A 72,089-nucleotide genomic window follows, 5' to 3' on the forward strand; every position below is an offset into this window, starting at 1 on the left:
GAACAGGGTGGAAAACGGACGGTACCTTTTGGTCGATGGACGGTGTTGAGGTCGCGTCGGGGACGGAATGCACCGTTATCTCAGGTACGAGGCTAACGCCCAGCAAGTCCTTCGCGAGGGTGCTGGCGTCATCAGTCCGCTTGGGGTTGGCGTGTTGCGGGGAAGCGACACTCGTCGTTGTCTCAGGTGCGAGGACAACACCCAAGGCCGAGGCTAGGCGAGGCGAGGTTGCGTCCCTTGGTAGACGAGGCCCTGACTTGAACCGTGCTTATTAGTGGTTTATGGTTTGTTCTGAAGATGTTTTCCAGCCGTGTTTAGGAGCATTGGGGGTACCCTAATTACGGTACCCGACACCCGCCGTAAGCTCTGTTGGTTCATCACGAACCCAGCCACCAAGAATCGTCCTCAGTTGATCGCCAGCGAGCTCGAATTTCACACTTCCCCCAAATCGGTTCGAATACACCGCGAAGAACACCTCGCCGCGGTCAGCCACTCCCAGGTTTGTTCACGCGCTCTGTTACCTTGTTTCAGTATTAGTGTACTCCCCTGATGCTCCTCAACCAACCCAATTGAACTAAGTCCCCCTTAATCGCCGGGAACGCGTTCAACCCTCTGCTCCGCTCGCGGCCGTCGTGGTCAGAGTCAACCAGTTAGCCATTTCTGAAATTAAGTTAGGGGAAATGCTCGGGAAGGGTTCAATTCGGTGTCTGCCACTCGGGAGCGCCAGTCCTTGCCCCATTCGGCCGGTCTACGAGCTCGCTAGAGCTCTGCCGCGCTCGTCGTCGTCGGGGACCTCGATTTGGAAGGGAATAGAACGTGGGGGGCTTTCTTGCAAACTGTCACTGACTCGGTGCAACAGTAAAAGAACCCACTTCGGGTTAGCCAGAATGCCGAGGGCTTTTTCGCAAAGCTGCTAGCGCGGGCGCGGGCGCGCTTTCCACCTGAGTTGGGCCGCCTGGGCTAGATTCGGCCCAACACTGTTTCAGCTTTTCCCTTTTCTTTTTTAGTAAAACTTTGGAAATCGGTAGAAAATTGTAGAAAAATGGTAAAAATGTCAAACCAATTTTCCTAGATTCCTAATTTTCCATAGTATTTATTTAAAATAGTTTCATGATTTTTAGGTCAAATAAGGAATTTTGGAGCATTTAAAATAGCCTAAAACATTGGTTCTGGATTTTTAGAAAATAGATAATAATTCCAAAAATCTCCAAACTTTTTATATGAGCTCAAAACATTATTTAGAAGCCTTGGGTAGAGTTTGATTTGATTTGGACCTTGTTTGATAACTAGAACCCAAAACCCTACCCCTGCCCTTTGAATTCCTTTAGTGACTCCGGAAACCCTAGTTTCCCGGAAAACCGTGAAGGAAAGTTGTATTCAAGACTTTAGAAATAAACTTTTACTATCTTTGCACACTCATAAGCATTTCATGGGCATTCATTCTTATATATATATATATATATATATATATATATATATATATATGGTTATATCTAGAAGACGATGAAGAAGTTGAAGTAGAAGAAGAGAAGACTTTGCCACCACCACCTGCGGAACATCAGGCAGGAAATTGTTTTTACTTTGACATCTGCGGATCCGAGCCTGACTCACCTATAAACGAAGGCAAGCCCCGGTGCATTTGCCACCTCCTTGTGTTTTAAAAATCTTTTTCACTTGCTTGATGCATTAGGTGATAGGAGTTGATTGCTAAAACAATTCCTGCATTACCTTCCTTGGATTTGATTACCTTCCTTGAAATCCCTGTTTTACAAAAAGATTTTGATGCTTAGCTTTGCTTTAGAAAAACAAAATTTTTGTTTTTACAAAAGATGATGTGGCAAAGTGGGTGGGATGTTTTCGAAAATAAAACTTGATGATGGATCCATCAAGGCCTTGATGGGTTCAACATCGGAAAAGATGTACCTCTGCCAGGTACCAAACTTTGGGTTGAAATGATTAAGCTGAGACCGGGCGGGTGACTTGCACGAGAAGAGAGTCTTGGTGTAGTGTCTCCGTCTGAGTCGATTAAGGACCGTCTCGATGTAGGCTTGATGACCGAGGACCCTTTAACTGGTCACATGCCTCGTCATGGGTAAGCTTTGCCTCGGGCAGACTAAGGCCAGAATAAGATAACACGCAATGGGAGTGGAGCGATGGCGAGAGTAGCGTGTACCCTCCGTGGCAAGAGGCTGGACGGTGGTGTATCTGTGCTCTCGGTTGACGTGAACCTGATCTGGTCTTAAGAACCCCGGTGGCGAGTTGACATATGCAAGGGTTAAGTGCTACATATGTCGTGTGATTGGAGATCCTCAGCTGAGTATAATCGATTCGGATCACCGTACCTTCGCGGTTATGAAGACTTGGTCACTGACCTATATGTAGAACTCTAGTAAAGATGAAGGGATTATTAAGAAATTGGCTAGTGCAGGTCAAGTGATTGAACTAGGGTAGAAAGAACTCTAGTTATAAGTAATGTTACTTAACTGGACAAATAAAACTGGATTTTTAAGGATCTACTTTTAGTAAGCATTTCTGCAAAACAGAGTCTTTGATTATTGAGAAACCTTAACTTGACTCCCTTATAACCAGCATACCCTTGAGAGTCTTTTCTTTAGTCGGGTAAGACTTGCTGAGTAATTCCATACTCAGGGTTTTATTCCCCGTTGTTTTTAGGTGAGGAAGCAACCAACTTTTGTTGCTTCTGTTCTAAGGTGGTACCGAAGGAAGAACACCAGGAGTAAAGCTGCGGGAGGAAAGGATCCTCCATAAGAACTTTTGTTTAAAACTTAATGGGAGAGGGTTTTGCCTCCCTTGGTGTGTAATAATATTACTCTGCACTCATAGGTTATATCTTGGTCTGTAATATATAACTTTGTCTTACTTTTAAAATAAAGGTAAGTTCATATAATTGCTTCCGCATTCTCGTAACGCTGATGCTTGTTATGTCTGCGTGACGGGTGAAACGCTCTTGGGAAAGGTAAGAAAAGCAGATACCGAACTTGTCAAGTGATTCAGGGGCACCTACAGGGTTGTCTGAGGTCCGATGGACAAGGACAACTGTAGGTGGGCCTAATGACTTGGGAGGTTCCGTCACAGATGGTATCGGAGCAAAGCCCTTCTCTCCAGATATTATGAGGCATCTTCAAAAGGATTTTCTAAAGACTTATCTAGAAAATCTCTTCCCTTCTTACCTAAGTATTTCTGAAAAGTTTATCTTAAAGAACAGATAGTAAGAGTGCAACATATAGAAGGTATGAATCAACTAAGGTTGATTCTGAAATTACACATGCATCATGCTAAGAACTATGCTAATAAAATTTTCCCCCTTAGAAAAATGCCGCCACGCACGAGGAAGACTGCGCGTAAGCATACTGGCCCAATTGGTGTGCCACGTCATCAACTTGCCCCAAGACACGAGGATAGCAGTAGTGGGAGTAATGATCCGATTGGGGATCTTGAAGCGCAAGTTAATCAGCTTCAAACAGAACTCCAACGCAGGATTGACATATGGGTCACGGATGGCGACAGAATCAATGAATTGAGAAGCGACGTCCGCCGCCTGCGAGATCAGCTCGCGGATCGAGATTTAGCGCTCGACTGGGCGGTTCATTCTTGTTCGCTTGCCTGGGCTAAGGAGGCAAAAGCTCGAGCCCGAGTAGAAGAGCTTAGCTCAGCTATTGATAACCTGCAGACTTATTGTAATACTCTACATGAAGAAGTTCATGTATTATACTCACAACTACACCCTAGTGTACCTGCGGATCCTGTCAGGACAGAAGCCGGACCTTCTCATGTAGCGGGAGAAGCTTTTGGTGGCGAATTGGACCTTTTCAGGCCCCCTCCCTCTATGAAGTTGGTCGATGAGTGGTCTCCTACGCCCGACAGTGAGGCTACCAAGAATGACAAGAAGCAAGAGTAGTATAGTATAGAAGTGGCTTACCAAGTGCCCGTAACCTTGGCTGAATGGGACTTTCCTACTAATATGATTGTTCTGAAAGGCCAAGACATAGATGTGATTTTGGGCATGAATTGGTTGGCCCAACATAAAGCAATCCTCAACACTGCTCTGAGAACCATCAGGTTGAGTCATAATCAAGAGGAAATTCTTTTGTCTATCCCCATAGTTATTCCAGCTAGACCAATTGACAGAATAAATGAAGCCATCATACCGGAGATCAAAGATATTCCGGTAGTATGTGAGTTCCCAGATGTCTTTCCAGAAGATTTGCCTGGATTGCCACCTAAAAGGGATGTAGAATTTGTAATTGAGTTGAAGCCCGGTACGGCTCCTATTTCTAGAAGGTCATACCGAATGCCTCCAAATGAGCTGGCAGAACTTAAGACCCAATTGCAAAATTTACTTGAAAAGGGATTCACCCGGCCAAGCTTGTCACCATGGGGTTGTCCAGCCATCTTCGTCAAGAAGAAGGATCAAACACTGCGGATGTGCATGGATTATCGACCCCAGGATGAGGTCACTATCAAGAATACGTATCCTCTTCCTCGCATTGATATTTTGTTTGATCAACTGACTGGAGCGAGGGTATTCTCCAAAATTGATCTCAGGTCGGGCTATCATCAGATCCGTATCAGGCCCGAAGATATACCCAAAACCGCATTCACTACGCGGTATGGTTTATTTGAATACTTGGTAATGTCTGTCGACTGACGAATGCTCCTGCCCACTTCACTTATCTGATGAACTCGGTATTCATGCCCGAGTTGGACAAATTTGTGGTGGTCTTCATAGATGATATCTTAATTTATTCCAAGAATGAAGAGGAGCATGCTCAACACTTACGGATCGTATTGACGCGCTTAAGAGAACATCAATTATATGCCAAGTTCAGTAAGTGCGCATTTTGGCTGGAAGAAATTCAATTTTTGGGACATGTGTTATCTGCCAAGGGGATTGCGGTAGATCCCAGCAAAGTCAAGGATATTTTGGAGTGGAAACCCCCAACCACTATTCATCAAGTCCGAAGCTTCCTTGGACTAGCTGGCTATTACCGCCGATTTATACCGGATTTTTCTAGGCTTGTGAAACCAATCACGAGTTTATTGAAGAATGATATTAAATTCAATTGGTCTTCGAAATGTAATGAAGACTTTTAAAAATTGAAGGTATTATTAACCACTGCTCTGGTATTGGCTCAACCGGACATTAATAAGCCCTTTGATGTGTATTGTGACGCATCAGGCAGTGGTCTCGGCTGCGTATTAATGCAAGAAGGCCGAGTAATAGCGTATGCTTCAAGGCAGTTACGCCGGCATGAGGAGCATTATCCCACTCATGACCTGGAGTTAGCCGCAGTGGTTCATGCCCTGAAGATCCGACGTCATTATCTGCTGGGTAATATCTGTCACATTTATACAGATCATAAAAGCTTAAAGTATATCTTCACCCAGTCAGAGTTGAATATGAGACAAAGGTGATGGCTTGAGCTTATTAAGGACTATGAATTGGAAATTCATTATCACCCAGGCAAGGCAAATGTAGTGGCAGATGCGCTTAGCCGTAAGGTTTCCTGTCACTGTCTTACGGTGAAGACCTCTGACAATACACTATGCCAGGAGATGGAGAAGTTAAACCTGGGAATGATCCAACAAGGAGCCTTAAGTCAACTAAAGCTTGAGTCAGTCCTTTTACAAAGGATAATGGATGCTCAAAGGGATAATGAGGGTATGAAACATATCCGTGAGAAGATAAGGGCTGGAAAAGCCAATTGCTTCCGAGAAGACGATCAAGGCATTGTATGGTTCAATAACCGCATAGTGGTGCCAAAAGATGAAGAAATCCGCCAACAAATTTTGGACGAAGCACATCTTAGTCGCTATTCTATTCATCCCGGAAGCACTAAGATGTATCAAGATCTGAAACAACATTATTGGTGGACGAAGATGAAGATTGAAATAGCACGCTATGTGGCTAAATGTGACACTTGTAGACGTGTCAAAGCCATACATATGAAGACTGTCGGTCCATTACAATCCTTACCAATACCAACATGGAAGTGGGAAGATATAAGCATCGACTTTATTGTGGGATTACCCAGGACCGCAAAGGGGTATGATTCTATTTGGGTTATAATTGATCGGCTTACGAAAATTGCTCATTTTCTGCCAGTCAAGACATATTACCCGGTCCTCACATATGCGGAATTATACATTGCTCGCATTCTCAGTTTGCACAGTGTTCCAAAGACTATAGTGTCGGATCGTGGACCGCGATTCGTGTCCAAATTTTGGGAAGAACTTCACAAGGCTTTGGATACTAAGTTGCTCCATAGTTCGGCTTATCATCCTCAAACCAGTGGACAGACTGAGAGGGTAAATCAAATACTTGAAGATATGTTACGGGCTGGTCCTTTAGAATTTCCACAGAAATGGGATGATTGTTTACCATTAGCGGAGTTCTCATATAATAATAGCTATCAAGAAAGTATTAAGGTGGCACCCTTCGAAGCTTTATATGGACGACGATGTCGTACTCCGTTAAATTGGTCTGAACCAGGTGAAAGAAGCTTCTTCAGACCTGATATGGTAAAAGAGACCGAACAAAAAGTTCAGCAAATAATTCATAATTTGAAGAAAGCTCAAGCTCATCAAAAGAGTTATGCAGACACACACCGGATACCCTTGTACTTTCCGGTGGGAGATTATGTCTACCTGAAAGTTTCACCAATGAAGGGTATATCACGTTTCGGGGTAAAAAGGGAAGCTTGCACCCCGGTATATTGGTCCTTTTCCTATCCTTGAAAGATACGGACCAGTGGCATACCGACTTCAGTTACCCGAAACCTTGTCTGCAGTACATAATGTGTTCCACGTGTCTCAATTGAAGAAGTGTCTTCGGGTTCCAGATCGAACCATTGAAGTAACGGATGTTGCCCTAGAACCAGACTTGACATATTCTGAGCACCCTATTCGAGTCTTGAATCAAAAGGACAAAATTACCTGAAGAAAAACTCTCAAGTTTTACAAGATACAATGGAACCAACATTCCGAAGATGAGGCTACATGGGAAACTCAGGACTTTTTAGAAAAGAATTTCCCAGGCTTTTTAGCCTCATGTAATTTGTAAAGTGTATATAGTTGCTGTAATAAAGGAGTAAATTCCCAAATCACCCCTGCTTTGTACCAGAAATAAGGAAATAAAAGTATGACATGTTTCCTTTTCCATTACTTACCCTAGGACTTTTAATCTTGGGACGAGATTCTTTTATGGGGGGAAGTAGGGATGAAAACGGTCGGAAACGGTCGGTAAACACTAAAACCATTACCGTTTTCATATTTTTTATCGGAAACAAAATCGAAAACGGTAACTCCGGAAACGGAAACGATATCGGTATTTCGGAAACATCGGAAACGAAAGTTCGGTGCGGAAAATATACCGGTAACGGTCGAAATCTAAAATACGATCGGTAAACATATCAAACTTCACAATAAAACAAAATTGACAAAAGATCACAAATACCACAAGTTCACAATTCATGATATAACAAGTTCACAAGGATCACAAATTTATAATATAAAAAGTTTACAAAGATCACAAGTTCACAATATAACAAGTTCACAGTATAACAAGTTCATAAAGATCACAAGTTCACAGACTCAAAGTTCACAATTCACAATATCCACTCGATTTAGTTGACATGGCATGCTTACTCATGAAATATTTTTTCCTCACATAAAGGGTTTTTTCACAGCCTCACAAGAAAACCCTAAAATCTAGTGTGTGAAAAAGACAGGCTGTCGGCTTTCTATCATTATATATTACTAATACATAACATGTGCATAGAAAATGGTGGATTCGTTCGAGAGACCAAATCGTTAATCTCAACTGCCTTCCAACACCATCTAACCCTAAAAAAATCTTAAAGCGTCCAAAAAATACAAAAATAAGTAATCCTTATCCAAAAATGTATAGGCGATGCGAAAAAATCATATGCTGGAAAATTCCGAAAAAAATTCCGAAAAAATTCCGAGACACAATTCCGGAAATTTCCGAGAGACAAATCCGGTAATTTCCGACAAAAACCGGTAACCGATGGAAACGGTCGGTAAAACACCATGCCGATTCCGATACCGATTCCGATAGAAAATTCCGAAAACCGATTCTGTTTTCGAAAAATACCGTTACCGGTGAATCCGATCGAAAAATTTCGAAATCGGTTTCCGGAATTCCGAAAAATTCCGAAACCGTTTTCATCCCTAGGGGGAAGGATGTAACACCCCTGGTGTTACTATTACTAAAACTTGAGCATAACATCATCAGCATTAGCATTTCATATGTTTGATACACCTAGAATGCATTCACTAGGCAAAAATTTCAAACAAGTTGTATTGTTATGGCATTTTGCAAATAAGACCCTAGTATAAGATACTTAACCCTAAACAGGGATCTGAAGGGTAAAGCAAGACCCAAATAGAGTAAACCCTGAAGTTTAAGTAAAATAGTCATAAAATGTTACTAAGAAGGGACTTACAATACATTCACACCCTTGAAATACCAAAAACCCTAAAAAGAACCCTGGAAAATCCTAAATCCAAACCCAAGGGGCCTAAGTGTAAAATTAGTGCACTTTTGGACTAAAGTGCAAAAACCATGATAATAAAGTGTCCTAATTTATATGGATCACAAATATGTGGATTTGCATGTTAAACCCTAAGTTTTGGTCTATTTGCAAAAAGCACCACTTAAACCCTATACACCTGAGTCTGAAAGTCAGTGATATGGGCTCAACTTTGGAGCTTTGTAACTTTCAAATTATAAGGTTTTTGCCATAGGTCACCACATCAATATTGTAGAACTATCAAAGGAGAATAACTTTGCTTAAGGGAGTAAGCATTGTTGTTATGAAGAATTTAAAGATAAGTGAGCCTGAAGTTGGGGTGTCAGGCTATTTGAATTCTGAACTTCAGACTGACAGTGTAACAAAGCCATCTTTGGACTAGGATTCAACCTTGATCTAGTGCTCAACTGAGTTCAGTCCCTATAGTCGAAATGTAACTAGTTTGTAGCTCTACAACTTTGCTGCAGAACTTTGTACGAGTTGCCATAGAAATTTGAGAGAAATTTGGCCCTAAACTTTGACTCTCAGGTGCACTGAATGGGATTCGCCATGGTACAGTGCTCTGAAATGGATCAGGCCGCCAGCTCGGTTTTTCTCGCCGCCGACGATCCCTCCGCCGCGATTCGTGCCATCATCGTCTCGATTCGTGCTCTGGGTAAGTGGATAACGCTCGGAGTACGTCGCCGTGGATAAGCTACGGCCAGTAAAATATTCCGGCCACCGTACAGAGCTCGCCGCGGTGGATTCTGATATGCACGCCGGTGACCGCCGCCTTCCGGCCTTGTGCCACGTGCCCTGGCACCTCCATCGCGTTGTCGTGACCCGCTGTAACCTTCTATCCATCGCCGGGGAGATGGCCACGGTAACCGGACACTAATCGCGCGCTAGTAACTCCTGGTCCCTCCGGTCGCCGCGCGTCATCGCTCGAATTCCCGGCCACCGCTCTCACTTAGTATAAATTGACCCCGCCGTAAGCTCCGTTGTATCATCACGAATCCAGCCACCAAGAATCATCCTCAGTTGATCGCCAGCGAGCTCGAATTTCACACTTCCCCCAAATCGGTTCGAATACATCGCGAAGAACACCTCGCCGCGGTCAGCCACTCCCAGGTTTGTTCACGCCCTCTGTTACCTTGTTTTAGTATTAGTGTACTCCTCTGATGCTCCTCAACCAACCCAATTGAACTGAGTCCCCCTTACTTGCCGGGAACGCGTTCATCCCTCTGCTCCGCTCGCGGCCGTCGTGGTCAGAGTCAACCAGTTAGCCATTTCTGAAATTAAGTTAGGGGAAATGCTCGGGAAGGGTTCAATTCGGTGTCTGCCACTCGGGAGCGCCAGTCCTTGCCCCATTCGGCCGGTCTACGAGCTCACCGGAGCTCTGCCGCGCTCGTCGTCATCGGGGACCTCGATTTGGAAGGGAATAGAACGTGGGGGGCTTTCTTGCAAACTGCCAGTGACTCAGTGCAACAGTAAAAGAACCCACTTCGGGTTAGCCAGAACGCCGAGGGCTTTTTCGCAAAGCTGCCAGCGCGGGCGCGGGCGCGCTTTCCACCTGAGTTGGGCCGCCTGGGCTAGATTCGCCCAACACTGTTTCAGCTTTTTCTTTTTCTTTTTCAGTAAAACTTTGGAAATCGGTAGAAAATTGTAGAAAAATGATAAAAATGTCAAACCAATTTTCCTAGATTCCTAATTTTTCATAGTATTTATTAAAAATAGTTTCATGATTTTTAGGTCAAATAAGGAATTTTGGAGCATTTAAAATAGCCTAAAACATTGGTTCTGGATTTTTAGAAAATAGATAATAATTCCAAAAATCTCCAAACTTTTTATATGAGCTCAAAACATAATTTAGAAGCCTTGGGTAGAGTTTGATTTGATTTGGACCTTGTTTGATAACTAGAACCCAAAACCCTACCCCTACCCTTTGAATTCCTTTACTGACTCCGGAAACCCTAGTTTCCCGGAAAACCGTGAAGGAAAGTTGTATTCAAGACTTTAGAAATAAACTTTTACTATCTTTGCACACTCATAAGCATTTCATGGGCATTCATTCTTATATACGTAATTTTCAGAGGATGTTAAAGATGTTGGAGAATGGAAAATGAATTTTTCTCGATATATGCTTTTTGGGAGGTTTTCAGCTCCTCTTGGATAACAAAAGCCTATTCCCAATCCTATTTTAGAGGAAAAAAAGAGTATCCAACAGCGGCGGAAATTTACGCCACGCTTTCTCCTCCTAATAGTTGGCTGCTTCGTCGTCTCCGACGTGCAGGAGAAAGAGGTCGACTGAGGAGGGGAGTAGAAGCCTCGTCGTCTCTGGCACACACGAGTAGGGGTCAGGGCTGTTGTCAGCGGCCACCTCTGATAACGACACGTCGGAGGAAGACAAAGTGAAAACTGTTGTCGGCTTGTTGCAGTGGAGGAGGCAGCGATGTGTGGAGCTCCGCTCGCGCTGGAGCTAGACAGCACGCACTGCGATGCGTGACGATGCGACTCGTGGTGCGGCATGAGGCTAGAGCTGGAGCTGGATGGCACACACTCGTGGTGCGGCATGAGGCTAGAGCTGGAGCTGGATGGCACACACTGCGACACGCGCTGGAGCTGGATGAGGTCCTCGAAGAAGCCGTCGAAGACGCCCAAGTGCGTGAGCGGAGACTGTGATAAAAAAGAAGGGTTCACCTCGACTCAAAAAGAAACAATTCCCACCACTAGGTGTGACATTCTCAACCTTTGGTGTTCTCGTTGGCATTCTCTCAACGTTTAACAGATTTCTTTGAGAAATTAAAAGGAGCTATTGAAGTATAAACTTGTTTTAAGGATCAAAGTTTTCTAAGAAATAACCCATTACATATATATTAGGAGATACTCTCTCCATTTTTTTTTATTTATCGTGTTTTAGTAAAAAATTAACTAGCGGAGGTAGTATATTTTTAGAAGCTATTAGAGATGCTCTTATATAAGATAATAGTGCTGCCAAAATGGGGCATAAAGCCATAACATTTATTTACGGGCTTCTCTCTGGGTCACTATTCGCGAGTCCATTATTGGGCCTACGCTGACGTACTTCTATAAACTCCTGAACCCTAGCGGCCAGCGCCTTCCTTTCTGACTCACCGCCGTCGTCTGCTCCGGACTGTGCCTCCACTTTGGCCTTTATCTTTTGCAAGGTATCGTTTCTTCTCGGCTCATCGTCTCTCGATCAACCTCCGTTCTTGAGATGGTTGATGCGATAGCGACTGCATCAAAGTTGTAGTCTGTTGCCTCGCCATGACCATATTAATTTGATCCTCTGCTTTTGATTTATTGTAGCTACTGCGCTTGCAATCCCTTATGGTTTTCGGGTTTTGTTTGCCTTTTGTGTTTCTATGACCTGATTCTCGCATATAATTTATTATGGATCTAATAATCAATTACGTGTCGATTCCTACGAATAGTTTCTTCTGGACGATGAATGATTTACGTACAGACGATTAATGCATTATGCTTCTCGTTATCGTTGTGTTACCTGGTCATAATGAACTATCAGATCGATTTTTTTGAGGTATAGAGTTGTTGTAGTTTCTGTTTGCAGATACTTTGCTCTGGATGTGCCTTTGTAGTTAAGTTGCAGCAATAGTTGCAACATCATCGTATGCCTAAAATTTCTGATCTGGTTTATAAAGTTTGTGTCCAATTTTGAATTCGTCTTACTGGCTCAAAATTCCGTGCGGTCACCAAAAGTCCTATATTTTGAGTCCTAAAATTAAAAATAAAATAGGACCTAATTTGAAGTGTTTAGGTCACAAAAAACATTTGCAACTCCATTTTTTGAGTTCTATGTTATGTTATTAGGAAATAGATCATGTTATTTATTAAATAAAAGGTTAGAAATAGTGTAGAATTAGCATTGGGTTCGAGCATCTCCAACAAGAACTTCTATATTTCATTCCTAAATTTAAAATAGTATCTGATTTGAAGTGTTTAAGGCCAAAAACATTTGTAGCTCCAACGGTTGAGTTATATACCATGTTTTTAAGAAATAGTCATGTTATATATAAAATAAAAGGTCAGGAATACTGTATATAACGAGGATAGGGATTCAACATATGGAGTCCTATATTTAGGACCTGAGAGGCCGAGTTCTATAATTATTTGATGGATTTTTGTGAAATAGGACTCTCTGTTGGAGCAGGTTTTCAGTGTTGAGTCCTATATTTCAAAATACAACTCCATTTGGGACTCCTCTTGGAGGTTTTCAGTGTTCAGTCCTAAAAGGTGAAAGGCTTCCGCTGGTGGGAATGTTTTTTACAAAATATAAATGGAGATACAAAATGGAGTGGCTGGGTTCAGGACGGGGGTGGAGTTGGGTGCAGATCAGATCTGAATACAATAAGTTAAGTTAGGGTTGGGTGCTCTTTTGCGCAGCAGAAAGGGAAGGGTGTACCTGGTGGTGCTTGTCGCCGGCGAAGGGCCCGAAAAGGACCTGCCCACCTGGCGTAGGGCGGCAGCGACGGTCTAACAGAGGGGCTACGCATCGGAGGGAGCTAACTGGTAGGTGGTGGCACCCCCGTTCGCAGGGACAAAGAGGGAAAAGGGATGTAGGAGAACGACAGGAAAGAGTATGTCGCTCCCGCCTAAAAGAGGTCCCCTCTCTTTTGGGCTTTGCTCGCTCACGTTTGGAGCTGCTGAGCCTTGTTTTGAAACGTGGAATTACGGTCCATTTGTTGCAACACAGCCAGGAGCAGCTCAACAGCATATTAAATAGCACAAATCTAAGAAATTGACAAGGTGATTTTACTTGTTGCTTTGGCCACAAGAATGAAACAATTAACCATCTATTCTTTGGATGTCACCTTGCTCGCTCTATATGGACCATATTATACATAACCATGGGAAAGAGCAAACTGATATTGTGGAATATATGTTTAGTGATTTGTTACATGGGCTTCATGTCGAACTGAAACCCTTATTTCAGCTATTTGTTGGACACTTTGTGTAGACAGAAATGACTTGGTTTTTAAGAAAAAGAATGTGCTTTCTTCTATCTTTATCCATATGACGGTCCACTGGATCTCAAAGCAAGCAGATTGAAGGTCGCTAGTGTGTTTGATGTTTTTTTCTTTTTCTTGATGTGGCTTTGTATGTTCAATAGAAACCAGAAGTTGGCCAAGACTTTGTATCTCCTTGATGTACTTAGCTTATCTCCTTGATGTACTTACCTTGGTCATTAATAACAATGCTTCCTTCATGATAAAAATCTATTTCCGCATCCGTATTCGGGACCTGCTAGAAAAGGCAGCCACATTTAAATGCTTTTATACGCTTGCATCGTCGACTTTCTGCTAAACACTGCTTAATAAATTGGTAAACAGGCACAAGCTAGAAAAGCTCAAAAGCCCACATGATAACATCATAAGTTCACATACAAAACTTGTGATGATGAAACAAATTGCTTGGGAATAAAAGGCTTCGTCGTTGTATGCAACAATATCATATAGGTATTACAAGAGCACATGCAAGATTAATGACAGATTGCATCATTTCTTCTTGGCGACAGCCTTGGTCACCTTGGTGCCGGTTGGATCCTTCATCTCTACACTACTGATGACTCCTACAGCAACCGTCTGCCTCATGTCATGGACAACAAACCAACCTAGGGGAGGATACTCAGAGAATGTCTCCACCACCATGAGCTTGGTAGGAATCATCTTCACCATACCAGCATCACCATTCTTCAGGAACTTGGGCTCTTTCTCAAGCTCCTTGCCAGATCGCCTGTCGATCTTGGTAACGAGCTTAGCAAACTTTACAGCAATATGGGAGGTGTGGTAGTCCAGCACTGAGGCATAGCCATTGCCTATCTGCCCAAGGTGGTTCATGATGATGACCTGCGAGGTGAAGCTGGCAGCCTCCTTGGCAGAATCATCCTTGGAGTTGGAGGCCACATACCCACACTTGAGATCCTTCACAACAACATTTTTCATATTGAAGCCAACATTATCACCAGGAAGGGCCTCCTGAAGAGCTTCGTGGTGCATCTCAACAGAATTCACCTCATTAGTCAGGCTAGTTGGACCGAACGTGACAACCATACTAGGCTTGATGACACCAGTCTCCACACGACCAACTGGTACAGTTACAATACCACCAATCTTGTACACATCCTAGAGGGGGAGACGCGGGGGCTTGTCCGAAGGTCTCTTGGGCTCAGTGATCTGGTCAAGAGCCTCGAGCAGCGTTGGGCCTTTGTACCAGTCAAGGTTGGTGGACCTCTCAATCATGTTGTCACCCTCAAAACCAGAGATGGGGACAAAGGCGATCTTATCAGGGTTTGAAAGCATCTAGGCCCCTGGTTGGTTTTAGTGATTAATGACAACGTAATGTTATATATAACTAACGTGTGTTTTGCAGAGACAAATGGTAAGTTAGGTCACATTACAGGTAGAAGTACTACAACGGTGAAAACAATCCCGGAGATAAGAACTCGAAGCGACGGCTAAACGACGAAACAAAAAGTGAAGGACTACGGAGTCCGAGTGTCAAGGAGTTGTGGACACTCGTGATTTAGTTAGGTCTTTTATTATCTTTTAGCCGTACTATAAAGAGGGGTTGTCGATGAGTAGTTTGACCAAGAGAGTTCTAGTGTAGTGTTGGTGCACATTTACACTCACATATAGTGCTAGGTGTCACTCTAGAACTCACTCACAAGTTAGAACGAAAATCGATTTGAAATACAGCTGAAAACAAGAAATAGGGTTTCTGGCCTTGGGGCACCGGACTGTCCGGTGCACCCTCTGCCAGGTGGGCCAAGGTGGCCCTGGGGAAGAGTTTTCTCCCGAAGAAACTCGAGAGCGCCTAGTTCCCGAGTGGAATTTTAGTGGCGCACCGGACAGTGACTGTTCACTGTCCGGTGTGCCATCTGCCCAACGGCTAGCTGTCGGAACTAGCCGTTGGAGTCGACCGTTGGCGCACCGGTGGCGCACCGGACTGTCCATTGCGCCCATGCGCAGAAAAGTGCTCGTAACAGCTAGTTGGTGGCCTGGTGGGTGAGGGCAATTTATACCCCCTCCACCCACCATATTCAATGTCTTGTTGCCCACATTAATTCCAGCACATTGCTAGAGCATTGCAAGCACCAAAAGCCTAGTGAGGAGATTAGAGAATCTTAATCCCGCATTTGTTCCTCATTAGCGCTAGCGAGAGCCACCTAGAGCACACACCACTTGCATTAGGCTTCTCTTGGTCAAGCGAAAGTCTACGGCTTGTTACTCTTGGTGATCGGCATCACCTAGACGGCTTGGTGGCGTTGGGAGCTCGGTGATCACCGTGAAGATCTTGTTGGTGACCCGACTCAAGTTTGTAAGCGGTCTCGAGGGATCCACCGCGCCGGAGTGGCAAAGGATCATCTCATAGTGAGCAATTGGTTCTTGCGAGGACCAAGGGGGAGCGATACCCTCGCGCGGGTGCTCCAACGAGGACTAGTGGAGAGTGACGACTCTTCTGTTGGGGGCCTTCGGCTTTCGAAGGTCCTCAAAAACGTGATTTAACAATGTTTCTGGAGTATAATACATGAGCAGGTACCTTCGGACTTGGACCCTTCGGACTTGAGTCAAAATCACAGTATGAATAAGCACAAGGGAAACGAAGGATGGAACAGAGCCGAAGCTGTGCGCAAGGGAGCTTCGGCATGATGACAGGAAAAAGGAAACCGACTTAGAGAGGAAAAGGCTATCTAGACCCCGATGAATTACTATAGAGTTATTAGCAAATGCAAAGGGCCTGGATGTAATTTTACATGGGCTGCGACCCGTGCCTATAAATAGATGAATAGTACTCCCGTACTGTTCACGCTGACTGGACATCTTTGCCTTTGCGTCACGCTTGTACTTTCACTTTCTTTTAAGTCGAAGGTACTTTTGTAACTTGATAACATTCCTATTTTTCCTTAATAATAAAATAGAAATGATTTGATGGTAATAAATGACTGTTGATATTATCCTTTACACCTCATATGTTTTCTTTTCCTTGTTCATATGTTGCTTTGATGAAGGTACGTCCTTCTCAACCTTCGTCCGAGAAACATTATTTCCCAAAAGGGATATAATGCTTCGAAGGACGAAGGACTTTAACGTTTAACATTCTCTGTGTTGTCTTGTTCTTAACTCATAGCATTTGAGAACAAGTCTCCATCATCTTTGATACCTCGGGAAAAATTGGAGGAGTCTTCTAAACCTTGCTTTACATTCCGCACTTAATTCAAGCACTTTACATTGTGTATTTGTTTAGCAAGTATTTGAAGTATTGTCTTAGCATTGTTGTATTTCTAGTATTATTATCTTAGTGCTAGTTGTTGGGGTGAAGTTGGGCTCTTGCTTAGCTCTTGCTTAAGTTTTAATTAGTGTTGATTTTCAGAAAAACCCAATTCACCCCCCCCCTCTTGGGCATCGTGATCCTTTCAATTGGTATCAGAGCCTTGTTGCTCTTAGATTAGCTTAACCGCTAGAGTTACGATGTCCGGTGGGGATGGACCTCCTCCCGTTTTTGATGGTAACAATTTTCCATATTGGAAAATTCGTATGGAAGCATATTTAGAGGCTATAGACATTGGTGTCTACAAAGCCGTCACACAAGGATTCTCCGCACCTACAGATCCCACAAATCTTGTAGGTGATGAGTTTAATTATGAGAAATGGAATACTAAGACCAAAAACACCCTTTTTAGAGGCCTTTGCAAAGATGTGTTCAATAGAGTTAGAAATCATAAAAATGCTCATAATTTGTGGATGGACATTTGTGCTCTACATGAAGGAACTAGAAGTGAGCGTGAGGAGAGCTATTACATTGCTATGAGAAAGTTAAATTCTTTTGAAATGCTTGCTAATGAAAATGCCAATTCTATGTACTCACGTCTCAATATTCTTGTAGAGCAAGTTAATGGATTGGGGCTTACTCAAATCTCACAACCGGATGTTGTGAGGAAGATTCTCAATGTCCTCCCAATTGACAAATATGGACACATTGTCACTGTGCTGCATCAAATGGTTCTTTCAATTACCACACCTACATAGATACTGGGAAACATCAATGCTCATGAGATGTACATGCACATCAATGACAAGGATGAGTCATCTTCCAAAAGGAAGGATTTGGCTCTTAAAGCAAATCAAGAAAGAAAAGGAAAAGCTAAAGTACAAATTGAGGAAGAATCCTCAAGTGATGATGACCTTGATGCTAACATTGCCTTGATGGTGAGGAAGACCACCAAGATGTTAAAGAAGCTCAACAGAGAAGGCATCAAGTTTGATTCAAGAAAGAAGAAATTCTTTTCCAGCAAAAGAAAGCCCATTTCTGAGATGGACTGCTACAACTGTGGAGAGCTTGGTCATCTTGCTCATCAATGTAAGTCAAAAGCTAAATGTGATAAGTTGAAAAATGAATCTTTAAATGCCAAATATGATATAGTTATGAAAGCTAGTGATGAAATGAAAGAAGAGAACAAAACTATGTCATCTACAGTAAATGAGCTCACAACCTCCCTAAAAGATGCTAAGGATAAATGTGACAAGTTAAATGAAGCTAATAGGGAGTTGGAAGATATACTAGTGAAAATCAAGGAAGACTATACTAAGATTAAATTTGATCATGATAATTTTCTTGTTGAAAATGAACTTTTATCTTGCAATACACATGAGGCTATTAACCCTGTTGTTAAGATTGATGTAGCAACCTCATGTGATGATTTGAGTCAAGGAGAGCAAACTAGTCTACATGATGAATTGACCGAAAAAGTTGAAGTCTTGACTTTAGACAACCAAAAATTGAAGAGATACTTGACTGATTCAACTACTAGAGGAAAGGTTGTCTATTGAGAACAATGATTTCAACAATGAGTTGGCAGTGGATAATGAAAGGCTTAAAGATGAGGTCAAGAAACTTAAGAGTGAAAATGAACATCTTGCAACAAGTGTGCAAAAGTTAAACAAGGGCCAATACCTCCAAAATGAGTTGCTTATGAATACTGTCATGAAAAACAACAAGAGTGGTATTGGATACAATGCTTTTGTGCAAAAGAAAGCTACTACTCAATACAAGCCAAAGCAGACTCACAAGCCTATCAAATGTTTTGAGTGTGGAAATGAAGGTCATTTTGCCCACAACTGCAAAGCTAAACCACCAACTCCCTTGCCTAAGCACTCAAGACCATTTGCTTTCAATGCTCATTATGTTCCAAGAAAAGTAGCAAATGGAAAGGTCAAAGTTACATTCCTAGGTCCACCAAGCAAGAGTAGACCTAGACAAATTTGGGTTGCAAGGTCCTTGATTGAGAGAATCACTAGTCCTATGCAATATAGGGCTCTCAAAACTCAAGCTTGAATTGTCTGTGGATGTAGGTGAACTACAAGACCGGTGGGAGCCATTGGGTTATTGACAGTGGATGCACACAACATATGACAGGCAACCCACGGATGTTCACCTCACTTGATGAGAATGTTGATGGACAAGATAAAATCACATTTGAGGACAATTCAAAAGGGAAAGTTCAAGGACTTGGCAAGGTGGTAATTTCAAATGATTTATCAATTTCAAATGTTCTCTTGGTTGCACCTTTGAGCTTCAATCTTTTATCAGTGGGTCAACTCTGTGATCTTGGACTTCAATGCTTATTCACTCCAACAGAGGTTATTGTATCAAAAATGGATGATGAATCAATGGTGTTCAAAGGATTTAGATACAACAATCTCTACTTAGTGGATTTCACCTCAGAAGATGCAGACTTAAGAACTTGCCTCTTCACCAAAGCATCACTTGGATGGCTTTGGCATAGGAGGCTTGCACATGTTGGGATGAGCACACTCAAGAAGGTATTAAAGAAGGACATGGTTAGAGGATTAAAGGATGTGGTATTTGAAAAGGACAAGCCTTGTAGTGCATGTCAAGCTGGGAAGCAAGTTGCTAATACACATCTTACTAAAGCTTTCATGTCAACATCAAGGCCACTGGAACTACTTCATATGGATTTATTTGGACCTACAAATTATGTAAGTGCTGGTGGCAACCTCTACTGTCTAGTGATTGTTGATGATTTCTCAAGATACACTTGGGTGTTCTTTCTCCATGACAAATCTGAAGTTGCATCTATATTCAAGAAGTTTGCCAAGAAAGCACAAAATGAATTTGATTGTAAGATCAAGAAGATTAGAAGTGATAATGGCAAAGAATTTGACAACACCAACATTCATGAGTACTGTGATGAAATTGGGATCAAGCATGAAGTATCTGCAACATACACACCTCAACAAAATGTAGTTGTTGAAAGGAAAAATAGGACCTTGATCACACTTGCAAGAACAATGATTGATGAGTATAACACACCGAAGAGGTTTTGGGCCGAAGCTGTCAACACTTCATGTTATGCATCAAACAGACTATTTCCTCACCAGCTGCTTGCGAAGACTCCCTATGAAATGCTAAATGGGAAAAAGCCAGACGTCTCCTTCTTCCGGGTGTTTGGATGCAAATGCTACATCTACAAGAAATGCCATCACCTAGGGAAGTTTTAAAGACGTTGTGATATTGGTTTTCTATTGGGTTATTCATTAAAGTCTAAAGCATATCGAGTATTCAATCATGCCACTGGCGTGGTAGAAGAAATATATGATGTGGAATTTGATGATACTAATGGCTCCCAAGGAGCACTTGAAAATCTTGATGATGTAGGTGATGAGCCACTTAGGGAAGCAATGAAGGACATGCCAATTGGAGCTATCAAACCAAAAGAAGATGAAGAAGAGGTGCAAAACATTGACAGGCCTTCTTCATCAAATTTACCACAAGATGATGAAAAAGATGAGAGGCATGCAAATGAAGATACATTTGTCTCTCATGAACAAGCAAGGGTATAAGCCGAAGATGTTGATGCTCCAGGATCTTCTTCCTAAGTGGTTGACAGGAGAAACTCATCACTACTTCAAGCTCATCATCAAAACCAAATCATTGGGAGTCCTTCACAAGGGGTTATTACTCAATCACATAGACATGCTTCTTTTATTGAACATCACTCCTTTGTTTCTTGTGTTGAGCCTACTTGTATAGATGAGGCGCTACAGGATCCAGACTAGGTGAACGCCATGCATGAAGAACTTAACAACTTCACCCGTAACCAAGTTTGGACCCTGGAGAAGCCCCAACAAGATGCAAGAATCATTGGAACAAAGTGGGTGTTCAGAAACAAACAAGATGATTAAGATGTGATTGTAAGGAACAAGGCAAGACTTGTTGCAAAAGGATTCTCTCAAGTTGAAGGCTTAGATTTTGGAGAGACCTTTGCACCGGTTGCTCGACTGGAAGCCATCCGTATCCTACTCGCATATGCATCATGCTATGATATAAAGCTTTATCAAATGGATGTAAAAAGTGCATTTTTAAATGGCTTCATAAATGAACTTGTATATGTTGAGCAACCACCTGGATTTGAAGACCCTAGATATCATAACCATGCTTACATGTTGTCCAAGGCGCTATATGGGCTAAAGCAAGCTCCAAGGGCTTGGTATGAGCGTCTTCGCGACTTCCTCATCGAAAAGGGCTTCAAGATCGGGACCGTCGGCACAACTCTATTCACAAAGAAACATAACGGTGATATTTTCATTTGTCAAGTATATGTTGATGATATAATCTTTGGCTCGACAAATGACTATCATTGCAAGGAATTTGGTGAGTTGATGTCGAATGAGTTTGAGATATCAATGATTGTTGAGCTGACGTACTTCCTCGGCTTTCAAGTCAAGCAAATGAAAGATGGTAACTTTCTCTCACAAGAGAACTATACCAAAGACTTGTTGAAAAGGTTCAACATGGAGAAGTGCAAACCAATCAAGACACCTATGCCAACTAATGGACATCTCGACCTAGATGAGGGAGGTAACCCGGTTAATCAAACTCTCTATCGTTCTATGATTGGTAGTTTATTGTATCTTACCGCATCTAGGCCCGATATCATGTTTAGTGTCTGCATGTGTGCTAGATTTCAATCTAATCCTAAGAAAGCTCATCTTCGCGCTGTTAAAAGAATTCTTAGGTATCTCAGGCACACCCCAAGCGTTGGTCTGTGGTATCCCAAAGGAGCTACTTTTGACTTAATTGGCTATTCCGATTCGGATTATGCCAGTTGCAAAATTGATAGAAAAAGTACTTCTGGGAGATGCCATTTGATTGGGAGATCACTAGTTTCATGGACATCCAAAAAGCAAAATAGTGTTGCCTTGTCAACCGCCGAAGCGAAATACATTGCCGCGGGTGCTTGTTGCACACAAATTTTATATATGAAACAAACTCTTCTAAACTATGGCGTAGTTCTAGAAAAGGTACCTTTGTTGTGTGATAATTAGAGTGCTGTTAAAATTGCTAATAATCATGTACAACACTCTCGCACCAAGCACATTGATATCCGTCATCACTTCCTTAGAGATCATGTTGCTAAAGGAGATATCATTTTAGAAGGAGTGAGGTCGGAAGATCAATTAGCGGATATTTTCACTAAGCCACTTGATAAGACCCGCTTTTGCATGTTGAGGAATGAATTAAATATACTTGATCTCAGAAATTTTATTTAAGATGTCAAATGGTGTTGTCAAGCTTGCATTGCATGTTTAAATTTCTTATATTGCATCTAGGGCTTGTCTAACCTAGTTGAGATAACCGCCAACAAAGCGAGTGAAAAAGCTTAACTCGGATCAAACTTGACAAGTCTTAGTTTTAAGCTTTTAGCACTTAAATTCTTACTTTTTATGCAATTGTTGGTTCTTGAAATATGCATGAGGTTCTGCACTTAGGGGGAGTATTCAAAACTCAAATCACTCATGAAAACCCCTAGTGCAAAGACAAAATGCAAATTTCACCATTTGCCTATTTTCTCTAAAAATTATCTAGCCTATGGCAAAATATTTTGAAAATTATGAGAAAATATATGAGGGTACCAATACCTGTCCCAACAAGTGTTATTTTGTGTGATTATAAGTTAGGATTTGGTTTGGTTGAAAACTAGATAGAAAAATTCAAAAAATCCAAAATTTCCCTCTGTCTGGGCTCACCGGACAGTCCGGTGTGCACTGGACACTGCACTGTGCAATGTCCGGTGCACCGGCAGCCGCGCGCTCAAAATCCATTTTTCTGTGCGTTGTCCGTTGGTTCACCGGACAGCTACTGTGCGATGTCCGGTGTGCACCGGACAGGCACTGTAGACTGTCCGGTGCGCCCATATCGCGTTTTAAAAAAGGGCCTCCAGCCCGCGCCCGAGCTAGAGGGCAACCTTTTTCTCTGCTCTCTGGCTCTCTTCCCTCTCTGGCGATTTGCTCTCCCTCGCCGGTGACCTCCCCTCACCGGCGACCACCGTGCTCCGGCGACCCAGTGCTCCTCTCCTGCCCTCCTCTCGGTGAGCAGCCCTTTCTCCCTCTGTCTTTCCTCCCTCTCTGTTCTTTTGGGCAGTGATCTCCAATCCACCCTTTGTGCCAAATCCAAATTCCTATCAAAGTCTGTGACTCCAAGTTGTTGTGAATGTGTCTAGTGCTCTATTGAATATCCTTGCAGGTTTCTAGCTCCCTTTGGGAGGGTTTCAATCCTCAAATGGCCATATCTCCAAAAACCTAATTCACCGCACGCCACGTGTTCGGTGAAATGTCCAAACCAGCTAAAAATGCTCCAATTGAACCCAAAATTTTCAGGCACCTTCACAACACCCCCAGTAACATATTCGCCAAATTTCACGCCAATCCGATATACCAGGCTTTAATTTCACCAAATTCCCCGTTTCGGGCGATCGTTTCCGAGCCGAGTGCCCAAATTCCATTTTCTTCGCCTAAATTCAAATCAAGCACTCACTTCACTCATATTTACCCTTATAAACCTATTCGTGAAGTATCAGCTCAATTCCACGTCATTTCGTGCCTCAATTCGAATTCTAAACCTCCTATGGCACTATTTCTCGTTCAAACACCGTTTTCGCGTTGTTTGACCTCTCGATCGCCATATCTCTCGTTTTTCTGTGCCATAATTCTCTATGTATGTATTTATTCACATTTCATATACTTATGACTATGTTACTAATACGTGCTCACCTCTTCTGTCATTTCAGTGACCTTGCCTGCCCGTGAGCCGTCTCCTGTTCTGCCTGGATTTTCACCTCTCGTGTGAGCTTTCCAGGTAGACATCTCCTCTTTTGATATTCTATCGGCTATTATCGACCTGTGCTTAGCTTCTCTCTCTCATTTGCAGTCGTCAGGTCAGGATGCCGCGCACGAAGAATGTGCCGGCGCCAGGGGGAGGCGATGATGAGGATACTCGTCGCCCCTTCAGGTAGGTCAAGGGAAAGACTGTGTACTTGGAGCAGCAGGAAGGCCGCAAGAAGCGGCGTATGGACAGAGTAGCCCGAGCAGCGGCAGTAGCAGCAGCCACAGACTCGTTCAGATCAGATTGCGTACCGAGTTCGTCGCCTCGCCTCCCGGCCTCGCTCCTCCACTCCCACCACTGCTTCCACTCCACCACCCACTTTGCCTGCTCCCGTCACCCCTGCTGCGCCATCCACCACCTCCACTACACCAGCTTCCACTGCTCTTCAGATCAGATTGCGTACCGAGTTCGTCGCCTCGCCTCCCGGCCTCGCTCCTCCACTCCCACCACTGCTTCCACTCCACCACCCACTTTGCCTGCTCCCGTCACCCCTGCTGCGCCATCCACCACCTCCACTACACCAGCTTCCACTGCTCCTCCTCCCGCTCCCGCTTCCGCTCCTCCTATCCCACCTGCTCACTTCCGGGAGCGCGATGAGACTGAGGTACGACCATTTGCTGCGGATCCCAAGTTATTTGATCTTCAGCGTGCTACAGCGGCACGGGTACGTCGGTTCAGACACGTACCCGTCGAGACCCGGCTACCGGCTTAGAGGGACCCTGCTGCAGTCAATCTCTTCAGCACCAGGATTCAGGAGTCCTTCTTCAGGGCCCAGATGTCTGCACAGATTGCTCTGCGAGTGCACCAACTTTTGGACCTTCCCGCTTTTTTGCTAGCCGCCGGTGCTGACTCTGAGGTTCACCTCTCCTATCTGCCTGGACTTCTCACTCTTTTGACTACCAGCGACAGATATGTAGAGGAATGGGTTCGAGTTTTCTACGCTACTGTATGGATCGACCCTGATCACCACTGGATGAGATTCCGTTTTGAGCGAGAGGATGTCAGTATTCATGCCAGCCAGATTCGCCAGCTATTTGGATTTCACGAGTCATCGACTCGTCTTCACAGCTTATGCTATGGCACCTCTGACCCTCCTCGTCGCCCTCACGGCGGTGTTACCCCTAGTACAGCTCATGTCGCAACTCTGTTCCGACCGCCCTTCTTAGATGGGTCGCGACGCTCTCTAGCAGACTTCACCACAGCAGCAAAGTTTTTATACCAGCTTATGAGACTGACACTTCTGCCGCGGATGGGGTACAGGGAGGCTGCCACTCATATCCAGTTCTGGATCCTTGGTGCCCTGGTCTCTCACTCAGAGTTTGATGTTGTGGATTTCCTTATTTGTGAGATCGAGGACACCGTACTGGATGGTCTGCGTGCTCGTCGACAGCTGCCTTATGCTCACTATCTCTGTCACATTTTTGCTCAGCTAATTCGGCCTCCACAGTTCCAGGGCACACTTGAGGCCTCATGCCTCCACTTTGGGTCCTACCGTCCAGCGCCTGAGGATCCTGTGCCAGCACCTGCTCCAGTATTTGACACTCAGGCCAAGGATACTGCCCTTCATCAGTTCGAAGCTCAGGACGCAGCAGTTGATGATGATGATGATGATTTTGGGATTCCACCTCCGCCTCCGCCTCCTATGCCTCCACGCTCACATGATCATGAGGCTGGGAGTTCTAGTGCTACCCCTGCTGCCCCTCCTGCCATTGACCCTGCTCTTGCTTCGATCCTCTAGACACTTACTCAGCAGTAGGCTCACTTGGCAGCCGAGCAGACCCGTCAGGCAGCGGGCCACCACCAGTTGTCCGAGAGAATGCTCTCGATGTTTCAGACAGTTCATGACAAGCAGGATTCTCTACAGCAGCAGCTTCTTCAGGACCGGGCTGAGAACAGGGCGTTCATGACTCGCATGCTTCAACATTATGGTATATTGATTCCCTCAGTTCAGTCAGCACCGCCTCCACCTCTTCAGGCTCCTGTTGTGCCAGCTCTTCAGGCAGGACCCCCTCTTCCTTTAGTTGGTCCTTCTTCCTCTCCGCTCCGGCCCGTCACCCTGGTTTTCACATTGCCGATCATCAGCTCCGTCTGCCCGCAGCCGCCAGTACCACCAGCTTCTGCTGTTACCACTGCTGTTGTGGCGGTGTCTGTGACTTCTTCGGCTCCGGCAGCTCCTACAGCACAGCTTCCGTCTGAGTCAGTACCAGCTCCAGCTTCTACAGCAGATCCTGGATCCGAGACTGACTCTGACCCACAGTTGGTGTTCGCTCTACTGCCTCGACCGCGACCGGATGTGCCCCCGCCGCCTCCTCCCACATCTGATGTGTAGGTTCGCGTACCCTTTTGGTGTTTGACGCCAAAGGGGGAGAGATATGAGTTGTGAGAGCTAGGGGGAGTTAGGGAGTTAGTAGAGAGTCATTTTGATGTAATATATGTGCTTGTTACTCTCTGTACTAGCTTCACTTTTGTATGATGCTTTTGGCTCACAAACTCTATTATATACTCTCGATGCTTATATTGACTGTGTGTATTATGTTTTCACCTTATATTTTATCACCAGTCTTCTAGTTCTTGATTCATCGATTTGATTTCACTTTTATATGAACAAGAACCTTATGATGTGTATGCGCTCATTCTTATTATTTTGGTACACACTCTTTCTGTCAAAGATTACTGAGTATAACTAACCATCTTCTCTATTGACAGAAATTTCAAAACAAACTACTCTCACAAATCTTGTAGGGTTGTCATCAATCACCAAAAGGGGGAGATTGAAAGCATCTAGGCCCCTGGTTGGTTTTAGTGATTAATGACAATGTAATGTTATATGTGACTAACATGTGTTTTGCAGAGGCAAATGGTAAGTTAGGTCGCATTACAGGTAGAAGTACTACAACGGTGAAAACAATCCCAGAGATAAGAACTCGAAGCGATGGCTAAACGACGAAACAAAAAGTGAAGGACTACGGAGTCCGAGTGTCAAGGAGTTGTGGACACTCGTGATTTAGTTAGGTCTTTTATTCTCTTTTAGCCGTACTATAAAGAGGGGTTGTCGATGAGTAGTTTGACCAAGAGAGTTCTAGTGTAGTGTTGGTGCACATTCACACTCACATATAGTGCTAGGTGTCACTCTAGAACTCACTCACAAGTTAGAACGAAAACCAATTTGAAATACAGCTGAAAACAAGAAATAGGGTTTCTGGCCTTGGGGCCCCGGACTGTCCGGTGCGCACCGGACTGTCCGGTGCACCCTCTGCCAGGTGGGGCCAAGGTGGCCCTGGGGAAGAGTTTTCTCCCGAAGAAACCCGAGAGCGCCTAGTTCCCGAGTGGAATTTTAGTGGCGCGCCGGACAGTGCACCGGACTGTCCGGTGTGCACCGAACAGTGACTGTTCACTGTCCGGTGTGCCATCTGCCCAACGGCTAGCTGTCAGAACTAGCCATTGGAGTCGACCGTTGGTGCACCGGTGGCGCACCGTTGGCGCACCGGACTGTCCGGTGCGCCCATGCGCAGAAAAGTGCTGGTAACAGCTAGTTGGTGGGTGAGGGCTATTTATACCCCCTCCACCCACCATATTCAATGTCTTGCTGCCCGCATTAATTCCAGCACATTGCTAGAGCATTTCAAGCACCAAAAGCCTAGTGAGGAGATTAGAGAATCTTAATCCAGCATTTGTTCCTCATTACCGCTAGCGAGAGCCACCTAGAGCACACACCACTTGCATTAGGCTTCTCTTGGCCAAGAGAAAGTCTACGGCTTGTTACTCTTGGTAATCGGCATCACCTAGACGGCTTGGTGGCGTTGGGAGCTCGGTGATCACCGTGAAGATCTTGTTGGTGACCCGACTCAAGTTTGTAAGCGGTCTCGAGGGATCCACCGCGTCGGAGTGGCAAAGGATCATCTCGTAGTGAGCACTTGGTTCTTGCGAGGACCAAGGGGGAGCGATACCCTTGCGCGGGTGATCCAACGAGGACTAGTGGAGAGTGCCGACTCTTCGATACCTCGGGAAAAATTGGAGGAGTCTTCTAAACCTTGCTTTACATTCTGCGCTTAATTCAAGCACTTTACATTGTGTATTTGTTTAGCAAGTATTTGAAGTACTGTCTTAGCATTGTTGTATTTCTAGTATTATTATCTTAGTGCTAGTTGTTGGGGTGAAGTTGGGCTCTTGCTTAGCTCTTGCTTAGATTTTAATTAGTGTTGATTTTTTGAAAAGCCCAATTCACTCCCCTCTTGGGCATCATGATCCTTTCAGGGTTGTACCCAACTTTCTTGAGGTAGAACGAGACTTCCTTCACAATCTCATCATAGCGTGCCTTGGAGTATTTAGGAGTGGTTGCATCCATCTAAAAACAGAATAGCAACAGAAAGTTATTACCATTAGTTTGATTATTCATGGCACATACGCAGTATATGCTTAGAACAAAACAATACTAGCTTAATGTAATAAATCACATGAACAACAAGCAAAATGTTAGTTTAATGTATATAAGTGAAATTTTCATTCACTTGATGAAATTTTCCCTTGTTCTAAACAAAGTGAGAAGACATCAATCAAAATTAACTGGTACACAATACATATAATGACATCCCAGCAATAATAATAACTAACAACCACATAAAGAGGTAGATCATCCAATATCATAATTCATAAACATAACCAACATAGCCAGTCCAGGTTGCAACAAATACAAACTGAGTACAACAAACAGAGCTAACATGTATATGTCAATGCATTCTACTACAAACTCGGCACAATAACCAACTAAAACAATCATATGAAGAGCTGAAGAAAGTTAAACATCGTAACACTTGTGCATATATATATATGTATAATGCACTAAAATACAATAACCTCTAATCGTTACTCAAAGCAAACGAATGAGAAACTTGTATCAACATTATAGAGGATCTTTCTGCAACAGTGTGGCTATCAAATTAATGAATATTAACACTGCACATGAAAGGGACATGTACTTGTCAAATCCGGCATACAATGATAGAACTCAAACAAATATTATGCTAGAATTGAGTTCTGTATACAACTCGCGTAGTTTAACACTAGTGTGTCTCAACTCTCAACTAATGAATCAATAAGAGTGAAACAAAAATTCCTGATGATACCTTATTGCAGCAGCAAATCATCTGCTTCACTCCAAGAGTGAAACTGTGAAAGCAAGGAGAGCATGCTCACGGGTCTGGCCATCCTTGGAGATACCAGCCTCAAAACCACCAGTGGTGGAGTCAATGATAAGGACAACACAATCACCCTGGGAGGTACTAGTGATCATGTTCTTGATGAAGTCACGGTGTCCAGGGGCATCAATGACGGCGCAATAGTACTTGGTGGTCTCAAACTTCCACAAAGCAATATCAACGGTGATACCTCTCTCACGCTCAGCCTTGAGCTTGTCAAGCACCCAAGCATACTTGAAGGACCGCTTATTCATTTCAGCAGCCTCCTCGAACCTCTCAATCACACGCTTGTCAATGCCTCCAAACTTGTAGATTAGGTGGCCTGTGGTGGTCGACTTGTCAGATTCGACATGGCCAATAACCACAATGTTAATGTGGGACTTCTCCGTACCCATGGCTGGTGAAGCTTAAACTATTGACTCTGGTGGGCCGTCATATGGATAAATATAGAAGAAAACACATTCTTTTTCTTAAAAACCAAGTCATTTGTGTCTAAACAAAATGGCCAACAAATAGCTGAAATAAGGGTTTTAGTTCGACATGAAGCCCATGTAACAAATCAGTAAACATATATTCCACAATATGAGGTTCCTCTTTCCCATGGCCATGTGTAATATGGTCCATATAGAGCGAACATGGTGACATTCAAAGAATAGATGGTTAATTGTTTCATTCTTGTGGCCGAAGCAACAATTAAAATTAACTTGCCAATTTCTTAGATTTGTGCTATTTAATATGTATGTCTGTGTTGCAACAAATGGACCGTAATTCCGCGTTTCGAAACAAGGCCCAACAGCTCCAAACGTGAGCGAGCAAAGCCCAAAAGGGAGGGGACCTCTTTTAGGCGGGAGCGACATACTCTTTCCCGCCGTTCTCCTACATCCCTTTTCCCTCTCTGCCCCTGCGAACGGGGCGCCACCACCTACCAGTTATCTCCCTCCGCTGCGCAGCCCCTCTGTTAGACCGTCGTTGCCGCCCTACTCCAGGTGGGTAGGTCTTCTTCAGGCCCTTCGCCGGCGACAAACACCACCAGGTACACCCTTCCCTTCCTGCTGCGTGAAAGAGCAGCCAACCCTAACTTAACTTATTGTATTCGGATCTGATATGCGCTGCCTGGAGCCAACAGGGGACCTCGCCGGCGCAGGGGAGGGGGCACCGTCGCCAGGAGCAAAGAGCCAGCAGCCGGGAACCAGAGCCGCCGCCACTTCTAGAGCTCAATCGATCAGCGACTCAGGTCAGATCCACCTTAGTCCATCCCTAAACACCCTAAGGCGTCCGCTTCTCATCGCCTTATGCCTCTCCAAGGCGGCGGGGCGACGCCATAGAGGCTAAATCGGACGCCTTGCGCTCGGCGCTCGCCTTGGCGCTTAGGCGTCGCCTAAGCGTCGCCTTAAGGACGCTTTAATAACTACGGTATAAGCAGATTTTCATCTGAGGATGGGTAGGGACTATGACCCTATGGAGATTGACGACCAGAAGCAGCAACAGCTAGAAGTCACCGCTGCGGTGCCAGAAGGGTTCAACACTGACTATCTCCGTGTCTACTACGGTAAACTCATTCCCCTTATAATGCATGGAACAGACAAGTAAATTGAAACAGGATCAAAGTTGTGATCTTGCATCACAGATTAGGGGATGCTTGTTTTTTAGATTAATTATGTGGTTGCTTTTGTTGTATGTGATTTGTGATGGAGACATCTAACAGATACGGCAGCAATCGGCTAGCATTTGCTTGCTGGAATTCTTTCCTTCCCCTCCCAATTGCTTGAGGACTTCAGTATATCTTGTTTCCATTTCTTTTGTTTTCAAGACCTTGCACATTTTGTTATCCATCTGGTGTAGCTAGGCATACATGCTCTTACCCGACCGAGGATATGCATTTAAGAACCTGCTCGACTATGTAAGGGATTTGATTATTCCTGCTTCTTGTGCTAAACAACAAGGGTTATGATTGCAGGAAAGCTCTTCCCATATGGTGATTTCTTCAAATGGCTTTGCTATGGAAATGGTTCGTGCTCCATCCTGGTTCTTTTGGTTAGGTGTTAGCCTTACACTCATGCTGTGTCTTGATTGGCAAAATTTTGCTTTCCTATAGATGGAAAGCACCCTGGATGTGATCAATCATATGTTGGACGTCGAGAGTTTTCGTTTACACTGGAGAATGACATTTACTTGCGCTTCCAATCCTTTGATACTGCTACTGAATTAGAGAGTTCTATCAAGGAGAAGTGCCCTTTCAAGATTGATATTGGACCTGTCTACAGCGTAGATGTATGAGGCAGCATCGCTAAAGACATTACTTCTTTTTGAGTTTGATTCTAATCTTATGCATTATACTCTTTTAGCAAGTTCTCAGCTACCTGATGAATCTTTATTTTTCTGTAGCCTTCAAAGCGTCACGCTTACGCCCAATCTGGCAATAATGTCTTTGTACCAGTCGAGAGGGAACTAATTTTTGACATTGTAAGATAAGAAACTTGCATATTCCTTTTCATTCCATTTTCCTTTTATATTTGCACTCTGTATTCTTGTGCAACAGTTGCAAGCTGTCAACATTTTTATTCTTTCCAGGATATATCTGATTATGATGATGTTCGCTACTGCTGCTCTGGAGCTGATGTCTGCAGAGACTGCTGGCCCTTGATGACAATTGCTATCAAAATTTTGGATACTTCTCTTAGAGGTATGTCATTGCATTATGCAATACATCGTAACATGGACTTCCCACTTTTACAAATTTATACACGCGAACTGCAGACAGTGCTTTCTATATCTGAAATCATTGTTTGCAGATGATTTTGGTTTCAGTCACATACTATGGGTATACAGTGGACGTCGTGGTGTCCATTGCTGGGTCTGTGATAGCAGAGCAAGAAAGTATGTTCGAATTTACTTTATCTGCTTCTTATGCTCGTTGATCCTAATCACATGTTTACTGTTAGGCTCAGCAATGAACAAAGGGCTGCAATTGCTGACTACTTTCGAGTCTACAAGGTGACACACTTCATCATGTATTATTTTTACGACACCCATCCTCTTCAGAAGTCTATTTAACCCTATGAATCTATCTCAGGGTGGTGAAAATGCACTGAAGAAAGTATCCTTGGCTGGACCTGTTCTCCATCCCTTCCTTGCGTACGTATTAACTGTCACATCAATTTGTATGATCTACCAACAAAAATTGGATGAGCTAAATTGTTTTTTATGTAATTTATGCTCCTACAGCCGGTCATACATGGATGTTCTTAAAACCTTCTTTGAAGATAGGTTGCTCCTTAACCAACAACTCTTTGCATCAGAGGAGAGATGTCGGAAGATACTCGATCTCATCCCTGATGAAAGTAAGAAAAGGCACCATGAGAAATGAACGTTACTTAGCATTCCATAGATCTGTTCACCATCATTCTGAATTGGAATTGATTTCTAGGTGTTGCTAGTGAGGTCCATGACAAGTGGCAGGGAAATAGACGATCTTCTATTTCAAAAGAAGATGTCAATGCGACCAGATGGGAGCAATTGAAGATGACTTTACAGTCTGGAAAAAAGGTTCATGTTTGATCTCCTACTTGCTTTTTTTCTGTGTTTTGTCCCTTAGTTCTGATTTACTTTTTTTCAGACATTTGTCTTTTTATTGAACAATGTTTATTTTTTATTACACCAAATTGTGTGTAATATTCCAACTTCTCAGTTACAGTCATATCTGCTAATTCATCTGATTGTTACATAATAGTGCTAATTGTTCTATGTTTCAGGCTCAGGGGCTTCGTAGATGTGTGGAAGAGATTGTCTTCTCATACACATACCCTAGACTTGACATGGAGGTAAAAAAATGCATCAGTTTGTGTTTGCACTGGTAATAATGTACTAATGTCCAAGGTTGTTCTCACTCCTAATCAACTTTATACCCATGCCAGGTATCAAAGCACATGAATCATTTACTAAAAGCTCCCTTTTGTATACATCCAAAGACAGGTAAAACTCAAGATGTGTTAAATTCCTGTATTAGTTTGTAATGTGATAATAAGGTGGCAGGCTCTTATGCTCAGGAGCGGGTGGCATGTCCTTTTGAACATCTAGATTCAATAACAGATGCAGTCCCTTAAAATCCTTGACATTGTTGATTTAGTTTATTCTAACAGCTGCAGGAATAATGTTTGTCACACAATGTTCCCTATTGCTCACAACTGACTCTTCTTCCAGGCCGTGTTTGTGTTCCGATTGACCCCAGTAACTGTGATGATTTTGATCCTGCGGCTGTTCCGACTCTATCACAGGTATGGTCCATAGAGCCTAGCATGAGAAGCACTAACATTTCATATCCTTCTCCCAAGCATCATGGTGCAATGCTGATATGCTAAAACAAGTGCACTCATACAGCTTTTAGGAGAGCTGAATGCTACTGGTTTTCAGACAGATCCTGAAAATAGTAAGTGATTGTAGCCATGCTCCTTTTGTGATTCGTGTAAAAACTTATTATTTCATAAATTGCAGAAGTAAAGGCGTTCTAGTGCCAAGATGCAGCCTTGCGTAACAGGCTAACATGCTCTCCTTTTGACAATCCTATCGAGTTTCAGATTGGGAAAGAACGTCCCTTGGGAAATCCATCAGTTTTTTCAGAACTTCCTTCCTGCACCCATTGCTGAAAGCATGCAAGGTATGGATTCTTTCCTATTTCATTTCTGTGGCAATGCCGGCATCCATATGCATTATGTGAATAATTGAAACACTGCAAAATATCTTAAGTAGCAGAACCTTAGGAGCATATATTATAGTTCTCTTCATCCCGCAGCAACCACCTGAAGAGAAAAAAAAGTTCGGATGCACACTTACTTTCAGTTAAACTCTTATCTCATGGTTCTGACATTTCCTGAGGCATAACTCTGAATCTTTCTCTGCCATGTAATTTTGCAGGAGGAACTGGAAAGTGCATATAGCGCGAAGCTTCAGCAGTCCAAGAATTCCTTGGACTGGTAAAATCTACGCATGTTTCTGCCTCTGTTTTATCATCAGCCCCCGTTCGGCCCTCCCTGAGCATCCAACGGGTAACATGGACCTGGTGCTAGGTGGAATATCTATGACGCTGCCAACCCGTGTTGCATGCCTGGGATGCATGCAACCATGTCAGTTTGAAGTTGCGTCTTAGGATTCATGTTAACATGGAACAAGTCCGAGTACATGCTTTGTGGTATTTTTACCTTTGGATTAGTTTATTAGGTTGAAGGGTTATAATGACGGTCAAACACTCGAAAATGGATGCATGGAGATCTGCCTCGGTCATTTCATGCAAGTTCGTTGCTCAGCAGATAACTGGGGCTGCTTGGTTCCCCGGTGAGTGCAGCACGCTCAGTTAGTTTGGGAGTTAGAAAACCGGAGAGATGATTTGAGGGGTTGGAATCCTCTACTAACTCAATTTTGAATAAGAAGGGAATTCTAGCCTCTTCAATTCTCTCCGGTTTTGAGGCTCCCAAACTAGTCTAAAAAACGTCCGGATATGTTTGATTGGAGTTAAGGAAAAACTAAAAACTGAATTTTATACATTTGGGAATTACATCATGATAATTCGAAAAAAGGAATTGGTTTGGATTGCCGGTTGGACACTCCAGGGGATCCTATACCTTGATCCATCCATTTACACCACTTTGAGATTACATTACATAATGTTAATCAGTCTTGTCTGCTCGACATGTTAATAATACATCTAACACCAGCACGTATCATCCGGCATGGAAGCTAGTATTGGTTCCCCGGTTACTGGGGCCCGGCGTGTCAACGTCCACCGCTATGTCGGCCACCTCCTCGACGAAGTCGTCGTGCTTCGCCATCGGATCGTACTGTTTCATGACCAGCACAGATGCCACCGTCGAGAATTCCGGCAGCGCCAGGTAAGTACCCACCGGCCCGAGCTCCGGGCTGTCCGTGCTCCAGTCAACCAGCGGCATGCAGGGCGTGCCCTGTCCGACGAGGAACAGGTTGCACCGCCCTGTTGCCTTGATCGCCTCAACGACTTCCTCTTTCCCTCCCACTGTCCTGTCTTCATAGCGGACAGAGTCGTTCCCGTTGGCCACCTTGGTTCGGAACTCTTCAAGGAACGACGCGTCGTCGTCGCTGGCGGCGCCGCCGGACTGTAGCAAGAAGCGTAGGACGTGCAGCCCGATGCCTGGGTGCTCGACCATGCGCATGCCGTAGGCCAGGGCCTCGCGGTCGTCGCGGCCACCGAAGAAGATGACAACGATGGTGTATGACACGTCGCTGGCGGCCACCTGAGCGACACCGCCGAGGCCGCGGTCGACGAGGATGCCTACGGAGCAGGGAGCGTGGTGGAGCACGCGCTGGTTGATGTGCTGGTACTGGTCGCCAAGCGACTCCATGTGGCCGTCGATCTGGTGGAGCTTGTGGAAGGGGAGCACGATGAGCGCGGCTCGCTTCTGGTGCGCGCTGGTGACGACGTCCTCGTGGATCGTTTCCAGGTCGGAGATGGCCGTCATGGCCCGGATAGACACGCGGCTCAGCTGCTGGTACGTCTCGAAGGCGACAACGAGCTGGTCGCCGCCGCCGTCGCCGTTGCGCCGCCTGTTCCAGAACGGCATGCCGTTGCGACGAGCTTTGTGGACCATGCAGATGGCGGACGATCTCTCGGAGAGCTCCACGAGGTGCATGGCGTAGACGGTGATGCCACGCTTCCGCGTGCCGCGCGAGGACTCCATCAGGTTGATGATGGTGGGGATGTTTCGCGTGCTGTGGAAGCAGGCCATCATGCGGAACTCGTCGTGCGGGTTCGCGCGCTGGACGGTGCGGTTCTTGTACGGCGCCCCCCGCCGCGCTGGCTTGTAGATTGTCATGACCACCGGCGTCGTGATGAAGGTTGTGATGAGCGCCATGAGCACGAGGATGGCGAAAGTCTCGTCGTTAAGGACATGCCGGTCCTTGCCGATGTTGAGGACGATGAGCTCCACGAGCCCCTTGGTATTCATCAGGAACCCGAGCGTGAGGGCCTCGCGGAACGGCACCCGGACGATGAGCGACGCGATCACCGTGCCGCCGATCTTGCCTATGCACGCGGTGGCAACGACGAGGACTAGGAGGGCCCACGAGTCACCGCCCTTTATGGTCATTACGTTCGTCTTGAGGCCGCTGGACACGAAGTAGAGCGGCAGGAACAGGCCAGATATGAGGTCCTCCACCTTCTCCAGGAGAACCCCGGCGAACGGCCCGTCCTTAGGGACGATGATGCCGACAATGAACGCTCCAAAGAGCGCGTGGATGCCAATGGCATCGGTGGCGAATCCGGCGGCAAGCACGATGGCCAGAGTCGCGCATATGTAGAGCTCCTTCACTGGCTCGCCTTCAGGGGATCGCCGTGCCATCCAGGTGAGGCCCGGGCGGAGCAACAAGAACGCCGCGAGGACAAAGCCAGTTCCCGCTAGCAGCACCCATAACGAGACAAGAGGGGAACCGGTGCCTGACAAAGCGATGGCCAGGGCCAGAAGTATCCACGCAACGACGTCGTTCACGGCGGCAGCTGACATGGCCATGCGCCCGAGGTCGGTGGTGAGCAGCTTGAGCTCGGCGAGAATGCGTGCCAGCACCGGGAACGCCGTGATGGAGAGCGCGACACCCATGAAGACGAGGAACGGAGCCGTGGGCACGCCGCGGGCGACGGTGTGCTGGAGGACAAAGGAGGTGCCGATGCCCATGATGAAAGGAAGGGAAATGCCGGCGACCGCGATGACGAGGGCCGTGCTCCCAGTGTGTCGTATGGCGCGGAGGTCCAGCTCGAGGCCCACCAGGAAGAGGAAGTAGAGGAGGCCAATGTTGGCGATGGTATCAAGAACGGTTAGGCTCTGCTTCGGGAACACGGTGTTCAGGAAGGCGGTGCTGCGGCCCACCGCCGACGGACCAAGAAGAATCCCGCCCTGATCATTATTCATTATTATAGAATATTAATTAATTATTTACAAATGCAGATTGAAATCAACCTAGCGAAGCACTCACGATGATCTCCGCGATGACGCGCGGTTGCCGCAGCGGGCGGAGGATGAAGGCGAGCACGCGGGTGAGCACGACGACAATGCAAATTTGCAGGATGGCGAGCGGGAGTGCCGAGTGTAGCGGGTTCTCTCCCTGGAACACGCCGTCCGACGTTGCCTTCATGGGCTTCAAGGCCTCCGCTGTCGCGTTGTCCATTGCCGTCCTAAAGTGCGAGTCGCCCTCCCTCCCCTTCGTCTCGTTTCCCTCCCCCACCCGTGTTAGCCTACGACCAAGGGGGAAGGGGCGATGGATAGGAGGCTTAGGCTAAAGAGGGGAGGTAGACTCGTGGGCTCGTGGCGCTCTCTGCATGCACGTACCTATTTCTTGCAAACTAGCTTAGTATTTTTAGGCATTCATGTAAACGATAGTAACAAGGGGATGAAATGACCTGACCAAAATTAAATCCGTTCAAACTTATAATGTTTTGAGATATAAATACGATAAAGGTAGATTTATCTTGAATGATTCATTAATAGTGTTTGTTTGAGAAATGAAGTGATTTATCTTCTTCTCACTCCTCACTTTTTTATTTGGTTTGTGTAATAGAATGAGTTCATCCATCACCACCCCATTCCTCATAAGCTAATAATTAGTATATACATGAGGAGTGTGTTGATTCCACCAAAATTGATGGAATAAACTTATGATGCATCACCTCATAAAGCATAGAGTGACTCCACAAACCAAACACACCATAAAAGTAGTGCCACACTCCTATAGTTAACCACTTATACTCAATGGTTTACTATGTAAAAGCATCTGGTTTTTCTTCAGCAAAGATAGCGTTTGTCGAGTGCTATAACACATCGGTATGTCAAGTATGAGGCACTCGCATACGTAGACACTCGACAATTTTTTTGTCTAGTGTTAAGCACTCGGCTGTAAGGAAAATGGACCCCGAGTCATTTGGCTAAGTGATTTGGTGTTTGACGATCAACATAACCTTGTAGACTAATGTGTTTGCTAGTGTTTGTTTTTATAGTTCATAGGATGCGAAGAGGATTGGACTGAGACACTGAGAATGCAACACCTCAAAAAAAGACATAAAAGATGTATAGAAGTCCAAGACTCAAGAAGAAAAGAAGTCCAAAAGAAATAGTGAAGAAATTCATGAATTGGGCAGTCAGCCAGCGCTATGGTGGCGCACCAATAAAGAAACATTTGTCGAGTGTCTTTTTTATACACTCGCCAAAGTGTACTTATTTTTTTCTTTTTACTCCCAATCTTTTTGTACTGTGTTCGCATAGTACTTGGAACAACATATTTAATTTTGGCATATTTCTAGAAGTGTTTGATATATTTAGTAAATTTTTATTTAATTAAATTTCTTCAAAAATTCAAATTTGAATTGTAAGTCATCCGAATAATGGAAAAAATAAATAAAAATGATATTCATGTTATTAAGTATACGTTGAGGACGTTTCTAGGAACACATTAGAAATTTCGAATATCATGTTCATAAAACATGACCAAGAACTTACGGTCCAATTGTTTTTAAATTGTATAAAAAGCAAATAAAGTCAGAAAATTATGAAACATGTTGATATGTCATGATCTATATGTGGAGGCTGTGATAAAAAAATTGACAAGACTTCAATCAACTTTGTCACGTACGACGCTTTGCACCTAGTCAGCCATAACATGATATCATGAAATTTATTCAGAGATTATTGTGTTTGTATGTATTGTAGTGACAAATTCCATGAAACATTATTATTTTTTTATCATAGCCTCCATATATGATGTCATGATATCTCGATAAGTTTCATGATTTTCTAACTTTGTTTAGTTTTTATACAATTTAAAAAACTGGACCACAAGTTTTCGTGGTCATGATTTTCTAACTTTGTTTAATATTTTGGAATTTCTGTAGATAATTGGACAATTCCCTATGTAACAATTTGGTATATTCGGTCGACACTAGACTGGGTATTATTGTGTTATGCAGTTTCAATCGTCCCGTGAGGTTTCGTTGAAGTCGAGATCAAAGTTAAAGTGATGTTCTCGAGAGAGAATTTTTAGTGCCTCCCATTCATACCACCCTCTAGTCGCCTCATTGGCACTTCACTTAAAGTCCTGTAATTATCCTGTGTATAGTGCATGTCGGGAATATAGTTGGTAGCTAGGAGTATAACCGTACTTAGGTCCACCAACCCTTGGCTATCCCTATAAATACTCTTATCCTGTAGCCGGACAGGACACACTTGACAAGACAATTGCTCTCTCAGCTCACTATTTTGCCATGCCCCTTTCGCACCGCTCCCGAGCGTTTTGGGTCCACGGTTTTCTGTCCCAACACCGACCTTCGTTGGTAATAACAAACAATTTAAATTTGAGTTGAGTTGGTTCCACGGTGAAGGTTTTGTTGACCGGATTATTGAAATTTGGCATAAAACGGTCAAAGGAAATAATTTTGTCCAAAGGTGGAACAACAAGCTAAGTGACTTACGTAGGTACCTACAGGGATGGGCTACACAAACTACCAATGAATACAAAAAAAGGAAACAAGAACTCCAAAATACTATTTGCCTACTAAACACAACTAATGAGGTTCGTGATTTGAATGATGAGGAGCAGAAACATCTAGCTCATTCTCGAGATCACCTGACAAAGCTTCTCAAATAAGAGGACATCAAATACTATCAACGCACAGTTGAAGGATACGTTGCTTAGGACAACAACACAAGATACTTTCAGATGGTTGCCAATGGAGATAGGAAAAGGACAATTTTGCCACTAGAGGATGGAAATAATAAGATTGAGGAACATGCCAACCTCCGGCTTTATCACAAGGTTTTACAAGGACTTATTTGGTGAACCAGGGGAAAGCCAGGTCACTTTAGATGAGTCAAGTAACTCTGACAAGCCCCAAGTATCTAGATTGGAGAATGACTTGCTCGCTACTAATTTCACGGAGTCTGAGGTTAGGGGGGCTATTTTCTCAATGGAACATAAGAAAGCACCAGGACCAGATAGTTTTCCAGTTGAATTCTATCAGCATTTCTGGGAGACTATCAAAATGGGCTTAATGTGAATGTTTCATGATGTCTCAAAAGGAGACTTACCTCTTTTTATTCTCAACTTTGGTGTGATTACTTTGATTCCCAAGGTATAAGAGGCAAATGTAATTCAACAATATAAGCCGATATGTCTACTAAACGTAAGTTTTAAGATTTTCACTAAGGTGGCCACACTCAGATTAAACAAAGTTGCTGATAAGGTGGTTAGCCCGACCCAAACCGCTTTCATGAAAGGATGAAATATTCTTGAGGAAGTTGTGATTCTCCATGAACTTCAACGAAAAAACAAAGTGGAGTAATTCTTGAACTAGATTTTGAGAAGGCATACGATAAGATAAGGTGGCCATTTTTGTTTCAGACCCTTCGTATGAAAGGCTTCTCAGCCAAGTGGATCGCTTGGGTTAAGGCCTTCATATCGGGTGGGAGTGTTGTTGTGAATGTAAACAATGACGTCGGGCCTTATTTTCAGACTCAAAAGGCCTTCGACAAGGAGACCCTTTATCTCCTTGGTTATTTAACATCATAGCCGATATGTTAAAAGTAATCATAAGTAGAACTAAATCAGATGGACAGTTAGGAGTAGTTCCACATTTTGTAGATAGAGGACTTTCAATCCTCCAATATGCAAGCGATACCATAATCTTCATAGAGATGACTTGGATAAAGCTCACAACATGAAGCTACTTCTATTTGCGTTTGAGCAAGCATCGAGTCTTAAGATCAACTTTCACAAAAGTGAGTTTTCCTACTTTGGTGAAGGCCACTATAGGGATCTTTTTGGTTGCAATGTTGGTAACTTCTCAAAAATTACCTTGGTATTCCTATGCATTATAAGAAGCTAAGGAATAGTGATGGGAAGAAATTCAAAGAACGCTTTGAAAAAAATTTGAGTAGTTGGAAGGGGAACATCTATCAGTTGAAGGATGCCTAATTTTGATTAATTCAGTGCTTAGTAGCCTCTCGATGTATATGATGTCATTTTTCTCCTTACCAAAAGTGGTCCTAAGATGGACTATTTTTGCTCAAGATTTTATTGGCAAGGAGATGAGCATAAGAAGAACCATAGAATAACTTTTGTGAGCACCACCCCATATCGTTAATAAATGACATGATCTATTTCCTAATAATAGCATAAGAAGAACCATAGAATAATTTGGCTAAGACATGGTATCCTAATAATTAAATCTCTTACTATTTAAAACTCTTAACCCTCTTCGATCCTACGCAACTGAATAGGGTCCATTCTGTTTGGGATTAGTTCGTCAAGACCAAAATTAACTTTCTAAGCTAGCAACCTTGGATGAGGATTTGGTTTTTACAGCATCGTAGCAGGTGGAAGAAGAAGAAAACTAGTGTACGATAAAATGTAAATTCACCTAAAGGTGTGATCTTTGCTGAAAATAATGGAAGCCCCGGGCTTCCAAATAGTTACGGGAAGATCCAGCTATCCCCTTGTAATACTCTAAATTTAGGTTATAAAATTTCTTCTTTAATATCTACCAAATTCAGGTGTAACTTATTCTCATCTCTCTAGTTTTTCCTTTCTATTCTATTTAATAGGATTTTGGGTTAATTATGTGAGAGGTGTATTATTTTTCTTTGGAATATTAAAACCTAGGGGAGATATGAATATTTGCATCATGGTGAGCCTAGATTATTCTTTTTTTGTTTGATGCACATGTTTGAATTATTTGAATTTGAATAGTGGTTTGATTTGAAATCCATAGAGAAAATAAAAAGAAAATGAATTAGAAATTCAGAGGGAGAAGGAAATGCCATTTCAGCCCAGTCGGCCCAGCTAAGCCCAACCCCGCGCGTGCTCGCCCTCCCTTACAGCCGGGCCCCGCCTGTCAGCGCAGCACTCGCGCCCGCACGTCCTCACTCCCCCTCTCTCTCTGCTCGGTGGGGCCGACCTGTCGGCACCGGTTTCCTTCGCGCCCGCGCCCCGCTCTCTCTCCCGCAGGCCCTGACCATCAACGTCGTTGCCCGTTCCCACGCGCTCGCGCCCGTGTCTCTGTGCAGCGGGCCAGCCCTGTCAGCTCTGTCTTCCCCGCGAACTGTCGCTAACCCGCGCGCGCACGCACGCCAAGAAGACCGGCCACGTCGCCTGCCCACGCGTCCCAGCTCCTTTTTGAGCACCGCCCACACCCGCTCTCTCCCCTTGCCTCATTTCGCCCACGACCACTCTCTCGCGCCCGCTCTGCCGCCGCCGCCAGAGCTCGCTGGAGACCCTCGTCCACTGTGTTGGCCACTCAGTCCGCCAGAAGCCGCGCCAAGCCTTCCCGAACGCCGTCCCGAGGTGAGGAACTCGCTCCTGTGCTCGGTTTCCCTTAATTCTGCCCTGCCTTACCTAATTTGGCCTCGCCGGTGCTCGTCAACGCCAACTCGCCACACCCGCCGGCCAAATTAGTCTCGTCTCGAGCCCCGGTTCTGGCCCATAACGTTCCCCTTCCCTCGTCGGAGCTAGCCCGAGCCTTAGCACGCCCGATTCCCCCTCCCCGCGGCCAGGATTTCTCACCGGAGTTACCCCAACCCGCCTGGAGAACCCTCTCCCCCGTTCTCTCGCCTCCGGTCCCGTTCTCGTGGCTGGAGCCTCACTAGTGAGTTCGCCAGGCCCTCCTCACCAGTTCTAGCCAACCCCGGTGACCCCAGACCCCCCGGAGGCCGTCTGCTCTATCTCTGGTGACCCCGCCGCCGCGGACAGGAACGGCGCAGGCCACCGAGCCGTTAGCCCCCTACGCGCTAGATCTGAACCGTCCACTCCCTATCCAACGATCCGGATCTCCGGATACCGTTTCGGGCACGCGCCCTGCCCCTAGGCTCCATCAGTCGGTCGCCTGCACCCCCTGGCGCTGGGCCCAACCAGTCAGCCCCCTCCCCTTCCCAGTCGTTGACTCCCCTGGCCCGCTTGTCAGCGCTCGGCCGCGCGCCCGCACTCGCATGCGCTCAGATCTAATCCTAGTCGTTGATCTGTGATTGAGCGGCCGAGATTACCCGATACCCGTTCGCTTGGAAAACTTGTTAAAAGAACCTCAGTTTTTTAGAAAATAAGTTGTAGTCTCGTGTTCTTGCGCACAGACCCCTGGTTTCTTGCAGAGAAGCCCCTGGACTTTATTTTTATCACTGAAATAGGTCTAATTTTGTATTTTGAATTACAAAACTTGTTTATTTCATATATTTTGCATATGAACTCCAAATTGGGTGGTTCAAATTGCAAAATATTCATAAAATTATTCTCTACCTCTTTAAATTATTGTCTTTCACTGTCTGCATTTATTAATTTTATGTCTAGACTATAGGTTGATTTAAAGTAATGGTTTATTTATTAAAAGGAAAATAAAAAGGTTACACTAATGATAGTTAAGTGATTAACTTTATAAAATTAATCCCATGTAATATATGATCCTACCCGTGGAATAACTTTAGTAATTCATTAAGTTAGCCATAGTAAAGTTATGTAATCCACTGAGATAGGAAGTACTTAGAGAACCACAAACCTCTAGGTGTATTAGTCTACCATAGAACCTAGATTTTACTTTTGTGTTTATACTTTTCTATTGAACTTGTGTTTACTTGGTTGCACCTGTTTGGTGTACTATTTCTTTATCATTTCCCAAATGTGTTGAATGAATGATTGCTTTGCGTAGACAACGAGCAGTCCGAGGTTTTCGAGTGTGTTGTAGGAGACTTCCCTGAGTAGCAATCTGGTGAGGGCAAGTGTCCTCTGACCTATTATGTCCTACTTACTTTATAATTTACTGTCCCATATTACATAATTAAAATCTAAGGATTGACTAGCTTTGTATTTAACTTGTCCTTGATTACCTTTTGGGTAATTATGGTTAGCTTCATGCTATTGCTTTACATTAATCAACGAACATGATGAGAACATTTATGATACGATGATGTTATCCTGATTATGATGATGAACTTGTGATACTTTAGGGGACTTAGGTTGTTTCCTGATTACCTCTCCGTAAGGACCTGTTCATTGAGAGACCACCCAGGATAACAGTACAACCATGAGGCTGGAATGGGACGCCCTTAGCTGATTAATTAGATAAACTTGTGGGTGTAGTTGGCTTTACCGTAGGGTCGTTAATAGGGGCCGATGCATAGTGCTTGTTCTGCTAAGGGTGGGTGCCGAGGTTCATTCGATTTGGTTTTGTTAGCCACCCACCTTAGGGAGGAGTATTGTGTTTGTACGACTAGCGAAACCTAACGAGCAACTGCACACCAGGGGAATCTTTGTAAAGGCTACGTAGTGAATCCCTGGCCATTCACATCGGTAGTGAAGATCGGGTCTGTACAACCTAGGCTGGGAAGGAATCATGACTCGTGGGTAAAGTGTGCAACCTCTGCAGAGTGTTAGAAACTGGTATATCAGCCGTGTTCACGGTTAAGAGCAGCCTTGGGATCCTCTTTGATTAGAATAACTTTGGATACTTTTATGATAATGGTAAATGGTGATGATTATAATTATGGTTTCTGGTATTTTCTCTTGGAGGGAGTGCCACTTGGGTTTATTACTAAAACTTGGCTTTTCTACTAGTAATAAATACCTGACTAACTAAAAGCAACCGCTTTGAACTTAATCCCACATAAAGCTAGTCCACTTTAACCAAGCGGGACATTTAATGAGTACATTGATGTGTACTCACCCTTGCTTTAAAAACCACCCAACCCAAGATTGTCCCCATTGCAATCAGTGCTCAGGAGAAGATGATGGCAACATGGAGGACTTTCAGGAGTTTCAGGACTTCGATGAGTTCTAGTTGTGTTTAGTGGCAAGCCCCCAGTTAGCTGCCTGTGAAGGCCTTATCTTTCTATGTTTCGTATCCACACTTTGATTATGATTATGACTATGTTAAGTTAATGACTCTATGGATGTCTTGGACATCTTGATGTAATAAAGTACTATTTTTGCTATTATTTTGAGCAATGTGTGATGATGTCCAACTATGTAATCGCTGTGTACGTGAGTTTCTGATCCTTGCACGTACATGGTTCGCATTCGTTTTGCCTTCCAAAACCAGGTGTGACATAAGTGGTATCAAAGCCTTGCTGACTGTAGGACCGCTAAACAAGACCAGAATGGTCTCTTTAAGGACTATAGACCCTTACCCTCACCTTGACCCTTGGTGTTACTTCAAAAGTTGGTCATCTCAACCAATTCTATGTTATATTACTATCTATACACTCATCTTACAATTTTTTTTATCTTACTTTACTTATGGTTTATTTGCTGGTCATATAGTTTTGTTCTCACTCTTGTGCTTACAACATCTTTTGTAGATGGCCCGTCTTAGATGCACTGCACGTAAGTCGGTGATCCTTTTCTTGCCCTCTCGCCTTGTGGAGCGTCCACTATGCCGCACGGTGACAAGACAGTCGAGTGAAAGGGAAATAGGGTTAACCATTTCCTATAATTAATTTTGGTGGTTGATAGTCAACACAAACACATGGACTAACTAGTTTGTCTAGAACTCATGTATTATAGGTGCATAAGGTTCAACACAAACCAAGAAAGAAATCAAGTTAGGGACTCAATTTCAAACAGAGCAAAGAACTTGAGTGTGCTGAAAATTGGCGCACCGGACAGTGTCCGGTGCACCAGGACCGTACAGATGTCAACCAGCCACTCTCGGGAAATTCCAGGGCGCCCTTCGCTATAAATCATCGGACTATCCGGTGTGCTACCGGACTGTCCGGTGAGCCAGCGGGCAACGGCTATCCAGCGCCAACGGTCGACTGCAAAAGTACCTGCCAGGGTGAACAGTGCGTGGCAGAGTTAGAGCAGTGAAGTCAGAGGGGCACCGGACCGTCCGGTGTGGCACCGGACTGTCCAGTTCCGCAAGAAGACAAAGCCTCCAACGATCGACTAGCTCCGAACCCTAACGGTTGGGTGACGTGGCGGCGCACCGGACAAGGAACAGTGCCTGTCCGGTGCGCCCATCGCCAGCAGCCTCCCCAACGGCTACCAATGTGGTTGGGGGCTATAAATACCCCCCAACCACCACAACCTTTGGCATCCAAGTTTTTCAGAGATCACATTCAATACAAGAGCTAGTGCATTCACTCTAAGACACATTTCCAAAGATCAAACCCTCTCCAAGCCTAGAATTCAACTCAAACATTTAGTGACTTGTGAGAGAGTGTGTTCGTGTTCTTTTGCGCTCTTGTTTCTTGGATTGCCTTTCTTCTTTCTCATTCTTGTTCTCAAGTGACTTGTAATCAAAGCAACATACACCTAAGTGTGTGGTGGTCCTTGCGGGGTCTTAGTGACCCGATTGATTAAGGAGAAGCTCACTCGGTCTAAGTGACCGTTTGAGAGAGGGAAAGGGTTGAAATAGACCCGGTCTTTGTGACCTCCTCAACGGGGACTAGGTTCTTTGGAACCAAACCTCGGTAAAACAAATCACCGTGTTCACTCGCCTTGATTCTTGGTTGATTTGTTTTCCTTCTCTTTCTGGCTTGAATTTAATTCTAACGCTAACCCTCGACCTTAGTGTGTGATTAAAGTTATAAATTTCAGGTTTTGCCTATTCACCCCCCTTTAGGCGACTTTCATCGAGTCACCTGGAGAGACTGCATCACCGCCTGCATGAAAAGCATGAACGTCGATGCTAGGAGCGGGAACATCAGGACTCTTCCCCCTCGCCTCAGCAGGAGGTGGAGTCTAGGAGGCAGCCCTCCCCTGTGCCTCAGCTAGAGGTGCCCCCTCCACCACCATAGGGCACCCTAGCTGCTGGAGGAGACCCTAACGGAGACGACGACGATGGTGGTAGTTCGAGTCACAGCATGGAGCTTTTGGAGGAGTAGGAGCCGGAAGGATGGATCGCCCGACCTATCACTCATGACGCCGCTCACGATTGTCATTTTCACAACGCTCTCAACACCTTGCTACGTCGGGCTTTCGACCGATACACTTGGTCCATCGAGTACCGCTGTGTAGTCTTGAAAGGGAAATGTGCCCTTGGGACATTTCTACAATTGTTTTGGTGATTAGATGCCCAACACATTGCTTTGAGTTCATATGTGCTAACTAAGTGAGAAGTGGAAATCAAAGAGAAAGGTATGTCTCTAAACTTAGTAAATTGTTTTTGGGTACTAACATGTATATCTAAGTGCTAGAGACATAGCCAAGAAACGAGGAAAAGAAATGGAGAAGGATTGGCTCGGTTCAGCCAAAACCAGCACCAGCCTGGCACACCGGACTGTCCAGTGATGCACCGGATAGTGTCAGGTGCCCCAGGCTCGCTCGGTGCCAACTGGGTGCTCTCAGGAATCGGCGAGGCGACGTGGCTAAAATTCACCGGAGTGTCCGGTGGTGCACCAGACTGTCCGGTGAGCCTTCTGCGCCCACGCCCAAGTACATCGGCGACGAACTCGTCGCTCTTGGGAAAAGGAAAAAAGCGCCGTGGCTAAAAATCACCGGACTGTCCGGTGGTGCACCAGACTGTCCGGTGAATCAGAGCCGCCCGAGCCAACGGTCACCAGCGCAATCAGCGTGCGACGCGTGGCCCACGCCAACGGTCGGTTGGGCACACCGGACTGTCCGGTGTGCACCATAATGTCCGGTGTGCACCAAACAGTCCCGAGGCCCAACGGTCGGTTGCGCCCGATATGGAAGGAGATCGTGCACCGGACTGCTACAATAGCTGTCCGGTGGTGCACCGGACTGTCCGGTGCACCACTCGATAGAAGGCAAGAATTGCCTTCCAAGTTGATCTCCAACGACTCCTAGCTGCCTTGGAGTTATAAAAGCGACCCCTAAGCGCATGGAACAATACACCAAGCATTCACGAAGCATCCTAAGACTCCCAGACTCCGCCTCCACGCATTTGATTCGTTGTTTTAGTGATTTGAGCTCCGTTCGAGTTGTGAACTCCCCGTGCTGTGTTTTCGAGCTCAAGTCTTGGCTAGTGTGCGTGTGTGTGCTGCGGATTCAAGTCTTGTGTGCGTTGCCTTCCCTCCCGTACTCTTGTGCTTCTTGTGATCAAAACTTGTAAGGGCGAGAGGCTCCAACTTGTGGAGATTCCTCGCAAATAGGAAAAGATCTCAAAAGGAAAAGACCGTGGTATTCAAGTTGATCATCGGATCACTTGAAAGGGGTTGAGTGCAACCCTCGTCGATTGGGACGCCACAATGTGGAAGTAGGCAAGTGTTACTTGGCCGAACCACGAGATAAAAATCGCGTGTCTCTTCTATTGCCTTTCTGTGATTGTTTTGTTCGCAAGAGTTCGCTTCATAACAACTTGGTTAAATCACACTAACACTTTCATAATCAAGTTTGTGGCTATTTAGCGTTTGATTCTACAAGATCACCTATTCACCCCCCTCTAGGTGCTCTCAATTGGTTTTAGAGTCGTACTCTTCATCTAAGGGACTAACTGCCCAAAGAGATGGATCCTAAGGGTAAGGGGATGGTGGTCAACGACAAGGAGAAGGAGTCCCTCTTCAACGAGACAAGAGACGACAAGCCCACTGACTCAGGCTCGAGTCACAAGAAGAGGGACAGGAAGAAAAAGAGGTGCATCAAGAAGATCATATACTATGACAGCGATGCCTCCTCTTCTTCCCAAGGGATGACGACGACGACGACTCGTCCAAAAGGAAGACGGTTAATCAAAACTACTCCTTTGATTATTCTTGCATCCCTTATAATTCAAATGCTCATTTGCTATCAATTCCGCTTGGGAAACTCCCACACTTTGATGGAGAAGACTATCCTTTCTCGAATCATAAAATGCGTAGTCATTTATTTTCTCTCCATCCTAGCATTTGGGAAATTGTGGAAAATGGGGTGCACTTTGATAGTATGGATAATCCTATGCTTATAAATGAACAAATTCATAAAAATGCCCAAGCTACTACTGTTTTGCTAGCATCTCTTTGCAAGGATGAGTACAATAAAGTGAGTGGCCTGGACAACGCCAAACAAATCTGGGACACCATCAAGATATCTCATGAGGGAAATGATGCCACCATGATTACCAAAATGGAACTAGTGGAAGGCGAGCTGGGGAGGTTCGTGATGATCAGGGGAGAGGAGCCAACACAAACCTACAACAGGCTCAAGACCCTGATCAACAAAATCCAAAGCTACGGAAGCACAAGATGGACGGATCATGATGTCGTCCGACTCATGCTCAGGTCATTTACAGTTATTGACCCCCATCTTGTCAACCTTATTCGTGAAAACCCTAGGTACACCAAGATGACGCCCGAGGAAATCATCAAAAAATTCGTGAGCGGGCGTATGATGGTGAAGGAAGCACGATACGTGGACGATGCACTAAATAATCCACTACCCGTCTACGAGTCATAGCCCGTTGCCCTCAAAGCGACTAGCAGCAGGGAGGCGCTACCAAGCAAGGTGGCACAAGTGGAGGCTGCCGGGCTCAATAAGGACGAAATGGCGCTCATCATTAAGCTCTTCAAAACCGCCTTGAAAGGACGCAAGGAATAACCCAACAAGAACAAAACAAGGGGAAAGCGCTCCTACTTCAAATGCGGTAAGACTGGTAATTTCATAGCTCAATGCTCCGATAATGATAATGACCAGGGACAAGATAAGCACGGGAAGAGGGAGAAGAAGAACTACAGGAAGGCCAAAGGTGAGGTGCACATCGGGAAGGAATGGGACTCCGACTGCTCCTCCTCCGACTCTAAGGATGAAGGACTAGCTGCCTCGGCCTTCAACAAGTCTTCGCTCTTCCCTAACGAATGTCATACATGTCTTATGGCTAAGGAAAAGAAGGTACGTATTTGAGACACACCTAAGTACTCTTCTTCTAGCGATGAGGAATCTTCCGATGATGAAGTAGACTACACTAATTTGTTTAAAGAATTAGATAGAGCAAAAGTAGACAAAATAAATGAATTAATTTATGCTCTTAATGAAAAGGATAGATTACTAGAAAAGCAAGAAGATATTTTGTATGAGGAGCATGACAAATTTATTAGTGTTCAAAAATATCTTGCTCCAGAAATTAAGAGAAATGAAATGCTATCCTTTGAGTTGTCTACTAGTCATGAATCTATCTCTACCTTAAAGAATTTAAATGATGAATTAAATGCTAAACTAGAGAAAGTAAATGCAACTAGTTCAAATGTAGAGCATGTGGTTATTTGTGATAGATGTAAAAATATTGATCTTGATAAACATGTTACTACTATTGTTGATTTAAACAATGAGGTTGCAAATCTTAATGCTCAACTTAAGACTTGCAAAGATGATTATGAGAAATTAAAATTTGCTAGGGATGCCTACACCATTGGTAGACACCCCTCAATTAAGGATGGACTTGGTTTTCGAAAGGAAACCAATAACTTAACAAGCCAAAAGACTTTCATTCTCAACAAGGAGAAAGGGAAGGCCCCTATGGCTAGCAGCTCTCAAAAGAACCATGCATATATTTATGATAGGAGATTCACTAGTCATGCTCATAATGATAGATGCTATGATCATATTGTTTCTCATGATGCTACATTTAATTCTCATGCTATGTTTGCATCTAGTTCCGCCTTTGTTCATGGTAGAAGTAGATCTATGCGAAATTATGCTACTTCTCATGCACCTAGGAAAGTTTACAATGGACCTAATACTGTTTATCATGCTTGCAATACTTTGTTTGTGCTTACATGCAAAAATGCAAAAATGGTAGCTAGAAAATTGGGATCTAAATGCAAGGGAGACAAGACTTGCATTTGGGTTCCAAAAGTTGTTGTGACTAACCTTGCAGGACCCAACAAGAGTTGGGTACCTAAAACCCAAGCTTAAATTGCCTTGCAGGTTTATGCATCCGGGGGCTCAAGCTGGATTATCGATAGCGGATGCACGAACCATATGATGGGGGAAGAAGAAAATGTTCACCTCCTACGTCAAAAACAAGGATTCCCAGGATTCGAGTCATCTTTGGAGATGGAAACCAAGGCAAGGTGAAAGGATTGGGAAAGATAGCCATCACATCTGAGCATTCTATCTCTAATGTGTTTTTAGTTGAATCACTCGGGTATAATTTGTTATCTGTGAGTCAATTATGTAACATGGGTTACAATTGTTTATTCACAAATGTAGATGTATCTATCTTTAGAAGGAGTGATGGTTCATTAGCTTTTATGGGTGTATTAGATGGCAAGCTCTATTTAGTTGATTTTTCAAAAGAGAATGCCGATCTAGATGCATGCTTAATCGCTAAGACTAATCTGGGCTGGCTATGACATCGCCGTCTAGCACATGTTGGGATGAAGAACCTTCATAAGCTTCTAAAGGGAGATCATGTGTTAGGACTAACCAATGTCTGTTTTGAGAAAGACAGACCTTGTGCAGCATGTCAGGCAGGTAAACAGGTGGGAAGCACTCATCATAGCAAAAATGTGATGACGACGTCAAGACCACTGGAACTTCTTCATATGGATCTCTTTGGTCCTGTTGCCTATCTAAGCATAGGGGGAAGTAAGTATGGTCTTGTAATAGTTGATGATTTTCCCGCTTCACTTGGGTATTCTTTTTGCAGGACAAATCAGAAACCCAGGGGACCCTAAAGCGCTTCTTAAGGAGAGCTCAAAATGAGTTTGAGCTAAAAGTGAAGAAGATAAGAAGCGACAATGGGTCCGAGTTTAAGAATCTACAAGTTGAAGAGTTTCTTGAGGAGGAGCACATCAAGCACGAGTTCTTCGCTCCCTACACACCACAACAAAATGGTGTGGTAGAGAGGAAGAACAGGACGCTAATCGACATGGCGAGAACGATGCTTGGAGAGTTCAAGACGCCTGGGCGTTTTTGGTCGGAAGCTGTGAACACAGCTTGCCACGCCATAAACCGGCTCTACCTGCACCGTCTCCTCAAGAAGACTTCTTACGAACTCCTAATTGGTAACAAACCAAATGTTTCTTACTTTCGTGTATTTGGGAGCAAATGTTACATTCTGGTGTAGAAAGGTAGACATTCAAAATTTGCTCCCAAGGCAGTAGAAGGTTTCTTACTAGGATATGACTCAAATACAAAGGCGTATAGGGTCTTCAACAAATCATCGGGATTAGTTGAAGTCTCTAGCGATGTTGTATTTGATGAGACTAATGGCTCTCCAAGAGAGCAAGTCGATCTTGATGATATAGATGAAGATGAGGTTCCAACGGACGCAATGCGAACTATGGCGATAGGAGATGTGCGACCACAGGAACTACAGGAACAAGATCAACCTTCTTCCTCGACACTGGTGCAACACCCAACTCAAGATGATGGACATGTACCTCAAGAAGAGGAGCGTGATCAAGGGGGAGCACAGGAAGAACAGATTATGGAGGAAGAAGCACCACGGGCCCCTCCAACTCAAGTTCGAGCGACGATCCAAAGACATCACCCCATTGATCAAATTCTGGGTGACATCAGTAAGGGAGTAACTACTCGCTCACGATTAGCCACTTTTTGTGAGCATTACTCGTTTGTCTCTTCTATTGAGCCTTTCAGGGTAGAAGAGGCCTTGCAGGATCCGGACTGGATGTTGGCCATGCAGGAAGAGCTCAACAACTTCAAAAGGAATGAAGTTTGGAGCCTGGTGCCATGTCCAAAGCAAAACGTTGTGGGAACCAAGTGGGTGTTCCGCAACAAGCAAGACGAGCACGAAGTGGTGACAAGAAACAAGGCTCGACTTGTGGCAAAAGGTTATGCCCAAGTCGCAGGTTTGGACTTTGAGGAGACTTTTGCTCCTATGGATAGGTTAGCGTCAATTCGGATTTTATTAGCCTATGCCGCTCACCATTCCTTTAGGCTGTTCCAAATGGACGTAAAGAGCGCTTTCCTCAATGGGCCAATCAGGGAGGAGGTATACGTAGAACAACCCCCTGGCTTTGAAGATGACAGGTATCCCGACCATGTCTATAAGCTCTCTAAGGCGCTCTATGGACTTAAGCAAGCCCCAAGAGCATGGTATGAATGCCTTAGAGATTTTTTAATCACTAATGCTTTCAAGGTTGGGAAAGTCGATCCAACTCTTTTCACAAAGACTTGTGATGGTGATCTATTTGTTTGCCAAATATATGTCGATGACATTATATTTGGTTCTACTAACCAAAAGTCTTGTGAGGAGTTTAGCAGGGTGATGATGCAGAAGTTCGAGATGTCCATGATGGGCGAGTTGACTTACTTTCTTGGATTCCAAGTGAAGCAACTCAAGGACGACACCTTCATCTCCCAAACGAAGTATACCCAAGATCTTCTCAAGAGGTTTGGAATGAAGGATGCTAAGCCCGCAAAGACACCAATGGGGACTGACGGACATCTCGACCTCAACAAAAGAGGTAAGTCTATTGATCAAATGGCGTACCGGTCTATGATAGGTTCATTACATTATCTTTGTGCTAGTAGGCCGAACATTATGCTTAGTGTATGCATATGTGCTAGATTTAAATCCGACCCCAAGGAGTGTCACCTTGTAGCCGTTAAGCGAATTCTTAGGTATTTAGTTTCTACGCCTTGCTTCGGGATCTGGTACCAAAAGGGGTCTACTTTTGACTTAATTGGATACTCAAACTCTGACTATGCCGGGTGCAAGGTTGATAGGAAGAGTACATCAGGGACATGCCAATTTCTAGGAAGGTCCCTGGTGTCCTGGAGTTCCAAGAAACAAAGATCCATTGCCCTATCCATCGCTGAGGCCGAGTACATTGCCGCAGGAAAGTGTTGCGTGCAACTGCTTTGGATGAGGCAAACCCTCCGGGACTTTGGCTACAATCTGAGCAAAGTCCCACTCCTATGTGACAATGAGAGTGCAATCCGCTTGGCGGATAATCCTATTGAACACAGCCGCACTAAGCACAAAGACATCCGACATCACTTTCTGAGAGACCACCAATAAAAGGGAGATATCGATGTTTACCACATTAGCACTGAGAACCAGCTAGCCGATATCTTCACCAAGCCTTTAGATGAGAAAAGGTTTTGCAGGTTGCGTAGTGAGCTAAATGTCTTAGACTCGCGTAACTTGGATTGATCTATAACATACATGTGTTCAATGCCTTTGATCATGTTACTTTGAGCATTTAAATCATTTATTGCTTATTTGTGGTGCTCAAGTTGTACAAGTCATCCCCGGACCTCACAAGTTCGTATGCAAATGATGCACATGTTTAGGGGGAGATGAGCTACAACTTGACTTCCTTAAGACTAACTTGTTGTTTGAGTACACTTGAAGTAGTCTCGAAGGACCATTGAAAGGGAAAATGAACTTGGGCGACGCAAAGACTTCCACTGCACTCCAGTATAAGTGTATTTAAATTCCAAGTTCATACTAATGCTCTCATTGCCTTTTTGCTCTTATTTGACATTTTGGTAAGGCAATGGGGTTGAAGGGCCAAAAGTTATCTCGTTTTGGTGCTTAATGCCAAAGGGGGAGAAATTAAGGGCCAAAGCAAATGGATCAGCCAACCACTTGTGAATTTTGAAAACGGTAGAGTTCGAATTTGTACTTCATCCAAAATCCTCTTATTGCAAAATGTGGTCTCTTATGGGGGAAAATTTTGATTATGGGAAAATGGGGAGTTTTTGGCACATGATCAATTTTATTCTCGGAATATCTCTCTATTTGGCCAAACAAGTGTGTTTGACTTATTGATAGGAAAAAGAATTTGATTTGCAAAAACAAACCAAGTGGTGGCAAGAGTGATCCATATATGCCAAAATCCTATGTGAGTAAATTTGGTCTCAAATTTGCACTTATTAGTTGCTTTTTAATGTGTTGGCATAAATCACCAAAAATGGGGAGATTGAAAGGGAAATGTGCCCTTGGGACATTTCTACAATTGTTTTGGTGATTAGATGCCCAACACATTGCTTTGAGTTCATATGTGCTAACTAAGTGAGAAGTGAAAATCAAAGAGAAAGGTATGTCTCTAAACTTAGTAAATTGTTTTTGGGTACTAATATGTCTATCTAAGTGCTAGAGACATAGCCAAGAAACGAGGAAAAGAAATGGAGAAGGACTGGCTCGGTTCAGCCAAAACCAGCACCAGCCCGGCACACCGGACTGTCCGGTGGTGCACCGGACAGTGTCCGGTGCCCCTGGCTGGCTCGGCGCCAACTGGGCGCTCTCGGGAATCGGCAGGGCGACGTGGCTAAAATTCACTGGACTGTCCGGTGGTGTACCAGACTGTCCGGTGAGCCTTCTGCGCCCGCGCCCAAGTACATCAGCGACGAACTCGTCGCTCTCGGGAAAAGGAAAAAGTGTCGCGGTTAAAAATCACCGGACTGTCTGGTGGTGCACCGGACTGTCCGGTGAGTCAGAGCCGCCCGAGCCAACAGTCACCAGCGCAATCCGTGGGCGACGCATGGCCCGCGCCAACGATCGGTTGGGCACACCGGACAGTGTCCGGTGCACCAAACGGTCCCGAGGCCCAACGGTCGGCTGCGCCTGATATGGAAGGAGATCGCGCACCGGACTGCTACAGTAGTTGTTCGGTGGTGCACCGGACTGTCCGGTGCACCACTCGACAGAAGGCAAGAATTGCCTTCCAAGTTGATCTTCAACGGCTCCTAGCTTCCTTGGGGCTATAAAAGGGACCCCTAGGCGCATGGAGCAATACACCAAGCATTCACGAAGCATCCTAAGACTCCTAGACTCCGCCTCCACGCATTTGATTCGTTGTGTTAGTGATTTGAGCTCCGTTCGAGTTGTGAACTCCACGTGCTATGTTTTCGAGCTCAAGTCTTGGCTAGTGTGCGTGTGTGTGCTGCGGATTCAGGTCTTGTGTGCGTTGCCTTCCCTCTCGTACTCTTGTGCTTCTTGTGATCAAAACTTTGTAAGGGCGAGAGGCTCCAACTTGTGGAGATTCCTCGCAAACGGGAAAAGATCTCAAAAGGAAAAGACCGTGGTATTCAAGTTGATCATCGGATCACTTGAAAGGGGTTGAGTGCAACCCTCGTCCATTGGGATGCCACAACGTGGAAGTTGGCAAGTGTTTCTTGGCCGAACCACGGGATAAAAATCGCGTGTCTCTTCTGTTGCCTTTCTGTGATTGTTTTGTTCGCAAGAGTTCGCTTCATAACAACTTGGTTAAATCACACTAACACTTTCATAATCAAGTTTGTGGCTATTTAGCATTTGATTCTACAGGATCACCTATTCACCCCCCTCTAGGTGCTCTCAAGTCTACCAGCATAGTCGCGGGTTATACCCGGACCAATGGGAGGCTACCTACTTGATACGCCGACCGGACGATGATCTCTGGGGTGTAGAGGCCTACTCAGAGCATTATTCTATCACTGAGCGAGACACTACCGAGGCAGCCATGCAGGATGTTGCACGACGTGCGCTTTCGTAGCTTAACGGCCACAAGGTGACACTCATTGGGGTTGGATTGAAATCTAGCACACATGCATACACTTAGCATAATATCCGGTCTACTAGCGCAAAGATAAATTAAAGATCCTATCATGGACTGGTATGCCTTTTGATCAACAGACTTACCTCCTTTGTTGAGGTCCTTAGTGCGAGTTTAAAGTTATAAATTTCAGGTTTCACCTATTCACCCCCTCTAGGCGACTTTCATCGAGTCACCTAGGAAGACTGCATCGCTGCCTGCATGAGGAGCATGAACGCCGGTGCCAGGAGCGGGAACATCAGGATTCTTCCCCCTCGCCTCAGCAGGAGGTGGAGTCTAGGAGGCAGCCCTCCCTATGCCTCAGTTAGAGGTGCCCCCTCCACCAGCACAAGGCACCCTAGCTGCTGGAGGAGACCCTAACGGAGAGGATGACGATGGTGGTAGTTCGAGCCATAACATGGAGCTTTTGGAGGAGTAGGAGCCGGAAGGATGGGTCGCCCGACCTATCACTCGTGACGCTGCTCACTGTTGTCATTTTCACAACGCTCTCAACACCTTGCTGCGTCGAGCTTTCGACCGATACACCTGGTCTATCGAGTACCGCTGTGTAGTCTACCAGCATAGTCGCGGGTTATACCCGGACCAATGTGAGGCTACCTACTTGGTGCGCCGACCGGACGATGATCTCTGGGGTGCAGAGGCCTACTCAGAGCATTATTCTATCACTGAGAAAGACACTGTCGAGGCTGCCATGCAGGATGTTGCACGGCGTGCGCTTTTGTAGTACTGTTCATTGTTTAGTGGGGTGGTTGATGGCCTCAACCTGAAGTATTACCCCCGCCGTTCGACTGGTAGTAACAGAGGTGTGGTTGTCTCACCCATTGGTGAGGGAAATCTTAGATCAAGCAGCATGGTCAACCTGGTCGTCGTTCTCAACACCGAGCTGGACCACGCCCTTGACGAGTTGGGCAAAGCTCGGGCAAAGATTACAGAACTGCGTGCTGAGCGCGCAGAGCACCGCCATCAAGAAGATTTGGTGTAGTTACTAAGAAAGTTTTTCATTTAGTTGGGCAACCTTTTATTTCCACTTTCCTCTCTATCTAAGAAGCTGTGTTGGTGGTGTTGAGAGTCAGTGAAGATGCTCATTTGTCCAGTGTTATGAAGACCTATATATATATATATATCTTTTTTATGCTGAAAGACTGCAGGGTAAGGTCTGATGTGTGTATGCTTTCTACATATGTCTGACAACAGGCGCCGAGGTGGAAGGCGTGCCTGTGACGGAACCTCCCAAGTAATTAGGCCCACCTACAGTTGTCCTTGTCTAACAGACATCAGACACCCTGTAGGTGTTCCTAAACCACTTGACAAGTTCGGTATCTTTCCTTACCTTTCCAGGAACGTTTCACCCGTCTTGCAGACATTACAGAACATCGGAGATAAAGAAATGCGGAAGCGATTACATAAACTTACATTTATTAAAAAGTAAGCTCAAGTTGTTTATTACATACCAGAAATATAAGCGAGTGTAGAGTAGTATTATTACATAACTGAGGGAGGCAAAAACTCCTCCCGATAAGTTTTAAACCAAAGTTCTATATGGAGGACCAAGTCCTCCCGCATCTTCACTCTTGCTTTTCCTCATGGGGAACCACCTTGGTACAGAAGCAACAGAAATCTGCTACTTCCTCACCTAAAAACAACGAAGGGATCAACCCTGAGTATGGAATTACTCAGCAAGTCTTACCCGACTAAGGAAAAGACTCTCAAGGGTATGCTGGCTTAAGGGAGTCAAGGTAAGGCTTTTCAATAATCAAAGACTCTGTTTTGCAGAAATGCTTACTAAAGTGGATCCTTAAAAATCCAATTTTATTTGTCAAGTTAAGTACAATTACCTGCAACTAGAGTTCTTTCTACCCTAGTTCAATCACTGGTCCTGCACTAGCCAATTTCTTAACAAAAACCCATCATCTTTAGTGGAATGCTACGTGTAAGTCAGTGACCAAGTCTTCATAACCGCGAAGGTACGGCGATCCGAATCGATTATACTCAGCTGAGGATCTCCAATCACACGACATATGTAGCACTTAACCCTTGCATATGTCAACCCGCCACCGGGGTTCTTAAGACCAGATCAGGTTCACGCAAACCGAGAGCACAGATACACCACCGTCCAGCCTCTTGCCACGGAGGGTACACGCTACTCTCGCCACCACTCCACGCCCATTTCGTGTTATCTTATTCTGGCCTTAGTCTGCCCGAGGCAAGGCTTATCCATGACGAGGCATGTGACCAGTTAAAGGGTCCTCGGTCAGCAGGCCTACATCGACAAGGTCCTTAATCGACTCAGACGGAGACACTACACCGAGACTCTCTTTCTCGTGCAAGTCACCCGCCCGGTCTCAGCTTAATCTTTTCAACCCAAAAATTTGGTACCTGGCAGAGGTACATCTTTTCCGATGTTGAATCCATCACGGCCGTGATGGATTCACCATCAAGTTTTATTTTTGAAAACAACCCTCCCACTTTGCCAAACATCTTTTGTAAAACAAATCTTTTTGTTTTTCTAAAGCAATACTAAGCATAGAAAAACCTTTTTGTAAAAAAAACAGGGTTTCAAGGAAGATAATCAAGTTCAAGGAAGGTAATGCATGAATTGTTTAAGCATTCAACTCCTATCACCTAATGCAGCAAGCAAGTGAGAAAGATTTTAAAAACATCAAGGGAGGTGGCAAATGCACCGGGGCTTGCCTTCGTTAACAGGTGAGTCTGGCTCGGATCCACAAATATCAAAGTAGAAGCAGTTGCCTGCCTGAGAATCCGAGGGTGGTGATGTCTTTACTTCAGTGACTTCCACTTCTTCGCGTTCTAACATAACCATATATATACATATATAAGAATGAATGCCATGTAATGCGCATGAGAGTGCGAAGATAATAAAGATTTATTATCTAAGTCTTGAATACAACTTTCCTTCACGGAACTCCGAGAACTTAGGGTTTCCGGAGTCAGTAAAGGAGTTCAAAGGGCACGGGGGGGGGGGGGGGGGGGGGTTGGGTTCTAGTTATCAAACATGGTCCAAATCAATTCAAACTCTACCCAAGGCTTCTAAATAATGTTGGGAGTTCATATAAAAATTTTGAACATTTTTGGCATTACTATTAATTCTCTAAAATTCCAGAACTATTTCTTTAACCTATTTTAAATGCCCTAAAATTCCCTGTTTAAACTAAAAATCATGAAACTATTTTTATTAAATACTAGTGAAAATAAGGAGTCTAGGAAAATTGGTTTCACAATTTTACCATTTCTCTACCATTTTCTATAATTGTTTTGGCTCTGGAATAAAAAGAAAAGGAAAAACTGGTGAATAGTACTGGGCTGATTTCAGCCCAGCGGCCCAGTTCAGAGGAGAAAGGCGCCCGCGCGCTCGCCCGCACTGGCGGTCTTGCGGAAAGGCCCTCGGCTTAACGGCTAAATAGAAATAGGTCCATTCACTATTGTACTAAGTCACTGACAGATTGCAGATAAGCCCTCCACCTTCTATCTCTTCGCAGACCAAAGTCCACGACGGCGTTCACGCGCGGAGAGGCTCCGGCGAGTTCCTGGACTGGCCGATTGGGGCAACGGCTAGGTTCTCCGAGCAACAGACATGAAATTGGGGCTACCTTAATCATTTCCCCCAACCTAATTGCATCCAAGACCAACTAAGGAGCTCTGGCCACGGTGACCGAGAGCATGGCGGCTAGATCGTCGTGTTCCCGGCGACTGGTGGTCTCCTAGTTTAAATTGAAGGCTCGGCAAGCATCACAGAGTAACCAGGGTGCTTAAACAAGGGAGAGAGAGAGATGAACTAACCTGGAAAGGACTGGCCGCGGTGATGGGTGGTTTACGGCGGCAGAGAGTCGATTTGGGGGAAATTGGAAATTGGGGAGCTGTGGGGAATAATCGGAGCTACGAGCGGGTTCTCTGGACGCACGATTACCTAGCGGAACGGGCTTAGGCTTCAATTTATAGGATACTTAAGCGGTGGTGGCCAATTTGGTCGAGCAACGCTGGCAGTCGGAGATGGAGAAGAACCTGGCGCGGTGAATTCGTGTCCATCGCCGTGGCAGGCTCACCGACGTTGATTAGACAGCAGTGGGGGTTTATGGCGATGCAGTGGAAGGGTTGAGCCACGCGGCGCACGGCCGGGAGGCGGTGGTCACCGGCGAGCTTATCTGCACAGCCGTAGGGTAGAAAAGAAAGCCACGGTGAGTCACCGGAGTGACCTCCAGCTCACCGCCGGCAAGGATCTTTCACCGCACGTCCTTATCCACCCACCCCGAGCGCGAGTCCTAACGCCGGTGGCACGAATCGCGGCGGAGGAGTGATCGACGGCGAGGGAGTGTTCTGAACTTAATTCGGTCACTGTACCATGGCAGAACCGATTCAGAACACCTGACAGAGCACTTTGGAGCGCCTATTTCTCCCAATTTTGTGTGGTGACTAAGCTAGCTCTCTGTACCAAAATTATAGCCTGACAATCCAGCTACAATTCTGTCATAGCAATCTTGATCAAATTCTCAATAATTCAAGCTTGGATTCATGCTTAAAGTTTCAGTGATTACACTGTCTGTCTGAAAATTCAGACATTGGCACCCTGACAGCCCAACTTCAACCTTAATTATCTCCAGATTTTTCTGAATAACATGCTTTGCACTCTTAAGCAAAGTTGTTCACCCAAGATAGATCTACACAGTTGATGTGGTGACCTAGGGCAAATTCTCAATAATTTGGAAGATGTAGAGCTCCAAAGTTGAGTCAATATCACTGAAAATCAGACTTAAGCATTTGAGAAAAAGTGTGGCTCTTTTGCACTTAAGTCCAAATCTCAGGGTTTAGATTGCAAATTCACATATGAGTGACCCAAATGACTTAAGACACTTATTTAACTTGGTTTTTGCACTTTAGTCCAAAAGTGGATTAATTTTGCACATAGGTCCCTAGGGTTTGGTTTTAGGGTTTTCCAGGGTTCCATTTAGGGTTTTTGGTATCCCAGGGGTATAAATGTGATTCAACTTTATTTTTGGGAACATTTTATAATTATTTCCCTAAAGCCTTTAGGTTTTCTCAATTTGGGTTAGGTCTTACCCCTTTAATCCCCATTTAGGGTTAAGTCCCCTATCCAGGGTTCTATGTGCAAAACACTAAAACAATATAACTTGTTTGAAATTTTTGCCTAGTGAATGCACTCTAGGTGTATCAAACATATGCAATGCCAATGCTTATGATGCCATGCTCAAGTTTTAGTTATAGTAACACCAGGGGTGTTACATCCTTCCCCCCATAAAAGAATCTCGTCCCGAGATTAAAAGTCCTAGGGTAAGTAATGGAAAAGGAAATGTGTCACATTTTTATTTCCTTATTTCTGGTACAAGGCAGGGGTGATGTGGGGGTCACTTCTTTATTACAACACCATATATACTTTACAAATTACATGAGGCTAAAAAGCCTGGGAAATTCTTATCTAAAAAGTCTTGAGTTTCCCATGTAGCCTCTTCTTCAGAATGTTGGTTCCACTGTATCTTATAGAATTTGAGAGTTTTTCTTCGGGTAACCCTGTCCTTTTGATCCAAGACTCGAATAGGGTGCTCAGAGTATGTCAAGTCCGGTTCAAGGACAACATCTGTTACTTCAATGGTTCGATCGGGAACCCGAAGACACTTCTTCAATTGTGACACATGGAACACATTATGTATAACAGACAAAGTTTCGGGGAGCTGCAGTCGATATGCCACTGGTCCACATTGCTTAAGGACCAGGAATGGACCAATGTACCTGGGTGCAAGCTTCCCTTTCACCCCAAAACGCGATACCCCCTTCATTGGTGAAACCTTCAGGTAGACATAGTCCCCTTCATGAAAATATAAGGGCATTCGCCGTTTGTCTGCATAACCCTTTTGACGAGCTCGTGCTTTCTTCATATTATGAATAATTTTCTGAACCTTTTCCTCGGCCTCCTTCACCATATCAGGCCTAAAGAAGTACCTTTCCCCAGGTTCAGACCAATTTAGCGGAGTACGACATCGTCGTCCATATAAAGCTTCAAAAGGTGCCATCTTGATACTTTCTTGATAGCTATTATTATATGAAAACTCCGCCAAAGGCAAACATTCATCCCATTTCGGTGAGAAGTCCAGAACACATGCTCGCAACATATCTTCGAGTACTTGATTAATCCTCTCAGTCTGTCCACTGGTTTGTGGATGATATGCCGAACTATGGAGCAACTTAGTACCCAAGGATTTGTGAAGTGCTTCCCAAAACTTGGCTACAAATTGAGGTCCACGATCCGACACTATGGTCTTCGGAACACCATGCAGACTAAGAATACGAGCAATGTACAATTGGGCATAGACAGTAATCGGGTGATCTGTCTTGACCGGCAGAAAGTGAGCAATCTTCGTAAGCCGATCAATTATAACCCAGATAGAATCATACCCTTTTGCAGTCCTAGGTAATCCCACGATAAAGTCCATACTTATGTCTTCCCATTTCCATGTCGGTATTGGTAGTGACTGTAATGGACCGGCAGCTTTCAAATGTATGGCTTTGACACGTCTGCAGGTGTCACATCTCGCCACATAGCGTGCAATTTCGATCTTCATCTTTGTCCACCAGTAATGTTGCTTCAAGTCTTGGTACATCTTAGTGCTTCCGGGATGAATAGAGTAGCGGCTAAGATGTGCTTCATCAAGAATTTGCTGGCGGAGCTCTTCATTCTTTGGCACCACTATGCGGTTATTAAACCATACAATGCCTTGATCATCTTCTTTGAAACATTTGGCTTTTCCAGCCCTTAACTTCTCACGAATGTGTTTCATGCCCTCATTATCCCTTTGGGCGTCAATTATCTTTTGCAAGAGAACTGACTCAAGCTTTAACTGATTCAGAGTTCCTTGTTGGACCATTCCCAGGTTTAGCTTCTCCATCTCTTGACATAAAGTGTTGTCAGAGGTCTTCACCGTAAGACAATGACAGGAAACCTTACGGCTTAGTGCATCTGCCACAACATTGGCTTTGCCTGGGTGATAATGAATTTCCAGTTCATAGTCCTTAATAAGCTCAAGCCATCGCCTCTGTCTCATATTCAATTCTGACTGGGTGAAGATATACTTCAAGCTTTTATGATCTGTATAAATGTGACAGATATTTCCCAGCAAATAGTGACGCCAAATTTTCAGGGCATGAACCACAGCAGCTAGCTCCAGATCATGAGTTGGGTAATGCTCCTCATGTCGGCGCAACTGCCTTGAAGCATATGCAATTACTCGGCCCTCTTGCATTAATACACAGCCGAGTCCACTGCCAGATGCATCACAATATACATCAAAAGGCTTGGTGATGTCCGGTTGAGCCAATACCGGAGCAGTGGTTAATAATGTCTTCAATTGTTCAAAGGCTTCATCACACTTCGAAGACCAATTGAATTTAACATCATTCTTCAATAAACTTGTGATTGGCTTCACAAGCTTAGAAAAGTCTGGTATAAATCTGCGGTAATATCCAGCCAGTCTAAGGAAACTTCGGACCTGATGAACAGTGGTCGGGGGTTTCCACTCCAAAATGTCCTTGACTTTGCTGGGGTCTACCGCAATCTCTCTGGCAGATAGAACATGTCCCAGAAATTGAATTTCCTCCAGCCAAAACATGCATTTGCTGAACTTGGCATATAACTGATGTTCCCTCAGGCGCGTTAACACGATCCGTAAATGTTGGGCGTGCTCCTCTTCATTCTTGGAATATATCAAAATGTCATCAATGAAGACCACCACAAATTTATCCAACTCGGCCATGAATACCGAGTTCATCAAATATGTGAAGTGGGCCGGAGCATTTGTTAACCTGAAAGACATTACCAGATATTCAAACAACCCATACCGCGTAGTGAAGGCGGTCTTTGGTATATCTTCGGGCTGAATACGGATCTGGTGATAGCCCGATCGGAGATCAATCTTTGAAAATTACCTTGCTCCAGTCAATTGATCAAATAGAATGTCAATCCTTGGAAGAGGGTACTTGTTTTTGATGGTGACCTCATTCAAGGGTCGATAATCCACACACATTCGTAAGGTTTGATCCTTCTTTTTGACGAATATGGCTGGACAACCCCACGACGATGAGCTTGGCCGGATAAATCCTTTCTCCAGGAGATCTTGTAATTGAATCTTCAACTCTGCCAACTCATTCGGAGGCATACGGTACGATCTTCGAGAAATGGGAGCCGTATCGGGCTTTAACTCAATTACAAACTCTACATCCCGTTCAGGTGGCAGTCCCGGCAAATCCTCGGGAAAGACATCGAGAAACTCGCATACTACCAGAATATCCTTGATTTCCGGTACTATAACTTCATAAACTCTGCCAGTAATTTTGCTTGGAATAGGGATGGGCAAAAGAATTTCTTCTTGATTATGACTCAACCTGATGGTTCTTTGATCAGTATTGAGTGTTGCTTTATGCTTGGCCAACCAATTCATACCCAAAATAACATCTATGTCTTGGCCTTTCAGGACGATCATATTGGTATGAAAGTCCCGTCCGGCCAATGATACGGGCACTTGATAGGCCACTTCTCTAGTAAAGATTTGTCCCCCAGGTGAGTGAATTTTAAATCCCTCTTTTGATTCATGGCATGCAATGTGATGTTGCTCCACAAATTTCTTACTAATAAATGTATGCAAAGCACCAGAATCAAAAAGAATAATTGCAGGGTAACTGGCCACGAGAAACGTACCCATCATCACCGGTTCACCTTCCGGTGTAGTGGCCACTTGAGTATAGTATATCCGCCCCGTCTTCTTTGTATTCTTCCCCACATTGTTTCCCTTGGGCTGAGCTGATTTCCCAGATCCTTGCTGAGCATTTGTTTGATTCTGCTTGGGATAAGGGCAATCCTTGATGAAATGTCCAGACTTGCCACAATTAAAACACCCGGTTGAGGAGCTGGGCAAAGCAGGAAATTGAGTGCCCGGGGCACCCGGCTGGCTTGGGGTAGTGGGGGCATTGTTGGGACGAATAATGATTGGCTGCTTGAAAGGGAATGAGGGCGGTCGAGAAAAAGAGCGATTTTGGCTAGAAGGCCGGATCACAAACCGTTGCCTTTTTGCCTGGCCCTGATTAGACTTCTCACCACCAAATCCCTTGTTCTTTCCGGAACCTGCATATTTTGCTTCAACAGATAGGGCTGTGCTGACAGCCTTTCCATACGTGAGATCTATGCAGGTGGCCATTTTTCTCTGCAATCGATCATTTAGACCCCTCATAAAGCAATTCTTCTTCTTTAAATCAGTGTTTACCTGATCGATTGCGTATTGCGACAGGTGATTAAACTTGTTGAGATACTGATTGACAGTATCTCCTCCTTGTTTTAGCTTCATGAACTCTTCTTGCTTCATATGCAGAACACCTTCGGGTATATAATGCTCGCGGAAGGCCACTTTGAATTCTTCCCAGGTTATTTGATGATTGGCCGGCTGAACGGCCACAAAATTACCCCACCAAGTGCTGGCAGGGCCGCGTAGTTGTTGCGCTGCGAATAAAGGCTTCTGTGTCTCTGAACAGCGCAGAAGACCAAATTTTTGCTCAATAACCCGTATCCATTCATCTGCTTCCAACGGATCTTCAGCTTTAACAAACAAGGGCGGACGTGTCTTCGAGAAGTCCAGATAAGAAGTTTCGCGGGGGCCCTGTTGGTAGCCCCGCCCACCAGGCTGCTGGAATTGTTGACCCGCCATTTCTCTCAGAAAGCGGGTATTGTCAGCAGTTGCGTTCACTAAGGCGGCAATCGCCTCAGCCAGAGTGGGAGGAATAGGGGGTGGATTGGGTGTAGATTCCCTCCCCCGGGAGGTACCAGCTCCGTCCTGAGCTCGAGTCTTGGAAGGCATCTGTGGCAGCAACATTTGAAAGCAATATGATATGCCAAAGAAAAAGCCATCCCTTTTACATTACCAAAAGTAATGTTACAGACTCAAGACTCTTACAACAGGATACAATACCTAGTATACAATAGCACTACCTATTATACACTAGTACAACCTACAATACACTACACTACTTCTACTACCACTAGTCCTGCTTCCCATTGCTCTTGGCGGCCTCGTCGTCGGGTGTGGGAGACCATACGTCAACCAGCCTCATGGAAGGAGGGGGCTCAAAAAGGTCTAACTCCCCACCAAGCGCGTGTCCCGCAACATGGGAGGGTCCGGCTTCCGACTCAACAGGGTGCGCAGGTGCACTAGGGTGTAATTGCGAATACAGTACATGGACTTCCTCATGTAACGTATTGCAATAGTCCTGCAGGTCGTCGACAGCTGAGCTAAGTTCCTTGATTCGGGCTTGAGCCCTTGCTTCCTTAGCACAAGCCAGCAAACGGGACTGAACTGCCCAGTCGAGCGCCAAGTCCCGATCAGCAAGCTAATCCCGCAGGTGGCGGATGTCCCTTCTTAATTCATTTATTCTATCTCCATCCGCAACCCATATATTGGTCCTGTGTTGCAATTCCGCTTGAAGTCGATTTACTCGTGCTTCAAGATCCCCTATTGGATCATTACTCCCGCTGCTACTGTCCTCATGTCGAGGGGCCAGTTGATGTCGGGGCACACCGATTGGTCCAGTTGACTTGCGCGCCGTTTTCCTTGTGCGCGGCGACATCTTTCTAAGGGGAAAATTTTATTAGTATAATTCTTAGCATGATGCATGTGTAAGTACAGAATCAACCTTAGTTGATTCAACCTTCTATACATTGCACTCTTCCTATCTGGTCTTTAAGATAGACTCTTCAGAATACTTAGGTAAGAAAGGAAGAGAGTTTCTAGGTAAGACTTTTAGAAAATCCTTTTGAAGATGCCTCATAATATCTGCAAAGAAGGGCTACGCTCCGATACCAGCTATGACGGAACCTCCTGTTGGGGACTTGTTCTCAAATGCTATGAGTTAAGAACAAGGCAACACAAAGAATGTTAAACGATAAAGTCCTTCGTCCTTTGAGGCATTATTTCCCTTAGGATATAACGATCTCCGAACGAAGGTTATGAAAGACGAACCTTCATCATCACAGTATATATTAATGAAAGACGAAGCATATGAAACATAAAAGATAGCATGAATAATCATATAACATCATTCATTTAACTTTATTATATCATCATAGAGAAATAGAGACAATATCGAATTATAAATGTACCTTCGGCTTGGAAGGAGATGAAAATACAAGTGTGACGCAAAAGCAAATGCCAAGTCAACGTGAACAGTACGGGGGTACTGTTCACCTATTTATAGGCACGGGGTACAACCCATACAAAATTACATACATGCCCTTTACATTTGGTGATAATTCTATAGCACTCTATCGAGGTCTAAATGGCCTTTTCATCTTTAAGTCGGTTCCCTTTTCTGCGAACATGCCGAAGCTTTCCTGCTTCACAGCTTCGGCGCTGTGTCAACCTTTGTAGCTTTTCCCTTTCTGATACGAGTCCGAAGATACCTGCTCACACATTTTAAGCCGCTTCTCCCTTGAAGACCTTCGGCGACGAAGCATAGACCCAACAGTAGCCCCTTTCGCGGTGCTAGATCGTTTTTCGTAACGAGCTTGATCCGTGAAAAAAGTCTCTTAAGCTTCGGGGAGCCGAAGGTCCAAAAAACACCTTCCCTGAGCTCGTTGCCGAGAAACGATTTAATTTCCCAACACGCAGCGGTCCCACCTTGCAGAGTTTACTGTTTGTCCCTGCGGTCCACCGCGCAGCGAGCGCAAGCGGGTGTGCGCCTGGTGTAAAAACTCTGGCGCTTTGCCTTCTTACCTGCAGCACTATATAAACAGACGAGTAGGTGTGAAGTTACCACAGCATTCATTGCTATTTGCACTGTTTTCCTGCCAAAATTTTTAACCATCGCCGAAGCTTGTCTGTTAGAAACGAACGAAGCTCCAGTTTGAAACCTGCTTCGGAGGAAGGAAATTTTAAAGTTTCACAAGTTCATAATTGAATGGCCAGAGTCCGCTCTACCGCCAGGGTTGAGCGCGAGGGGGAAGAAACTGAAGCTTCGGAGACGCTTCCCATCTCCGAAGCCATGCAACGATCGGGTCTAGTGACTTCAGAAAAGATCCCTCATGATGATGCAAAACAAGCAGAACAAGCAATCGCTGAAGCAGAGGAAGAAGATATTGAGGAAACTGATTCCGAAGATGATTACCGCATCGCTATGCCAAGCAAGCCGAGCCACTTGGACTTCGGGAAATCTACTGTTTCGAAGGCTGATTTGTCCAAGATGGTAAAAGCGGGCTTTTTTACTGAAAATCAGAAGAAGTTGTTGCGCTTCGGCGGAGAAGAGACTACCCCGAAGCCAGAGAAGGATGAGATTGTTATTTTTAAAAGTTTTCTAAAGGCTGGATTAAGGTTCCCCCTACATGGGATTATTGGAGAGGTACTGAAGAGGTTCGGTATCTATTTTCATCAGCTGACCCCTAACGCTATCGTTAGGCTTATTGTTTATATCTGGGCGCTCCGAAGCCAAGCAGTGGAACCATTTGCAGACAGCTTCTGCCGGGTTCACGAGCTACATTATCAAACAAAGGCTAGAAAAGATGGATTACACGATAATTTTGGTTGCTATAACTTTGCCTATCGGAAAACTACAAAGTTCCCTGTAATTAGCTACCAAAGCAAGTGGGCAGTAGGCTGGAAATCAGAGTGGTTCTATGTCAAGGTTGATGACGACAAGGAAAAGCTTGTACAAAGCCCGCTAGAATTAATCTTCGGAGAAACCCGACCTCGCTGCAATATGACACCCGAAGGTCCAACACAACAAGCAATGAGTGAATTCAGAATTATTGCAGAGCATATCAGCACAAGGGACCTGGTTCAAGAGTTTTTAGCATTCAAAGTTTTTCCCAGTTTGAGAGAATGGGAAATGCCGAAGCTACAGGGGGAAAAGAAAGAAGGTGAACTCGTACGTTTACCTTACTATTTCAAGTTTAAAAAGTACTTTAAAGCACCTTGCCAAGAGTGGCTAGATACGATTGAAGCAATGTGTAATGAAATACTTGGCAATTATTCCAAAAAAGAAGATCAATTGATGACCGCAGCCTTCGGCACTCGCCCGAAACGAAGGCTAAATCGAGTGTTGGACGCCTTGGGTTTCGAATACCCAGACTACGAAAATCTGAACAAAGGTGCCGGAGGCCAAAAAAGGAAAAGGGTAACTGAAGCCTTAGATGAAGGTGAAAAAGAGCCAGTAACGAAGAAAATTCCGAAGAAAAGGAAAGCTTCTTCTCCGAAGCAACAAATATCTGAAGCAGAAGAACCTCCCGCATCACCTTCTGCTGCTGTTGTTGAGGAAATTCTGAAGGTAATGACTGAATCCTTACCTGCGAAGCTAAGTCCACTGGGTCCTCAACTGACAAAGTTTTTTCAGAAGGACAAGGAGCCCGAGAAATCGAAGAAAAAGGCAAGGAAACAAAGAATCATTACCGTGACAGAGGTAATTGACAAAACGCCGCCAAGAGCTTCGGCCCAAAAAACACGAGCAGCTGCAGAGGGGGCAGATATTGAAATTGCACCTTCGGAGGTCGCAGCCGCCGAAGTTACCTCAGCTGAAGATTTGAATTTAGAGAGCACAATTGAACATATTGACCAAATGCTGCTAGACATGGCTGCAGAAGAAGCTGCCACTGCTGCCGAAGAGACTGTGACCGCAGCATCAAAGAAAGGAAAAGAAATTGCTGATGAAGCTTCAGAAAACGAAGCCTTCGCGTTCCAAAACTTAGTTGGAGAACATCTAACAAAAGCTGAAATAGAAGAGCTTAAAGAGTATGCCCAATCCTGTGGATACAAACTTGGGGCACTCCTCTTCGGAGGCGTTGATGACGAGAAATTAGAGTGTATTCGGGACCAAACAGGGGCCAAAGTTATCAGTACTCTATCCAAGAGTATTGGATTCCCGAAGCTAGAAACAGACATCAGCCGCTACCGACGACAACATGTCGTTGGTAGTTTATTTTACTCCAACTTCAAGGTGAATGACTTGTCCCTTAACCTTTATTGCTTCTAATAAAAACATGTCTGACGAAGGTTGTGTTTGTGTAGAGTATGTTATTGAGCAAAGCCTTGCAAATGCAGCAAGATCTTGAAGATAAAAAGCATGAAATTGTAATCGGAAGTTTGGAAAACAAAATAAAGGAGCAATCAGATGCTATTGAGAAAAAGAACTTTGAGCTCCAGGCAGCCGAAGGCTTACTGGCGGAAGCTGAAGCAAAAATATCAGAACTGAACTCGAAGCTTCTCCGCCAGTCTGAGCAGTTCGAACGAGAAAAACAAGATCTCAATGCAAAACTTGAAGCCGAAGCTCAGCAAAATTCGGACTTAAGAAAACTACTGACAAATCTTCAAGAAAAATGCCTGGAATTTAGCAACAAGTGCATTCAACGACTAAGAAAGATTTTTTACTCGGTTGGAGCTAGCAGCGAAAAATTTACCCCCTCAGCTGAAGATCTACCAAAAACCTTCGAACACATTGAGGGGGAGATTGACGAGCTCGACGAAGTCATAGCTGGGCATGGTGACTTCTGTGCCTGGGTGGCTTCTCGAGGGACTGCTGCAGCCTTCATGAAGGCTGGCTGTGATCATGGGAAAATTGTCAATAGGCCAAATTTTACTTTGTCACCATCAATCTTGGATGACATCCCTGATCTCGCCCGAAGCATCTCGAATCGATTTGTAAAAATGATATGGACAAAAGGTGGTCGAGAGAAAGCTGGAGACGAAGCTCGTAGCCACCTTGATCCAGTAAGAAATCATACCTTGTGCTTACCTTTTCCTGTAAACTTGATTCTGACTTCCAACGACCTTATTCATGTAGGATGACGAAGCCGAAGCTGATGATCAAAAATAACGCCGAAGCCGAAGCTCCTTGGAGATTTAGATAGTAGACTGCAGACAGTACTTGAAAAACTTTTGAGATAACTTTTGTAAATGTAAACAAAAACTTGTTTTTAATGTATGCTGTTCATACCTTGTAATATATCCTCAACCTTTCACTGATGTATGAGAAATGCTTTGATGTGGACGAAATTTCCTTTTTTGAGCCGAAGGCGAAAAAACACCTTCCCTTCTTTTCGTACGCAACGAAGCATAGAAAACAACATTTTTCTTTTTCCCGAAGCTCTCCTTCATAGAAAACAACATTTTCCCTTCTTCTTTGTGCACGAAGCTCTTTTTTCCCTTTCTTTTTTCTCTTCTTGCCGAAGCAACCATTTTATGCGATGAAGATGATTATCCTACATATGCCTAGATGAATGTTTATGAATGCAAATGCTATGATGTAATGTGATGTGCAAATGAATGGCCAAACACGTATCCGAAGCCATATTCATAGCCATTATTTTCTTAAAAACAATCACACCTTAGCTCTGCATTCCCTTAGGAACGACTTTGGAGCTTCTTCGCCTTTACTTTTGGCGGAATCAGCGTTGACTTTTCGCTGTAAGCTCTGCATTCCCTTAGGAACGTCTTTGGAGCTTCTTCGCCTTTACTTTTGGCGGAATCAGCGTTGACTTTTCGCTGTAAGCTCTGCATTCCCTTAGGAACGTCTTTGGAGCTTCGTTTTTCCTTTTTGGCACTCGATGGTGCATTCTCAGCTTTTACATTTACATTCTTTGGGGGATTTTGCTCTTATAGAACTAAAAAAGAAAATTACATGTGATGGCC

At 44.6% G+C, this 72,089-nt stretch overlaps 2 protein-coding genes and 1 pseudogene across 3 annotated transcripts; 1 reads left to right on the forward strand and 2 right to left on the reverse strand.

Moving 5' to 3' along the window:
* Positions 1–11,635: 11,635 nt before the first annotated feature.
* LOC103637081 (elongation factor 1-alpha-like) lies at positions 11,636–29,370 on the reverse strand (annotated as a pseudogene).
* A 460-nt stretch (positions 29,371–29,830) lies between these two features.
* Positions 29,831–34,299, forward strand: LOC103631463 (DNA primase small subunit). Of its 2 annotated transcripts, none has more exons than XR_004851984.1 (18): positions 29,831–30,008; positions 30,102–30,209; positions 30,399–30,524; positions 30,933–30,983; positions 31,071–31,246; positions 31,361–31,438; positions 31,547–31,658; positions 31,768–31,852; positions 31,918–31,969; positions 32,049–32,110; positions 32,201–32,316; positions 32,403–32,521; positions 32,728–32,796; positions 32,890–32,947; positions 33,176–33,249; positions 33,353–33,401; positions 33,467–33,629; positions 33,887–34,299. XR_004851984.1 is itself a non-coding variant. In XM_020542641.3 (18 exons), exons 3-18 carry the CDS (start codon positions 30,413–30,415, stop codon positions 33,947–33,949), a joined length of 1,356 nt encoding a protein of 451 aa, XP_020398230.1. In that variant the 5' UTR covers positions 29,831–30,008; positions 30,102–30,209; positions 30,399–30,412; the 3' UTR covers positions 33,950–34,299. The 2 variants fall into 2 exon arrangements, 1 of the variants encoding a protein (XP_020398230.1); XM_020542641.3 differs by having other exon boundaries at positions 33,550–33,629.
* Positions 34,300–34,480: 181 nt separating this feature from the next.
* On the reverse strand, positions 34,481–37,311 carry LOC100191437 (Cation/H(+) antiporter 19). The gene is made up of 2 exons (XM_008656014.3): positions 36,968–37,311; positions 34,481–36,888 (listed from the first exon to the last, which is right to left on the reverse strand). The coding sequence occupies exons 1-2, from the start codon at positions 37,157–37,159 to the stop codon at positions 34,690–34,692; spliced, it is 2,391 nt and encodes a 796-aa protein (XP_008654236.1). The 5' UTR covers positions 37,160–37,311; the 3' UTR covers positions 34,481–34,689.
* Positions 37,312–72,089: the final 34,778 nt, after the last annotated feature.

The sequence above is a fragment of the Zea mays genome, chromosome 8 (assembly GCF_902167145.1).
Source record: "Zea mays cultivar B73 chromosome 8, Zm-B73-REFERENCE-NAM-5.0, whole genome shotgun sequence".
In the NCBI taxonomy this organism is placed as follows: Eukaryota; Viridiplantae; Streptophyta; class Magnoliopsida; order Poales; family Poaceae; genus Zea; species Zea mays.

Excerpts from the sequence above, each read along its gene's own strand:
- LOC100191437 (XM_008656014.3), bottom strand. The coding sequence starts at position 37,159 with ATGGACAACGCGACAGCGGAGGCCTTGAAGCCCATGAAGGCAACGTCG. Across the intron at positions 36,889-36,967 it reads GCGTCATCGCGGAGATCATC|GGCGGGATTCTTCTTGGTCC; the intron begins GTGAGTGCTTCG and ends AATAATGATCAG.
- LOC103631463 (XM_020542641.3), top strand. The coding sequence starts at position 30,413 with ATGGGTAGGGACTATGACCCTATGGAGATTGACGACCAGAAGCAGCAA. Across the intron at positions 31,970-32,048 it reads ACTACTTTCGAGTCTACAAG|GGTGGTGAAAATGCACTGAA; the intron begins GTGACACACTTC and ends AATCTATCTCAG. Across the intron at positions 32,522-32,727 it reads CTTTACAGTCTGGAAAAAAG|GCTCAGGGGCTTCGTAGATG; the intron begins GTTCATGTTTGA and ends TCTATGTTTCAG.